This window comes from Cottoperca gobio, chromosome 14, assembly GCF_900634415.1.
Source record: "Cottoperca gobio chromosome 14, fCotGob3.1, whole genome shotgun sequence".
Lineage (NCBI taxonomy): Eukaryota > Metazoa > Chordata > Actinopteri > Perciformes > Bovichtidae > Cottoperca > Cottoperca gobio.
In genome coordinates this window covers 18691564-18763652 of record NC_041368.1, presented here as the reverse complement: position 1 = coordinate 18763652, position 72089 = coordinate 18691564, and the positions used below count along the sequence as shown (strand labels likewise).

The 72089-nt window shown below is 40.0% G+C and overlaps 3 protein-coding genes across 3 annotated transcripts; 2 read left to right on the top strand and 1 right to left on the bottom strand.

Moving 5' to 3' along the window:
- Positions 1-885: 885 nt before the first annotated feature.
- On the top strand, positions 886-6838 carry txndc15 (thioredoxin domain containing 15). Its single transcript, XM_029447414.1, has 6 exons — positions 886-1088; positions 2532-2851; positions 3351-3497; positions 4148-4311; positions 5893-6023; positions 6489-6838. The coding sequence occupies exons 1-6, from the start codon at positions 992-994 to the stop codon at positions 6683-6685; spliced, it is 1056 nt and encodes a 351-aa protein (XP_029303274.1). The 5' UTR covers positions 886-991; the 3' UTR covers positions 6686-6838.
- A 342-nt stretch (positions 6839-7180) lies between these two features.
- LOC115018974 (pterin-4-alpha-carbinolamine dehydratase 2) lies at positions 7181-23112 on the top strand. Its single transcript, XM_029448261.1, has 4 exons — positions 7181-7481; positions 8579-8710; positions 21063-21143; positions 22665-23112. Exons 1-4 carry the CDS (start codon positions 7368-7370, stop codon positions 22758-22760), a joined length of 423 nt encoding a protein of 140 aa, XP_029304121.1. The 5' UTR covers positions 7181-7367; the 3' UTR covers positions 22761-23112.
- Positions 23113-36505: 13393 nt separating this feature from the next.
- On the bottom strand, positions 36506-47245 carry pitx1 (paired-like homeodomain 1). Its single transcript, XM_029448348.1, has 4 exons — positions 47200-47245; positions 41878-42027; positions 40486-40688; positions 36506-37105 (listed from the first exon to the last, which is right to left on the bottom strand). The coding sequence occupies exons 1-4, from the start codon at positions 47243-47245 to the stop codon at positions 36557-36559; spliced, it is 948 nt and encodes a 315-aa protein (XP_029304208.1). The 3' UTR covers positions 36506-36556.
- Between the last annotated feature and the right edge of the window lie 24844 nt (positions 47246-72089).

Sequence of the window (72089 nt, the reverse complement as noted above, 5' to 3'; positions counted from 1 at the left end):
ACTAAGGAGCGCTCACTCTGAGCCAAAAAACATGTCCCAACTCTATAAACATAGAAATAGGCAGCACAATGTTTCTTCTTTTTAGAAAGACTAGTGATGAATATAGTATTCAGTGAATACGGTGTTTAGTAAATACTGTGTGTAGTAAATACTGTGTGTAGTGAATACTTCAAACATATGATTTTAATGAGGCATTAAAATGTTGTGTATCAGACTTCCCACAGCCCCCCCACACACAGTAAACTTTCTGTGTCTCACCTTGTATATGATGAAGATGAGCAGCACCAGCAGCAGCCTGCCAGCACAGCCAGAGTCCGGCACCGGTTAACCCTAACCCTAATGATAATGATAATGATAATGATAATGATAATGATAATGATAATCAAAATCATAATCATAATCATAATAATAATAAACACAACACCTTACACATCTCTCTGTGGTTATGTCTCTTTATTTTTAGTTTTGTGTAACTTTGTTATTGTTTTAGTCTTTTTTGTGTCTGTTTGTAGTTCCTTTATGTCTCCTTGTGGTCATTTGGGTCATCGTGAGAGTGCATTACAGTTGTTTGTTGTTTGACAGAGGGTATCCTATGCTGTACAATCTGTAAAGTCCACTTAGACAAATGTGTGATTTTGGGCTATAGGCTATACATAAATTAGATTTGTAACACATATACAGGTATACCATGTATTTCACTTGTTACATCTGGATTTTCCTTCTCCTTCCTTGTGTATTAAGACAAAACAATCATATTTTAAGTATTGTTGATGTCCAGTTTTAAGACAGAGAAAAATGCACCATATAGCAGTGTGTTTCCTCGTAAAAAAACAAAAAAAAACATGCATGGTTTCTCCGGAAGCTGTCTCAATGTCCGGTTGTGTAACATGTATTTTCTTCCGCCACTGCCCGAACTATTCTTTCCTATGAGCCGAAACATCACCATGTCGTGATAACCGTTCATACTTGCATCCAGCTAAATTAGAAAAATATGACGCGTATTTTGAATAAACTTCACATCTCGTACGTTTTATTATTTGTGTTATATCATTCGGATGTTTTGAACCTTACGTCTGTGACTGCACAAGGTAAGACTGACAGCTACTTGTTAGCTTAACAGTGCTAGCAAAACACTGCGAACTGACAGTTAACGTTAATGTTAATTAACAGTTAAGTAGTTGTACTAACTTCTTATTTAATTTATTATTAACAAGCTAGTTGTCTCAATGTTGTGTTTTCGTGTTAACAATATATCAGCTCCTCCCAACGAGTTTAATTCTCCAAGCTAGTTGACATTATCATAAATGAATAGAGATGTTATAACAGTAAAGTTACACTGCTAATCAAACGTTTATAAACACAGTACAATTTAATATAGGATTTTAGTTGAGAAGCCAGTGATCAACTCACGGTAAATCACAAAAAAATATAATTGATAAATAATTTTAACGAATAACAATAAGTAAGTTTAGGAAATGTTATGACTTGGGTTTTAATGGACAGGACCTAGCTAGCTAGCTAGCTAGCGCAAGGATTTATTGCAGGAAGGTAGCCTGAAGCTTCTAGCCTGATAATCAGACTGAATTGCCTTTTAATTCCACTTCAGGTGAATCCCTTCTATTTGAATCACTGAATAAATCAGTGATGAGGTTGATTTAGAGGTCTGGAACAAGGCTAGAACTTTTCAGTGAGTTTTTCTTTAGACTCACACACTCACTCAACAATTGCAATGGGAGGTAACTGTCAGCTTATGGCAAAGAAAAAGAGTTATTATCAGAAATTTAGTTTAGTTTAGTTCAGAGGTTTTCAAAGTCAGGGACGCGGGCCTCCCCAGGGGGGCTCAAAACCGTTTAAAGGGAGGCTCAGTGAATGGAAGTGAAAACATATTACATTAATCATCAAAAGGAGATCAACACCTAAATGTGTGTGACTTGGTTAAAGATATAATTCAGAGATTCAGTAGTTTTGGACGAATATTACCGATTTCCCCACTTTCACAGAGTCAGAAACTAATAAATGCCTTAGGTGTTATGTGTTTGGTGTAGTCTGAAGTTTTGTCAAACAGCAATATTAGGCTACCTTGGCTCAATTGTTGAGTGTCTATGGCAGGGGTGGGGAACCTCCGGCCAAAATAAAATGGCCCTCGATAGGAAAAAGGTTCCCCACCCCTGGTCTATGGGATCAAATAACATAATCATGATCCCATATGCATCCAGGAATTGAGTGAAACTAAGCAAGTAAACTAAGGGGGGGATGAGGGTGTGCCTTTTTCCAAGTTGTCTAGGGGAAAGCACACAGTCTCAGACTCAGCAGCTTCTGTTTGATTATGAACTTATTCTTACTTCTTAAAGTAATTGTTGAGGTAACTAGGGCCATTTAAGATCATATGGACCATGCCAATAAGAGATAATCTTCAGAGAAGCCAAAAAGCTAATCTTTAGCACGGTCATACACTAGGAAACCTGGAAGGACCGCCGTTAGGGGGAAATGTGTAATACACTGAGTTTAATCTATAGTTGACTGTTTTTCAGAGAATGATGAGTCACTGGAGCTCGTACTGCCAGAGGATGCCGTGCCCGACTTGGAGAATAGCCCAAAGTTTGTGGAGTCAGAAGACCTGGACTCTCTGCCAAAGAGGCAGTTCAAGACAGCTGAGATCGCAGATGCTTTGATGGGAACCGAAACCCCCATCGATCCATCTGACATCGAGTCCCTATTCCCCAAAAATGTGAAAGACTTCCAGTCAGGCTTCTTCTTGCCTTGTGATGAAAACAGTGCCCAGTGTGGCTCACCTGCTCTGGCTGCTAAAGGAGCGTCACTGGAGGAGAGGAGCGACGAATCATCACAGCAGGTAATTCACTCAGAGCACTATAACATAAACTGGAGTTTTAAATTGGAGTTTGAAGAGTAGGGTGAGGGTGCTTTCATGGAAACCTTGGTAAAGTTTGGCTCGTATTCTTTCCCACTTCTTCTGGTGATAAACAACCACTGTGTGGAGCTGCAGTGGCAGCAGATGATGGTGAATTGCCAAATAGTGTGTACATATTAAACAGTTCATTTTGGGGGAATTCACAAACAGATTTCAGCATAGGAGAAAAAAATATCACCAAATTGCATTATTAATTGGATAAATTAAATATGATTTTCCACATGTTTTTTCTTGAATTTATGCTTTATGTTATTTATGTTAGTTGTAACCCTAGTTTAAAACTATTGTGATGTCATTCTGGAGCCTGGTGTTATAGAAGCATGCCTCAGAGATGGGCTCTGTTAAAGTGAACACAGTGATGAGTGCAGTGGTCGTAGCAGTAGTGCAGAAGTGGACATCTCTTTCAATTTTTAACCTCCAGATCACTCTTGACATAGTGCGTGCGGACATCGCGCCAACCGAAGAGCAGAACACCACAGAGACGGCCAAGACGTACAAGGTGAACTGTGATAAGAGGAACATCACAGAAATGGACAATTTCACGGTGCAGGTCCTCAACGCTTCACAGGTACTCATGCTGCCCTCTGAGGCTCGCTGGTGGAGCGGTGCCATCAGAGCTGTTAACATCTGAATGTTATTTCCTGAATTTAAACAACTTAAAACATTCTTTAAATTGTCCATAAGGTTCCTAATCATTCATTCATACATTTGGTACCCTACTATAAGAATTAGAAATCCAGTTTTGTATTGTTGTGCAAATCCGAGTAACAATCTAATGAATTGCTTCATTGTAATAGACTTAAGACTATAAGTGTTTGATCTGCTGATAACAGGCACGAACAACTACCTTAGCAGAGGTAATTGTATCCTTTATCAAGCACTATATTAATATTAACAAACCAGAGTTCGCCGACTCATTTGCAAATGAAATATGGAAAAGAATGACAGCAATGCACAGAAAGAAAATAGACACATGGTCTGAGAAAAGGGTAGAATACACTGATTCATTGTTGCAATCAATCCAGGGGTTGCTCTTACGTGTTTTCTGTTTTATTTCAGCTTAATAACATAATTAACAGTTTTTAGCCTTTATAAAAGACGTGATCTGACTATACTGATAATTCCCATAAAACACAGTCTGTTTTTATTCCTCAAATAAAAAGCCAGAGGAGAAGAATCCATCCCTCAGTCTTTGTGTTTATGCCACATGTCTCTCAGGACCTGATGGAGTTCCTGAATGCGAACAGCACAGAGTGCTCCGTGGTGCTGTTCTTCACCTCCTGGTGCCAGTTCTCAGCCGGCCTGGCTCCTCACTTCAACGCCCTGCCCCGAGTCTTTCCCAGCATGCACTTCCTGGCACTGGATGCCTCGCAGCACAGCAGGTGAATGGTCATGACTTCTGGCATTAATGTGCAACCTCCCTCCCTCTGGAAAAGCCCACTTTAATGGAGCATTAAAGGATTTCAGATTTTATTTTATTGGTCTGTTGCTCAGGTAACTTTAGCCTTTATCTGGTAGAATTATAACTCACAGTTTTATAGCAACTAGTAAACTACAACTAATTACATCAGGGATGCATCAAAAAGGTTATCCAGTGCGGAGAAATTGAAAGTATGCTTGTGCATCTGACCAACGATACAAAATGTAAAATCTGGTTTTCTTTATGCTTTTTATGTTACGACCCCGGCTCGGTGAGGGAAAGGGAGTAACATACACCAGATGTTGATGGTAAAATAAGATATTTATTAAATATGGTGGACAATTTGACAAACAATTGCTTTTAACGACACCACAAAGAACAAAAGGAGGGCTCTTAACATAAGAGCAAATAAGGCATAAAAGCCAAACTAACAAAACAAACTCGGTGAAAACTTGACAACAAAAGAACACAAAACAGCGCCGGGGCACCCTAACGTGCCTAACAGAAAACGCTGCAAACTTCTAATCAAGTTACGCCAACGGTAAATCTAGTTCCAACACTAGTCTAGTTAGGATACAGAACACAGCATTTCAACCCACAAGATACGATACTCTAGTATCCACACACACACAAGTACGAGGCATGCGGCTGACAACACCAGCAGCCCCGCCTGTCGAGCTGGCCTGGCATTTGTATCCACCGGAACAGGTGCACCCCAATCACAGCCGGTCTTCATCAAGGTGGGAGGAGGAAGTGTCGCATACCTAACCTGCATAGCTAAATAGGGACACAAGGTGCATGCATCCACAAAGTAATCCCCCGCAGATAAACAAGGCCGTGGCCGTAACAATGGGTATAAATATTATTACTTCAAGCAACTTTATGTAAACCAAAAGCTGTCTGGAGCAGTGGTTCTCAACCTCTTAGACATGTGACCCTAAAATAAAGTCTGCTTGTGACCATCATCACAGGTTATTGCCTCAGTACAGACGTGGGTTGTGAGCAGTTCTGCATAATGCACATTTTCTTTCTGGGATTTGTCTAACCCTATTTTTAGAGAAAGGATAATACAAACTTTATTTCTTTATCCCTCTAACCCCTTGGTTGGGAACCACTGCCTCACACTGAGCTTACACTTGTGCTTTGCTTGAGACAAATAAACAAATAAAACCAAAACTAACTGTACCTTGAGATACCAGGAAAATCTAAACTTTGTAACAGTTTTTGTTGGGACTGACTAATGTTTTGGTTCCATTCTATGATAATATTCAATTTGTGGAGGAATGTGTTATATTGAGAGGTGTTTCTAATATTCTGTCTCTCCTCGTGGATGTAAATGTCTGTGAAAAACATAAGAAAACACCCGTGAATATAATACAGATAACTAGAGCATCACTACCAACTGCAGACCCTTTTTGATGTTAAGATTTATTTAGTTTAGATGGATTACACTGTAAATCACACCAGACCAGCAACTCAGGTGAATATCTGCAACTTAATTTGTCATTAATTGTCTTGTCTGTCTCCGCCTTCCATCCACCAGCCTCTCCACGAGGTTTGGGACCGTGGCAGTGCCCAACATCCTGCTGTTCCAGGGGGCCAAACCCATGGCTCGCTTCAACCACACAGACAGAACGCTGGAGACGCTCACCTCCTTCATCGCTAACCAGACGGGTACAAACCGAGTAGAAAAACAGTCCGGAATAATGCTGTTTTACTTTTGAGACAAGCAAGTTTAGCTTTCTCTGGAGTTCACTCTCTGCTGACTTGTTAGCGACCACACTTGATGAAATACTAATGTGACATTAAGGTAAACGTACATGTTCTCAGGGACGGAGGTTAAGACATTCCTCTGTGCACTTGCTTTGTTTCTGTTGCTGGAAAACATCATGCTTAATAATTAATTCCAAGGGAAATTGTTGTGCAGTTGCAGTTGCAATGCAAAGTGGTCCGAAAACACATTTCTGGCACAAAGTAATTGATGACTTCTGTACAAATGAAGTAATAAATGTTTTGGTTTTATGTAAGTTATACTATCAAACCTCTGGATAGATGGCAAAACAAAACAAAAGTCACATGTATTCCATCACTGCTCATCCAGCCTGCTGTATTATCTGATCATCTGTTTATATGTTCCAGGGTTCGAAGTCGGCTCAGACAAAAACGTGACGGATACAGACCGCGTCGGACCCCTGCCCAGCGTCCCGGTGAAGAGCATCGACTGGCTGCTGGTCTTCTCTGTACTCTTCATCACAGGCTTCACTACGTACGCCATCCTGCGGACAGACAGCATCCGCTGGCTCATACCGGGACAGGAGCACGAGCATCAGGACTGAATACATAACACAAACAGACTGCAAGTCACTGGGTGTATAGATTTTAGTTTGTTATTAAATTAACAGTTGCTAATTTGCTTTTGTTTCAAGTGTGTGATGAACCAAATACATGTATGTGAGCCATTGTGATTTATAATAAATAATGTAATGATACATAGCTGTTAACATTTCAAGGCTTTCGGCTATGTTCGAGTCAACAGGCTTGTGTTTGTGTGTAGTTCTATCCTATGCCTTTTTTTATTAGATATTCTTCTTCAGCCAGCAAGTAAAAAGTGAAAAGAAAAGCTGTTAGGGTGAGGTAGGAGCAGAATCACATATAGTAGTTCACAAATTTCATTAAGAAAAGAATGTATCCACTTTTTTATGCTCACAGAAATGGTATATTTCAAATTATACAAACACGTAATCAAAGGTTATTTTCAGTAAGAACATATGCATTCGTATGCTACTAGAAATACAACTGATTTGCATACATTTTGTCATGATCACGACTGGAGGATTTGATTGGCAAGACCTGCATGGAGTAGTCACTTTGGCATAACCAGACTCTCATAGTAAATATGGGATTTTAATCAGGCAGTAAACTGAACAGCTATAGTAAAGTGTGTGAGGACAGGAGAGGACACGGGAGCTGAAGAGGTGGTAGTGGAAAGGAGATATAAGCTGTGATAAAGCGTTAGTTATGTCAAGGCTAATGTGTATCCTGAGGACGAGCAGCTCATGGCCCTGCAACCGTCTGTTGAGGCTGAGCAGTCTGCTGCTGCGTCCGCTATCCAAGAACCACTCGTCTAAAGAGGTGAGTGCTGCAGTGACAGTCAGTCTTTTAGCATTATTAGCATCGTATCTACGTATTTCACACTCTGTACTTGAGTGTAATCTCACTGACGAGTAATAACTACACACGCGTAGGCTCTGAAGTAGCAAGTGGCGACAGCTCCATGCAAGACGGCGTTATGTATGCAAAATAAATTACGCCAAACTCTATTCGAAACGCTCTGAATTTAAGGTCTACATGCATACATGTAAAATGCCGAAAGTGTTAGGCAGCATTTGTGACATATTTGAATTGCTTCGGAGCTGTTCTTCAATTCGGCGTAGATAGTTTGATGGATATAACTCACCAGCCAATATTTACTTGAAATTCGTGCTCTTTCCTACCGAACGTTACTGTATATTTCGTCATTTTGGACTTCATTTTTGTGCGCATTTCAGATGACATAAAGTTGTAGATTTCGATATTAAATACTGGTATGTGGAATATAAAAGTGCCGAATTAAAGAGTGTGTTGTAACAAGTTAGATGAGGGTTATATTATATTACTTTCAGTGTGGGTTTGCAAATAAGCAAGCCAATATTAAACATATTCAGAATCAATAATGAAGTTTGGTGTGTTTAAAAAAAATCTATATATACAGATGGAGAATTCCTGCTGATATTTATGTGATATTAATTTAACTGTATAACTCTAACTTCTGTGTGATCATTGCTTGGTTAGTAGTACTCATTATTGATTATAGACTGCCACCTTGCGGACGCAGCACTAATATCACTCAGGTAGGTTCAACAGCGATAGTGAATGTGACATCTGAATATAATGAAGCACATCTCAACTGTAACTCCTGTAGTCCCACAGTGGCACTAAAGGCTAAATCAATACATGGAATACATTTATTTTGTATTAATTGTGTCAGTTAAAATATCAGTTTTAGAGATGTTGTTTAATAAGAATTACTTCCCTGTTTTACACATACATAAAATATGTAATGCAGCCTAATGAACACAACACAGCAGATTGATAAAATAAACACACAATAAGTGATTCTTCCAATGTAAAAACGATGACAAGAACAACACAATTAAGACATTGTTTGTTTTGTGTGTGTTTGTCTCCAGACGTCACAGCCCCACTGGCTCTCGCCTGCAGACCGGGATCAGCAGGTGATGGACCTCAGGTCTACAGGATGGGTGCAGGTGCAGGACCGCGATGCCATCTTCAAAGAGCTTCACTTTAAAACCTTTAATCAGGTATGTGTGTGTGTGTGTATTTATGTTGATGTACCTCTGACCTCTGTAGACTCAATGTTAGTTGACTTTGAGTTTAGAACATTTTTGAAAAGTAAGGTTATTTTGTCACTTCAATGGGTTTTGTTTAGGATTCAGACTTGGGTTTAAGGCTTATATTACATTTAGGCTGAAGAACATAGTGTGTAACAGCAGGTAGGCCATTATTTTAAATTGCACACACAGTAGAACTGACTTTATCTTCCATGTTGAATAATATTAGGACTTTTGCCACATTGACAGCAATAAAACATCTGAGTTTGTCATTAGTTGAGATTTGGATGTAAGTAGCTAAAAGTGTCAAGTGAAAAAAATGTGGGTAACATTTTCTATGATATTTCTATTTTCAATATTTCTGAATGCTTACAACTATAATTGTGCAGTGCTATAAGCAGGTTATAACGCATTCTAAGTATGTTTATAATGCATTATAGACATTATAAACATGAGTCATAACTAATCACTGGGATCACAATATTGGACCAAATCTGCAACACTGTGCAGCTGATCAGATTGTGTAGATAGACTTTTATTCAAGTTATAATGAAAGAAAACACACGTACACACATGCAGCTGACATCTGCTTCAGTGTTACAGTGTTTTATTCCAGACGGCCAGTAGATTTCTGCGATGAAACCTTTTGTAGTTTTTTTTGTAGAAATCTGCTGGCCTCTGCGTTCAGCTCTGCTGTGGTCTTCAGGGGGCTGTTGTAAGCTGACTGGAGGTTTGTTTGATGGGGATCAGGACGCAGACTGCCAGACGCACGACCATCTCGCTAACCATCGGAAACACACAAATTCATCTGTGTTTATATGCTGATTGGTTGCAGGTGTAGCGGGGGGCAGGTTCCTCTCTGCTTACATTGTTTTGTTTTAGTTCCAACCTGCAAAGAAAAGCATTGATGACTTCATCACTTCTTGAAAGTTTGTTTCAAGCATGGAGCTCTAATTAAGACGGGGCATGCAGGATGTAATGAAGCCGTGCTACTGCTTTTGAAGCTTTATGTTGCTATGACAAAAAATAGTCACGTTTATAAAAATAAATATATATATATATATATATATATTTTTTTTTTCTTCTTTATTTATATATATATATATTTTTTTTTTCTTCTTTATTTATATATATATATATATACATATATATTTTATTTATATATATATATTTATATATATATATATATATATATATATATATATATATATATATATATATATATATATATATTTATATCTTTTTTATATATATATATTTTTTTAAATATATCTTTTTATATATATTTTTATATACTACTGTAAGTTAGAGTGCACATATCAAGATGATACTTGAATATGAACATGTTTTTCTACAATCAATAAATGCTTTATTTTTGTGTCATACCATCAAAATAGCCCACCCCACATGACGTACAAAAATACCACAAATAAATAAAAATTCCTGAAGCTGCATACCACTCATATTGTGCATGTTCCTAAAACCAAACTCGAGAACAGATGTATTGTAAATGTAAAATGTAATTGACACACAAAGCAGAATGTTGACATACAATATGAAAAGTTGCCGATATAACACATTTAGTCTTTGTGTTCATGCATTGACCAAATAATCTGACAGTCTTGTCATTATTTCAACAATAAGTAATCCCAATCTTTTTGTTTTACATTCAACTAACCCTTTTTTCTCAGACTGTGATATTAAAATCATCCCTGTTTTCCATTTCACAAAAACATACCAAACGTCTCAGTGCATCAGGGTTTAACGTTGCTAAATTAAAATCACACATATTTATGATCTATATCAGGAAGTATTTGATCAAATAATTGCTAAACCAGACTATGAATGTAAACAAGCATTCAAATGTTGAGACTGGACTGGTTTTGGTACTTTGTTTCGTCAGTACTCCTCAAGCTGTGGGTTTGATCCCCGGCACTAATCGCATCAGGACAACAAAAGTGGAAAAAAAGAATAGAAGTGCAGAATGTAAAACATGCATGTGTTTTTAGTTGGTTTATATTTTATGTTGTTCTGATAAAACCGAAATCTGCTTGTAAAATGAAAACTATAAAACATTCAAAAATCAAGGTTCACTTACTGTCTTTTTCTGGAGATCTCGACTGCATCCCACAGCCTTCTTTACAAATGGAATTTGCTCAGATGTTATTGTGACCCTAGTACCGTTTGGTCACCCGGTAACAAGTGGTCTTATGAAGTCCTTGAACAGAAACAGGTGCTGCGACCTTCCTTTCATATATGGCCAATTTTTAAAGCCATGGGATATGATCGAAAGCTCCAGAAAATAAGCAAGTAAGTCCACCTTGAGATTAGTATATTTGACCAAACATGTCTTCCCACAGATATGTATTTATAGTATGTTTTTCGTTGTGAAGAGGGTTTTCCTGAGTACATTCTCCAGGATCTACCTCTTCTGTGTAATAGATCTGCCTCAAGTGTTTAATTTATCGTTCCTGTTGCACCAGACAGGTGCGGTTTATCACAGCACAGGAAACGTACCACAGAAATACATATATATATATATATATATATATACACACAGCTCTATTTTAACATGTATGAGCATGTTTATGTTTTCAGAATTTCAATATCAAATAGCCATCTGATTAAATCCTTTCCCTCCAAAGAGCCCCTTTGTTGCACTTCGGACCTTTTTCTTTTTTTATATATAATTGTTTTTTGGCACAGCATTGGTCGGCACTACTATTACTATTTCTCAGCCCTGTATTGCAACATCTCAAGGCCACTTAGCGGACTTCCTCTAATCCTGTCGTTAGTTGTTTTAGCCCCTAAAATAGTCTGTTTTTACACTTCCCCGTGTTTGAAGTCGGAGGGCGAGCGCTGACCTCCCCCATCTGCTCCTCCTGGCTCTAAATCCTCTCCTCTTACCCCGAAACTTCAGACTGCATTACTCCGAGACAAGCCAGGCGGCCAGTTGGCAGCAATTGGGGTTTCGATCAGAATGATTTCTTTCACAAACAATCAAATTGGTTAAAATGTTTCATCTGGTTCACAAACCACTAACAACCCCATCATTCCTTCTGGTAGATGTGCATTGCTTTCTGTTTTTGTTTTTTTTTGTCTTGCTCACTGCCACCCTCCTTTCCACATCTCCGTCTTTGTCTGTCTCTCATTCTCATTCTGTGCCCCATGTTATTGGGGAATGAGCTCATGTTGTTCCAATTTTACATGTTGGCAACTCTCTCCGTCTGTCTCTCTGTTCTTTTTTTATTCTCTCCATGCATTTTCACAAACTCTAGCTCATTTTTCATGGCTGTTCTTAAAGGGCTTTTACCAGAGGGGAATGGAGATGAGGAGCGACACGCTGGCTGATTTCCATTTGCCACTTATCTGCGAGTGATGGGCTAGAGGAAATCAGATCCCCGAGAGTTTATAATGAGAATAACAAATCCCCTCTGAAACGCTTCCTCTTGTGGCCTCTAGGGGGCGGTAGAGGCATGTCTATGACTGTGTAAATCCACAGTGGCAGTCTGTTGAAGTGGAGCTGAATGCATAAGTCACAGAGACACTCATAGCTGCAAATGGACTCAAAAAGAACATGACAGCTGGATTTGCTTCTTTTTTTTAAACTTTATTTTTCTTTGATTACAGCAAGTGGAAAGTGTTATGATGCAGTTGCAGCGCAGTAATTTATCTGCGGCATGTGGGTAAACTGCGTTGATTTGTAGGAGTCTGAAAAGTAACTGAGAGTTATTTTCCTCATCAAGTCCAGTGATGTTTAATCAGGTTTGAGAGGTGGAATCCTCTGTCTACAGTCACTTTGGTCAGTGAAAATCCCTGCAATCATATGTGGAAACATCTGTTTAATACTGTAAATTTAGCTTGGAATCGTGCTTGTTTTTAAGTTGCAGTCCCTGATATTGTTTACGTTTTAAGCTTTATGTTATGTATGTTTACAGATGACCATCTGCTTTACGTTTTGGTGGATGAAGTGGAAACATTTATGCGACACAAGTCAAATGAGTAGCCTTAAGATGCAGTTTGTGTAGGAGAGGTGAGCTGTGCATGCTCAACTGTTGTGTTGTGTTAGCCGAAGTTGACAACGATGGCATTCCATCTTTCCCCACAAATATTCAGTCATGCAATGATGGGCGGGGGGAGAAAAAAATCACTCAAAAGCTGCATTATGGATGGAAAAATGGCTGGTTATTATTTCGAGTCTCCTGCAAAGTAAACAAGCCCGTCCTTTTAACTAAGGGAGAGAAACTTTTAACAAGGTAAATGTCTGTGAGTGCACTAAACTGTTTTTATTTATTGGCTAACTAGGCAAATGAGGGTGTCCTCCAGGGAATGTCTAGTTTTCCAGACATTCATAGGTGGTTTTTAGGATAAGTGCTGACATTTTGTTAGTCTGTTCATCCAAAAATAAATAAACAACCTGCAATGTATTCAGCCAATCGCTAATGGTACGGCTACTACACAGCAGCTACCAAAGAGCTAGAACGACCAAAGATGAAAAGATATTAAATGTTGGCCTCGTGTACAAACCATCTCCAAAGTCAAATTAGCAATCATGCAAGGTATTCTGAGTGAAGGGGATGTAAGGATTCATGATGTTATTGTCTTTATAGGATGTGTTGCTGTATTAAGCATGCTGCATTATATTGTTACATTCTTAGTCTATATTTGCAGTGGCATGTTCTTTGTAGGGACTATATTGTTGCATTATGTTCTCTTAACCTTTCAGTGACTTCTGTTCTGTTCTGTTCTGTCCATGTGTAAGATGAAAGGACAGGGAGGTGTGTTCGTCGGCCACATTCAAAGTCATAATGAACACATAAATGTCAGAGACTTATGGCGTGATGCAGTAAATCGCCACGAAGCTGCTTTAGAAACAGTTTGAGGTCATATTGGTAAATGATTCCATGTCAAAAGGTTTGCTAGAATAAATAAATAAAGCAGAATTACATTTACAAATGTACACAACAGTTACAGTCATATTTGTGCAAAAATAATGCAACAAAAATGAATATGACAAACTTTGAGACAAATGACACGCCAAAGTTGTGGTTAACCACAGGCGATAACCACATTACAAACACGGGAAAAAGCTGCAGCGTCCACACGTCGTCTGGACTTTAGTTCCAATTTTGAGACAGGAGTATAGCGCCGCTGTTTTACGAAAGCTCCCTCTGCTCCCTCCACGCCACTCTCCGAGGCTGAGCCCCCTTTTTATATTCAGTCGGGGCTGCCTCGCCACCAAATCTCCTTCAAGCCTCTGCCTCTCGTTACGGGCCTTGCTCTGCTTGTGTTGAATAAGTTGTTCCTACAACTAAAACTAAGCCCCTGGGTAAACCAAACTCTCAGACCCATCCCCCTCCTACACACACACACACACACACACACACACACACACACACACACACACACACACACACACACACACACACACACACACACACACTCTCTCTCTGAGTGTTTTTGATTGACATGTACGTAGCATTATGGTGTACAGTTATTATTTTTGATTGTACTACATTAGCATGCTATTTATTGCATCATACACTTTTGAATACGGATGGAATTATTAATTGAAGAACTGATGGATGGATTTGTCAGTATTGGATTATCGGCGCTAACTCCATTACATTAATAACAGAGTTTCTTAACTATGCAGGGCACCCGACTATTTTACATTGTTTCCATCCGTGTGCCTAACATTGAGGGGCACCAGCACACAATTTAGGTGCCCCCAAAAATTTTCACTGCGCTTTTTGATGCTGCAATAATTCATTTTAAGCATGACTTTTTTTGTTGGTTCCCATACACATTGGTCATTTCTCATCACATTATGTAAATGATTGTAAACAGGAGTAGTAGTAGTATTAGTAGTAGTAGTGTTGTTAGTAGTAGTGGTGGTAGTAGTGGTGGTGGTGGCAGTAGTAGTAGTAGTGGTGGTGGTGGTGGTAGTAGTAGTGGTGGTAGTAGTAGTAGTGGTGGTAGTAGTAGTAGTAGTGGTGGTAGTAGTGTTAGTAGTAGTAGAAGTAGTGGTGGTGGTAGTGGTAGTAGTAGTAGTGTTGTTGTTAGTAGTGGTAGTAGTAGTGGTGGTGGTGGTAGTGGTTGTAGTAGTAGTAGTAGCAGTAGTAGTGGTAGTAATAGTGGTGGTGGTAGTGGTAGTAGTAGTGTTAGTAGCAGTGGTGGTAGCGGTAGTAGTAGTAGTGTTAGCAGTAGTAGCAGTAGCAGTGGTAGTAGTGGTGGTGGTAGTAGTAGTGTTAGTAGTGGTGGTGGTGGTGGTGGTGGCAGTAGTAGTAGTGGTGGTGGTGGTGGTGGTGGTAGTAGTAGTGGTGGTGGTGGTGGTAGTAGAAGTAGTGGTGGTGGTAGTAGTGGTAGTGTTAGTAGTAGTAGTAGTGTTGTTGTTAGTGGTAGTGGTGGTGGTGGTGGTGGTGGTGGTGGTGGTAGTAGTAGTAGTGTTAGTAGTAGTAGTGTTAGCAGTAGTAGCAGTGGTAGTAATAGTGGTGGTGGTGGTAGTGGTAGTAGTAGTGTTAGTAGCAGTGGTGGTGGTGGTAGCGGTAGTAGTAGTGGTAGTAGTAGTAGTGTTGTTAGTAGTGGTAGTAGTAGTGTTAGCAGTAGTAGCAGTAGCAGTGGTAGTAGTGGTGGTGGTGGTAGTAGCAGTGTTAGTAGTGGTGGTGGTAGTAGTAGTAGTAGTATTGGTGGTGGTGGTGGTGGTGGTGGTGGTAGTAGTGTTAGCAGTGTTAGTAGTGGTGGTGGTGGTAGTGGTAGTAGTAGTGGTGGTGGTAGTGGTAGTAGTAGTGTTAGTAGCAGTGTTAGTAGTGGTGGTGGTGGTAGTAGTAGTGTTAGTAGTAGTGTTAGTAGTAGTGGTGGTAGTAGTAGTAGTGGTAGTAGTAGTAGTAGTAGTAGTAGTAGTAGTAGTAGTAGTAGTAGTAGTAGTGGGAAAATGGCAAAGTAATCGGCCAAGTGTGTTTCCATATTACATTGGTATAAGAGAAGCGTAATGTCATTTGTGCCTAGCTAGTGTGTGGTTGAGCGACAGAGAGAGAGTGATGGCGCTCAGAGCATCCCCCCCCACACACACTTCTGAAATGAATCTGGCACCTCTGAATTGGATGAGGCGTTGTACTGGGGACAGGGTGAGAGTGATGTCGGGTCTGGGCTGGGCCTTTCAGTGCCGGGGACAGGTGTACCGGGCAACGAAAAAACAATCAATAGTTCTCTTCATTTTGAATTCCCTGGATGTTTTTTTAAGGTTGTGAAGTCGGAGGAGGAGGAGGAGGAGGAGGAGGAGGAGGAGGAGGAGGAGGAGGATACAGGGGGCGGTTTCACACATACACGCAGAGAGAGCAGACCTGCTAAATGTCAAGCGCATCAGTGCGACCAATGAAAAAAGTCACACTTGACAGAGTTTTGGTCGCTGGTCGCACTCTGGAGCCCTGGTGGTGAGTCCAATTGTTTTTAAAGAGCTGCTAACCCTCAAAGAATTTTGTCAGTGGACAGTTTTAGTGTCATAAATAAATTGTTTCAGCGGCTTTTCAACCCTGAGTAAAATCAAAATCTAGCATGAAAATGTTTCAAATGTTTAAAAGGCTTTAAATGATCAATCCATCAGCCTTTAAAACTCCATATCTAAACCCTAGTATATAAACACGCATGTATACATAATCACCCTACACAAGCGCTCACACCATATCCCTTACTCACAGCGAGAGGCCGGTTAATCGGCTCAGCGGTGTTCAGTTCCACCTCCGTCTCCAAAATGGACCTTTCCCTGGGAACTGGAGGCATCACGCATTCATCTCGTGAAAATGGCTGCAGGGAAGCAGCGAGGTGTGGCGCCCAGGAGGAGGTGGTTAGGTAATCTGGCTATCAGTCCTTGGGTAAGCTAAGATGGCCCTGACGTCTGCTGTCTTTTGACAAACCCAATGTCTTCTTAAGCCCTTGCTGGTAACCCTGCAGTTAATAAGGGGGTTTGCATAAGTTGGCCTTAACGCCATGCCTGAGCATTACATGACACTTGTTACATAAAAAGACGCTGACTTGGGTGGACATTTGTTACACAGGATATTAGTCACATAGTGAGTGTTCACAGCATGCATCATCTTTGTCAGGGTATCAAATCAAAGGCTCTTCTCTGTGTTTCGCAACTTTTAAGAACTAGAATTTGAGAAGATTATGATTTTACACATGCCCAGCAGAGCTCCGTCTACTGCATGAAAGGACTCGAGCGCTTGGCAGCTTTGCTTCCTATTTATTCATTTTGCTTTAAGTTACATGTCAACTTAGCGGGCAGCCTTGTAACGGCCAGCTGGAAGCTTGTGAAGAGCTGTTTGGGAAAGGAGAGAAATGAGACATAAGAGGTGTGGTCGTCATCATTATCATCATCACCACCACCACCACCAGCGTGCAATTCACAGCGTTCTTGCCTTTCACTGCGGAGGAGCGAAGGTTTTCCAGGGGGCTGACGCTGACGCGGGTGATGATGATGGGGCTCGCAGGGTAATCATCGGGTATTCATGGTGGTGTGTAATGGTGGAGAGCGGCTTGTCTTCATGTGTGTGTCGACACATACTTGCGTGTATGCTGAGGAGGTCTACATATGTGCATTCGTACATGCATCAGTGTGCATGTGTGTGTCTGTCAGAGGCAAGCAAGGGTAGGCACAATCTGCATGCACTTAGTCCTGGCAAGACAGAGCAGGCGTTTCTAAGCCCCTGGACAGCGCAGCGGTGGAAAACTGATCTGTAAATAACAGACACATGTGTTTGAAACTGAGTCCTGTATTCCAGCCCACGGCCGCAATGAGAGAGAGAACACCACTCTGCTCCGACGTCAAATTGTCTCATCCAGTGTTGTATGACAATCACGCCGTAATAGCACCAAATCGGCTCCTCAAAAGCGGGTGCATTGGAGAGAGGGGCATAGCGGGGGTCTGCCGTCGGGTGTTTCTGATTATTTGAGATGGGGGGCCTGCACAATGTCATGTCAAATTATCTAACTCTGACAGCTACAGCTTGTTGGGCCGGTTTGGAGTGAATGGCTGTCTGGCTGGCTGAATGGATGGATAGCCGACAGGCTGGCTGACCTGTTGGCTCGAGAAGTGTGGCCCGGACAATACAAATGTGGTAAACAAAGCACTTTAAGAGGGAGAGTCCTTGACCTCTGTTGACATAAGACCCCAGCTGGGAGTTGAGGGTTGGTTTTATTTCCTTGTTTAGCCCAAGTGGAGGGCGTCGAGATGACCTACAGGTGACAGACGTAGCACCTCCACTTCGCCAGTATTGTGTCCTGCTGCTACTCTCCTTACTGCCCCCGAGGGACCAGGGTGATTTTTCACGCCTTTTCAGGTTATTTGGACATTTAACTCCAATTAATTTGTAGTGGGAGATTACTGCTTTCCTTGCTTTTGTTTCTTTCCTCGTTTTTGTCTTCCTGGGACATAAGAGTTCATGTTGCACACATGCTGAACTTGTCATCTTCTGTTTCACATTCCGCTTTCCATTAAATTACATTTTGCTCTCTGGTTCTTTTGTCTAAACGTGGACATGTAACCTTTCGGGATTGTGCAGCACTTTGAAGTTTGGATAATGAGTGTGTGGTTCACTGTCAATTCAATACATTCAAACGTCTTGAATTAAAACTGAATTGAGGTGTCCAATTATTTGTCCAGACTACAAGTTCTTTCTTCTGCCAAGATTGGAAGTCTATGGAAAGGTATCATACAGATGTGACTGCAGATGTTTGGAGTTGCAGGCCTGTTGTAATGTCAGTGAATCTACAACTGTGTTATTGTTATAATGTTGCTTTTAAAGTGCTGTGACCCAGTTGGCAGACATGTAGTGTTAAAAGGGATCCTCCCTGTATTAAACTGGGAAGTACACTCATTATTCACACATGCTGATCAAGGCCAGGAGCCTGAAATCAGTTCATCTCCAGCGGGAATAAATATGAAACTACTCCAGTGAAATGCAACCTATTTTCTTACAGTCCTGTCGACTGCCATAATCAGCATACAGCATTTTGGACTGCTGGCATTAAGTAGAGCCCGACTGGATTTTCTTTTAGGCTGATACTGAAATGTATATTTTTCCTATAACAATAACTCTTATCACGTTGTATCAGCTAATAATCATTCAACAGTTCAAATATGGGTATTAAATTAAACTGGGACGTTTCTAAACTACCTAAAATATGTCCTTGGCATTTCTGTACGGCAATTTACACTTGTTACTTATCCGCTAACGCCTACACCAGTACAAATATATGTAATAAGTCAAAATTGGTAATTAAGTATTAAGTAATCTGTGACGCAGGACTGCCTCTGCACACGACAGTGGAAATGACAACAGTGATATCATTTATTTCCATCATTCCAATATGTCTGCTTGTTATTGACACAAACACAGATAAGCTAGCTATTTGCATCAGAGATACAGCAGTGATAGTTTGAGAGGAGGCTAATGTAGTTGTACTTTGTTGATGTGAACAAGCATCATTTGCATCTGCAGCTGAAAGGTCCAGAGAGTGCAGATCATAAAACGTAACTTTAAAAAAAGAATGAAAATGATGGATTCAAATGTTATTGTGAAGAACTGTGTTCGAGCATATTCTTATCCCAAGTTTGGCCTGTCGGGAGTGTGTTGAAATGCCAAGCGGATGAGTTTTTGTTCCATAACAGAGTCCAGGCTAGAAAGTGAGTTTTTGAAAGAACATGGTGTATTGAAATGGGACAATGTGCAGGAACCTTTTTTAAGTGTTCACACAGAATCCTTTTACCTGTCACTCAATGTTCCTCAGCAGCAGATTAGCCGAAGCTTGGCCCTGAGAGAGAGACGACATGTTTGGACAACACCTGACATGACAGGCTGCTTAGCCATCTCCATTAGAGCCAATGAGAACTGAGAAAAAGCAGACCGCCTCGGTCTCCAAATTGGTGCCAGTGGGGTCAAGTTGCAGGAATATGCCAATTACTTAAATTGATCAGCAGGTTTCCTTGATAACCAATTTGATCAAGCTGCCGATCGTGTTACACGCGTCGCGCTGCACGGGCACCGAACAGGACGTCTCAGAAATTGGTTACAACGCACTAAAAAGGCTAAACGCAATTTCTTCTGCGAGAGTAATTCTGTTTCGTCATGTCAGGTGGTGGACGGGGCCGCAGCCATGGCCTGTAAACAATGGCTTTTCAGTTGATTTAATTAGGCAGGGAGGAAGTATTTAGGGGCTTAATTGAGATTGCAGTGGGAAATTGCTCTGAAATAGGTCTACCTGATTTTTTTTCTTTCTCCTCTCTTCACAGTGGGCATGACGAGGGATTTCACTCTCCTCTTTGTAGATAATTAGAATAACTATAATCACTCCCTGGATGGCCTGTGATTGGAGAGAGCCACATGCCAAACTTGAAATATGAAGAGTGTGTATGTTTCTGAGTGTGTGTGCCTGCATGCTGGAGTCTGCTCCTTTTTTATGTGGCTGTGGAAGTATGCACATACATGCCTTCATGAGTATTTTCTACAGGCACAGAGACGCCGCTTTTTGTGCTTCTCTGCGCCTCAGATGGCAGCATTGCTCCTCGCGGCTGCCGCTACATGTTTGACTGAATTATTTTACAGCTGTAGCTATTAGTTGATATATCAATTAGTTATTCAGCATAAAATTAATCGGCTATTTGAACTATTTGATGATCAATTGGGTCATTTAAAAAAAAGAAAAAAGGCTAAATTCTTGGTTTCCAGCTTTTTAAATATTATTATTATTGTTATTATTATTTAGTCTATGATTGCAAACTGAATTTATTCTGGTTTTGGAATGACTGAATGAAAACAAGACATTTGCAGGTGCCACTTTAGGCCTTGGGAAATGTTAAGGGCCATTCACTACTTTAGTAAACCAAATTGATTAATCGAGGAATTATATTATATTATTTTATTATATCTATAATGAAAATAATCGTAATTTGCAGCCCCACTTCTTTGAATCAATGCTGCAACACATTTCCAGGTACAGGGACGTTTGTTGTGGAGCATTATCATTTCTTACAGGAGGATTTCGTGTGTGTAATAGTTTCACTAAATGATTACGTGTATATTTTTGGACAATTGTATCTTTACGATCAATCGACTCGCAGCCGCCGGCCAGGATGTTCTCCTGTATTTAGTTTTTTGTAATTATACTAAAAATGTGTTTCTAATATTATATAAATAAGGGGAAATGAGACTTAAAAAGTCACAGAAAGCTTTTTTACAGTAACAGCTTTGCAGCGTTTTAGAGGAGAAAGCCCTGAATAGTTTTTGATTGATGACAGTTGATTGTTTTGTTTTCTTCCGAACAGGCATTTGGCTTCATGTCACGAGTGGCTCTGCAGGCAGAGAAGATGAACCATCACCCAGAATGGTTCAATGTTTACAATAAGGTAATAACTTTCTCCACGTTGTGGCCCAAATCACAATCTGTAATAGTGATTGAGGAGTAACTTGCAGCGCTGCATTTGTTGAGTATCCATTACAGAAATCACGGCTTGTAAAATCAAACGGCGTTATCACGGCTGCGTGTTTTGAGTTACTGCCACATTTGCCGTGAAACAGTTGGTTTCATGACAAATTACGGACACACTGAGATCAATCAACCATGGATAAAGTCAGATTTTTTTCATGTCAAACAATCCTTACTGGTTCTGGAGAGCTCTCCACTCAAAGCCTGAAACACACTCCGTTAGTCAGAACGTCGAAAACGCGCAGTAGCTTCACACTCTAATCCCATCGTTTTTCTTGTGAAAAGCTCTGCAAATATCTCTACCTCCCCTCCACAACCCAACACCCACACACACTCTCACTCTCTCTGCCTCAGAAATAAAGTAGTGGTTGATATGACAAACCCAGTCCCTGAAAATCTCTCAGCATTAGTCTGTAGCCACTGAGTTACCGTGTGGTGGACTGGGCCGCTCTGACAGGAATGCTGCTCCTAATCCACTCTTTATTAAAGTGGCTGTAGAATGGTGCTACAGGTCTCTGGGCCCCCACAGCACTTTCCACCAGACACTCGCACATAAATCCCACTCTGACTGAGCGTCACCCTTGACAAATAGATGCTGCATACAGAGCTACTGCTAATATTCTTTTAATATTCATTCATGCTCTGTTCTGTTTTATTGCCTCTTAATATTAAGATGTGAGTTTACAAACATTTCCCTTTTGGGCCGAGCTGCTCTAACAACCTCATTGGTTGAGTCGAACCTCAACGGGTGGAGCCAGATGCAGCCGGCTGGGTGTGGAATTGGAAGTCCAGTGAATTTATCGCATTTCCCGCCAAATAAGAATAGACGATCAAGGTTTGAAGTAATAGTTTTTTTGGAAACAAACAAAAGAAGAAGTACAGAGCTGGACTCAGGATGTGGCTAACCTAGCTTAGCATGAAGACTGGAAACAACTTCCTGAAGTCTTGTTATCACAGTAATGTCACACAGAGACCAAACCAAAAACACCTTCAACATAATCCTAGGGAGATGATGGCCTAGTGGTCTAGTGGTACGTCTTCCATATACAACACCAGATGGTTGTGAGTTCAATACCAGGTGCTACCATTGTGCTGAGTTGCTCCAGGGAGACTGTCCCTGTAGTTAGTTCAATGTAAATCGCTCTGGATGAGAGCGTCTGCTTAATGACCTGTAATGTAATAATCCACTTCTCTTATATTCCCATGTTCGCCTTCTAAAACCAAATCATGAGTCGAGATCATTGACATTTATAAATCTTTCTTTGCCATATAAATTTGACAATTAGATAACATGCAATCTGAACATGCTGGGATTTTACCAACAATGTTTAATTCTAAGATTATTTTTGAAGTAAATTGTTTTTTTATTACAGCATTTATCCTTTTTTTGGCTAACCTTTTATTTCTTTGTGATTGCCACTAATGTGTATGTGTCCTACAGGTCCAAATCACGCTGACTACACACGACTGTGGAGGACTGTCAAAACGGGACTTCAAAATGGCCAAGTTTATTGACAAAATTGCAGTTTCAATGTAATGTTTTTGTCTTAAATCAGATAGTTTCCCTTGTTTCTCTGCCATTAGTCACAACTCTGCTCCGTCAAAGATGTATTCCTAATAACAGTTATGAAATACCGTCTCCTATGGATCAATAGACCTCTGGGTTGGGCTTGCATAAAATCTGTGAAAGATATTCTATTTAGAGTTTTGCATTTTGTTTGCAGCCTATTTTGTTACAAGCTTTCTGTAAGAATACAACTTGGATTTTGTGAAACAGTGTTGTCTGTTATTCGACTCTTGAATAAGATGATATTTTAAAGGCTTTGGAGAAAAGTCCCAAACGGATTCTGGCAGATTAAATTTCGTTGTGTGTGTGTCACTGCATGGTTTTCCTGTTTTCAGCAGTGTTTATTTTCACACATGGAATTAAAATGGGGGGTAATTGCTCGGCAATACTCTGTCCGGTACTTGCCAACCGTCCAGAGGAACCTTTCCTCCTCAGTCCTCCACCGACAACACATGTTCTCCTTTTGGCCATGGAGAGTGGAGCAAAATGAGGCAGGGGTCAAAGTCAGTAGGAAGGGGATTTATGTGATTTACAGTTTGGTAAGGGATGAGTCAGAAAGGGCTGCTGTGTTTCCCTGATTGGATCGCCATCAGGAGAAGATCAGAAAAGTGAAAAGATAGGAATAAAAGCCAAATCAGTAGACCTATTTTCAAGCCTCTTTGTCCTTTCTTGTGCTCTGTACCGTCAGCCTGGAGAAGGTAAGTTAACGTATCATTTATGTTGGTACACTAGTGCATCCTCTGTAACCTGAGGCAAGGTGCTGAACACCTTACGTGCTCTGTTGGATGGTTAGTTCCCAAATTCACATTCTATCATTAAACTTAGTCTATAAATGTCTGTGTGTGTGTATATATGTATATACGTATATACATATATATATATATATATATATATGTATATACGTATATACATATATATATATATATATATATATGTATATACGTATATACATATATATATATATATATATATATATATATATATATATATATATATATATATATATATACGTATATACTTATATATATATACATATATGTATATACGTATATACATATATATATATATACATATGTATATACGTATGTATATATATATATATGCATATATATACGTATGTATATATATATATGCATATATATATATATATACATATGTATATATATATATGTATATACGTATATACATATATGTATATATATATAAAAGTATATATGTATATATGCATATATATATATATACATATGTATATACGTATATACATATATATATATATATACATATATGCATATATATATATACATACATATGTATATACATATATATATATATATATATATATATATATATATATATATACATATATACATATATGCATATATATATAAATATATATATATATATATATATATATATATACATATACATATGTATATATATGTATATACATATATGTGTATATGTATATACATATGTATATATATGTATATACATATATGTGTATATATATATATATATAATATTCCGTTTGTAATGTTTGGTGTGTAGTTTGTGTCACTTCTATATGTTTTTGTGTGTTTTATTTGTGTTTGTTTTATTTGTCTCATACAGTGTAGTCCAAGAACTACGTAACAGACCTTTGGCATCCATTGGATCAAAGCATCACAGATCGACACAGATGAGTTTGTTCTGTGTCGTTCAATCTCAAAGTTTCACATGATCTCTATAGATGCTTTTCAAATGACCTATTCTTTAGGTCATGTTCAAAAGCTGGTGTGTAATATGTTTTAGATGACAGTTCTCAAAACCATAAAAGTCGTACGTAACCTTCACTTGACTGTTGCTGCTAAATCTCAATTGTCCTGTTTCTTTCAGGCTTCGACTAACAAGGTAACTTGAACCTTATGGGCTATAGACTGACTGCATTTACATTAGATTAAATAATTTGTGAAGATCTTCACAGTTTCACCTTTTTACAGTGAAGGCCATCCTGGCCCACACACACATGTTGGTGAGGTTAAAGCACACGCTCAAAGTTAAATACATCTATATCACATTGCAAAGATGATTTGTGAGCACTTAACCCCCTGTTCGTTCATCTGTATAGTGTATTCTGACCAAAATTAGAGAACCGTTGCATCTGTTGTGTGTTAAATCGCACAACATCGACCCACACAGCCACAGACTGCTTTGTGTGCTGCAAGACAACTGCAAGGCTGGAAACAATGTGAGACACAACGCACCATGCCTCTGTGCTGTACTGTGAATCTATTGTCTCAGGTGGACACAGCAGCATGACAACACCTTCATCTGCGGGGCGTGTGTATGAACTGTGTGTCAGCAGTGGTGGAAGAAAAATACTCCATTACAAGTCAAAGTCCTGCATTTAAAATCGGTAAAATTAAATAAATATGTTTAAGTATCTTGTAGTTAAAGTATCAAAAGTACCCTAGTTATATATCACACTTTTGATACTTATTGATGCATGAATGTTGTAGCTGGTCAAAGTGGAGCTAGTTTTGACAGCTGTGTCTATATATATATATATATATATATATATAGTTAGTTTACTGGTCCATTGGTTCCCCATCTGATGGTCACAACATACATCTGAGGGGTTGTAAGATGACTAATGGGACAGGATAGGGGAGAAATCAGAGAAAAACAATTATCAAAACATATTCCTGTAATCAAAATAAACAGAATAAGAAAAAAACCTGATTATGCTCTGTGATGTCTGTCCTTGAGGCAAAACAAGAGAGGGTGACACATTATTCTCTCTATATACAGTAAACACTTTGGCGTATTTATAAAGATCTTATCAAATGTAGCTTTAACAAGTGATATAGTATAATGCTTAGGACTCAGTCGATTTGAACTTGACTTCTGGGGCTGCAAGGAACAATTATTCTTATTATCAATTAAATGCCCATCACACAATCCTCACATGTGAGAAGCTGGAACAGGTGAATGTTTGGAAATGTTCCTTGATACATGAGTTAAAAGATTATCAAAATTATCATTTGATTAATTCTTTTCTGCCAATCAACTAGTGGATTACATGACGGATAATGTCAGCCCCTACCAGCCTCTCTAACTGCGAGGCCACCATCATCTGTCCTGAGGAGGGGGGAGACTTTTAAGTGACCAGACAGCAGTTCCTGCAAGGCCAAGCCGGGCCAGACCAGGCCAGATGTGGCCCCTTCAGATAATTGGCCTCAGCTGATGGCCAGAAGCAGCAGGCAGCCAAGCCAGCCCTCCCATTAGTGAACTCCCTGGATTCTGGCTCCTTAATCCGTTTTCAGCTTCACCTACTAATTCTGCACGGCCAGCAGTCCAACCTTCACACACACACGCACACACACACCCATGAGAACCAGAGGGAGACAGACAGACAGGGGAAGGAATGAGGAAAAAAAGAAGAAGCAGAGAAAGTGGGGAGGACAGCTGGGGGGGGGGGGGGGCCAGAGATTGCAGAGGTGGAGGGGAGTAAAGGACAAACTGAGAGAGAAGAGTGGAAAGGAATAGAGTCGAGAATGGATGAGTGGTACGGGCAAGGTGGGGGATGACTTTTTCCCTTTCTTTGTGGAGACCTTGAGATGGAAAAATAATCATTCTCCCTAGCATAAAGCGACAGAAGAGTAAAGAGAGAGAGATGGAGTGGGGGTTTCGTCAGTGTGTGAAGGAAGAAACCGCGAGCAGGAGAGAGGCTTTCTGGGCTTCTTCCAAGTAGCTGCTGTGCGTGATGGTGGCCTATATTTCTCCTCAAGTGTGTGAATCGCAGTTTCACTCCCTGGCCATGTGGAGAAGGGTTGGGGGTCCCAGTAGTTGCAATCTGATACTGCCAAATAAAGATAACAAGGTCATAGAAAGTCAATCTTGACTTAAGTCTGCTTTTGGAGTCTCCAGGGGGAGTACACAGGCCAGCGTTTAGCATATGTGCTCGTGTGTTGTGGGATTTGCAGCAGACACACCGCTGATACTAATCACAGTGTGCGGTTGATGCCAAAAAGCAACCAAGAGCTTAACATTTGCAGAGACATTTGTAAAGCATTTGGTATTTGATGCAACCCCTTTGTACATTTTCCATGTGGTGCAGCAGTAACTGCTGGACGGTCACTGACTGTTTTCATCTATGTGAACAGAAACATATTGTTGCCTGTTTTGCTGATAAATGGCAGTTTCACGCTGTCTTCTCTTCTTCAGTAGATTTTTTTTCTGGGATATGAGGGATCACGGTAATGAATGTCATGCTGCTTCCAGAGTTAAGTAAAGGATCAGCAACAAAGAAGCTCCATAATACAGACATGTATTTCAATCGTCGACCTTTCATGAGCTATAAGAAAAACACTGTTTTTAGCTTTGTGACAATGTATTTTTAAGATAGTCCAATGGGATTGTATATACTTTATCTAACATAAGAAGTATGATCATTTCCTCAGCCCATAAAGGGATGTTGAATTCTTCAGCTTATCTAAAAAATGTAAAGAATTTTCTTGATATATGGCTTTTACTGGAAAGCAACAATGTGTAATGTGACGGTCTAGTAGGGTCAAATTTAGTCCAGTTCTTTTCTAAATATGAAAGTGCACAATGTTAACAGACTAAGAGTCTGTGAGGCCTAAGGCACAGCAGTACTTTGAGGTAAATGCTAACATCCGAATGCTAACATCCTCCCAATGACAATGCTAACATGCTGATGTTCACCGTGTTCGTGTACAGCTGAGTCTGATGGGAATGTCATTTTGCAGGTTTTTAGTCATCAACCAATTAAAGTTTTACCTAATGATTGCGCTACATGAAATCAACAAAGCTCGAGTGGGATTATCTGAACCTAGATTTCTATACAATTGGACTTGTTTTTGCAACCAGTGGAGTTGCCTCTTGCTGGTTACTAGAAAGAACGCAGGTCTAAGACACTTCTGCAATGGAATTCACTCTTCAGACCTGGAGGTTGTCGTTTGGGAAGAACGTGACTGGCTTGCACAGAGCCATGACCTCAATCAAACCCAACACCCAGTGTGCCGCTAGGCGTGGGTTGTTGACTCAGCTCTATAACATGTATAAACACTGTCTATGTTTTTGAAATCTCACTATGAAATAGCCGTTTGAATAAAGTTTTTTTTACTATTTGCCAGAAGACTGCCTTGGACCTTTTTTCTTTTTTAACCTATGGGAAGTACTGTAATGAGTTGCACAACATCAGTGGCCAAATACTGAAATCCATGCAGCCATGTTCCAGTTGAGTGGAGGATATTAATGCCATGCCAATGGTTTTCAATGACATTTTCAACAACTACCTATGGATGCAATGTTCTCATGTCAACATACTTTTGACCATATGCACTGTACATCAGTATTTGCTCTATAGTGCATTACATAAAGTTAACTTCTTTTACTATTTAGTAGTCATGCCCAGTTTCCAGTATTGATTTCCTACATCTCCCAGAATTCCCTATGTCAAGTGGATATTTCAAAGAGATGAACAGTTCAACTCAGGATTTTCATTTTGTATCTCTGCCCATGAAGGTACAGTGACTGTGCAAACTGTGCACACGACATCTATTGCACGTCTGTCCGTCCTGGGAGAGGGATCCCTCCTCAGTTGCTCTCCCTGAGGTGTCTTCCATGTGTTCCCCCTTTAATTGTGCGGTTTCTTTTAGGAAGTTTTCCCTTGTGCGATGGGGTCTGAAGACAGAGGGTGTCGTATGCTGTACAGTCTGTACGGACAAATGTGTAATTTGTGATATTGGGCTATATAAATAAATTTGATTTGAATTTGATTTGAACTGTTGAGGAGTTTTTGTGAAACTCAGAGAAGTCAGATAATTGGCTTCCTTTAAAATAAACAAAGGATGTTGAACCAGGTACTTCATACAGTAGGCTTCATTCTTCACTCAGCCACCCACAGCTCTCTTTAGTGTGTTTTAAGCACAGACACACACATAAACACTTGGCCGTGAAGTCACTGCAGTTCGACTCACTAATCCCAAAATGACTGTCATGTGTCAGCTTTGTCAGAATGACTGCGGTACTGAGACAGAGTCTTGGTGGTAATTACATAATTTTCTCAGGACACATATAATTATAGTAATTCTTGCTGTTGTATTTTGGCTTGCAACAGCATGCAGATATTGGCCAAATGCTCTTTTGAGTGTGTGATCTGATATTTTGTAATAAATCTTCAGCTCCATCAATCAAAGTGTGTTCCTTTGCAGTACAGCATAAATGTTGGCTTTAGGCCAATTAAATTAAAATATATTCATAAAGAAATATTCAATTTTGGGTGCATACTCAACATGAATATATACAGTGCAGCTTGTAAGATTTGTGTTACATTATTTATGTATGACATGCAATGAAATATTGGACGAGGAAAAAAGTCAAATAAGCAGCCATTGGCTGATAAGCCTATCCGGGAAGATTTTGAGCTGAGTGCAAAGTGTTTATGGTAATGAGGGAAAATATCACCCAGTGCAGTAGTCTATGGCACGGAGGAATAAGATATATCAGGCTTAGAAACAATGTCTTTATTGAACTAATATCTTAAAGTTATGCTGGGACAGGCCTCCACACGCCAACACACTCACCCTAATTTTTGAAATTGTGTAATCATTTCCTGTCTTTCCACCAGCCTGCTCTCCTAAAAATGACGTTCCCATACAACAAAACTGCATTGTCAATTACAATTTAAGGGAAATGTATTTTGTCTTGGATTACGTTTGTTTTTGACATATCACAAATACGTTTATAATGAAATTCAACAAAAGTCTGCATATTGAGGATTATAGGAACGATGAGTGGATGGGTCAAACAAACACCGGACTTTCACTCAGTGTTTGTGTCCCGTGTGAAACCAAAAAGAAAACTTTACAATAACAAACGCATTTATTTTACTGTACCACTAGTAGGGAAGCCCTGATCGTTTGTTTCATACTTTCTGTAGCTCTGACTTCCATGACTAGAGAACTGCAGATTCATGAAGCCTCCTATGTCACACAAACATTAATACACACAGTCACAATGGGCCCCTGAGCACAGACAGGCAGAGGGCCCCACCACCTCTACATAGGAGCAACACTTTATAGTTGTTTTGCCTCTTTTTATTGTTGTTTTGTCTCGTTCCCCCTTTTTGAAGAGGCTTGGTGTCTCTTTGTAGTTGTTTTTTGGTTCTTTTTGGTCATTCTGAGTCTCTTCCTGGTTGGTACGTGTCTATTTGAGTGACATTTTGTAGGTGACGGTCCAGCGGGGCCCCTGGGCCTGTGCCTGATAGGCCTGTTCAGTAATCTGTCTATGCACACAGTGCATGACATGTAACGCCATGAAATAAAGAATCTTTCACTGACTTAGAAGTCCTAAAGTAACACTGATCAGCTATTGGCTACTGGACAACAGGCCAATCCATTAAAAGAAATGTATAAGTATTGCTGTTTTGTCATGTGATGTTTTATATATTTTTTGTGCTATCGTTTCAAAATGCTCACCTCCGCAAGGTTGATACCTGCACAACTTTTGCTTACCATGTGATGTTGACGCTGGAATATGAGAAGGGTATGGGTAATATGAGGGTGAATGTTTTGCCCTCACACCGGACGTTTGAGGCTATACTCAATTCATCCCTTATGTTCTCCGTTCTGTCTGAGAGTACTATAACATACTTATATAAAAGTAGAGATTCCACTATAATAATAAATGATTTGTGTATTTGATTACTGCTAAATTGAAAGAATGTCTCCTGTTTGATATGATGAAAGCTTGAAGTATTGTGCAGTAGGCATGTATGTCACTATAAATTGGCCATACAGTTGAATCAACGGCAAACAGTTTCAACAAAAACATATTATCTTCATAAAGGTAGAATTTATGGCAAAACAACTAGGCTGAATTATCAGCAAGGTGCACCTAATAATAAACTGGTAACACTGTTGTTAATGTGGTCACTGTGATGACCAAATAGCTAACTGTCATGTTGAAACTCCAAACTGTTGTTGTGTACATGTACTCCACATTTGGGATTGGCCTGAAGAACTGTCTATGTACAAACACGTGTATGGAAGCAGGTGTCCACATACTTTTGGCCATATAGTGATCAAGTCACACCCGTAGAAGCTGTAAGTGGTCAAACTGTACCTCCAATGTTTATAATGCAAAATGTTGACTTCGGCACATGAACATTAAACATAATACAACTTTATATACTGGCATTTATATTAGGAAAAGATATGTGGGTTTTGAATTTCAACATTTAAGCCAGGAATGGTCAGTCTTGTGTCACTGACCTGTGGTAGTTTGACTGTTAGCTTGTACCGCGATGACACAACACGAGACAGAGAGCCAAACGGTGACCTCATGGTGAGTGCTTTCTGTTCAGTGAAAACTGAAAAGGGAGATACGATAACCCAAAGTGTGTTTTGGAATGAGCAAAAGCAAAATGATCTTGAGTTACTGTTTGTGATGTGAGTTTCATGGCAACTTTAATCCAAAAGCAAGCAAACGTGAGTAACTCAGGATTCAGCCTGTTGGTTCACTCTCTTATGAAGGTGTTTTTTGTTCTCTGCAAGTTTGAGATTTGAAAAGCCTCCACTTGTAAAAGAGACGGTTTTGTCCTCCAGGACTACATTAAGCAGATGTAAAGGACCAAGCATTTATCAAAGCATTTGGACTGAATGCATTTCCCTCCACTTTGATTTTAGCATGGTTTCATTTCAACCTGCAGAGCCTTGAAGCACACTTAAAATATGGTCTATATATACATCTATAAATAAGTCATCTATCAGAGTAAGTGTCTGCTTTTCTCGATCTATTGGAAGGTCTGAACTGTATCTCATGCACGTTTTAGGTCTTTGTAATTTGATTGTCATACTATATCATACAAGGAACGATATGCTGTAGAAAATGGTCAGCAGTGAAGAACATGCACCTGATTTGCACGGGCTGCTGTCTTGTTTTTGGGGTGCAGCAGCTGCCTTTACACCCAGAGAGATAAACGTCACAGTCATGAGGGAAAGAAGGCCGGTGCTGTCCTAATAGACCCCTGCTGCTGTTGTTTGATTACAGGGTCAGTATTGTTATATTATAGAGTCTAGGTAGTGCTTCTGAATAAACTACAGGTTTGGATCTAAACAGGGACTTAGCGTGTTTATAGGATGCAGCAGCTGTAGTGCAGATTTCAGGATCAGATGAGCTGCTTCAGGGTGCTGGCAGCAGCGGCAGCAGAAAACGAACAAAAGCTGAGCAGCATTGTAGTCATAGCTGAGGGACGGCCTCGGTTTAGTAGTGCTTGTTTTGTTAATTGGGGTACACCAGATGGACGGGGTTGAAGAGACTATTCAGATGTACAGCTGCAGAAGTGTAGTGACATTCAACTAATGGCTTCAATAAGTTTCTGCTTATTTATTATGTTGTGGTGGTATCTGGTAAATTGTGCCTGTCAAGCACTTGGATGAAATATGTAATTGTGGCTATGTGACACAAATGAAGACATCTTTAATTTTTTTAAAGGAGGGTGGGATCTGTCTCGTTTATGCAACCATTAAACAGATCTGCAAATACTTTATGATTTCTAGATTTCTTTCATAGCCCACTACAGCGCAACCTCAGCCAGGGCCGTAGTAACCTCTTAGGGGGCCTCCAGGGCATAAAATTAAAAAAAGGTTTTGATAACAAAGCACAATATAGAAGTCAAGGGCAGCAACATAATAATGCAGGACCTGCTTTAGTTGATATTCAGTGGCGCACATTCTTAAACAAATGACCAAAATTAGTTGACAGTGCACTTTTGGGCAGCCGGGGATGTTGCCTGCTTGTCTTGCCTCAGTACACAGATGTTACCAGGAGCAGGAATGTTAACTTGTAGAAGGGCCTCATGGTAAAGTCAATAAATAAACTTTAATAAACTTATCTTTTTTAGATTTTATTTCATTTGCAGTGCTTGTTAGAAGTGAATATGTTGAGTCCAGTTTGGCTGCAGCCCTTATATCTTGATACTGTGACTTTAATCATCTGCTGATTACTTCCTTAATTAATCGATTGGTCGTTTCTTCAATCGAATGTCAGAAAAAACGTGAAAAAGGCTCCATCATAATTTCATTTCATAATGTCTTTGAAATGTCTTGCTTTGTCTGACAGTCCAGAAAATGGCAGCAAATCTCCTTTTAGTCTTCTTCCAATTATTTGATTATCAAAATAGCTGATTAGTTGATTGTCTATCTTTTTCTGAAGTTTAAAAAAAAAAGGTTTTAGCTCTGTGAGAAAGAGCTGAACTTCAAATGAAACATGCATGATGATACTGTCAGTTATAATTGTGTTTTTTTAAATCATTTTAATTTGAGATAAATAATCCTGACTCCATACACTCAACACAACACACGTGGTTACATGTCACACATTCTATTCTATTCTATTTTAAGATTGTCTATGATTATTCAGGAGAAGTGGAGATTTCCTTGCCAGAGAAAACGCTAGTTCAAATATTTACCGGCTATAAAAGGGCGTATTGAACTTTGCCCTCCAGGTTCACGCGCGTTCACGGTACCGCGCGGTCTTATTTATAACCGGAAACGAGTATTATGGGTAACATTTACGACAGCATGCGCGCTTTGTTTTTATTACGAATCACTATCAGCCTCGAGTGCGCTTTGTCCTCTCGTCAAACATTTCCAAATCAAAGCAGATAGTTGCAATTAAAGCCAGTGCGCATGCCCGCTCTGAGGAAACGCTCTGCCCCTCTGTGAACGCGGGCGCGCCCAAGGAAAGAATTTAAAGCCGCGCGCGCTGCTGATACTGTTGTGACTTGTTATGAATGGTGAACCTCGACGACAAAATCTTCAGCAAACCTGTGACAGAGTTGGATAAAGATACAGAAATGGTAACGGCAGTGTGTCTATTATAAGTAATGTGAATACAGACAATATAGTTTTAATCGGTAACCGAAACGCTCCTCAGGTCAACATAAACTCACCTTAAGTGTCACAGACTCACTATACGTTAAGGTAAACATGTTATAGATCCTCTTAAGGAGATTCATTCACCAACAAAGCACCCAAATATCATGAAACTAACGTTTGTGTCAGAAACACGTTGGTAAAAATATTAAAGGGATATTATAGAGGTAGCCTATTATATTATATTATTATATTATTAGAAGATTCATTTTCCAAAAAGGAACCTAATATTAACATAAACTCACTTTTGAGGATCACAGACACACTACAGGGCAAGTTGAAGTATTATAGGAATATATTTGTGAGGCAGTCTACTAAAAGGAGGATGAATATGAAAAGATCAATACGCCAGACTCATACCATACATTAAGATATTATTGGAATATTATAGAGGAACTAGAACAATTACACACTATAGTGAAATATTATAGGAATACTATAGTCACTATATAGAAGACATGCTACAAGTGAAGATTGAATATAACAACAGGAATATTATAGGAATACTTTAGTCAACATGAAGGTCAACATAAACTCTATTTTGAGTTGGACATGCTTCTGGTTACAGTAAAACGGTTATTATGAGACTATTATACTTTATAAAGTGTTGTCTGAGTTGATGTTATGATGCCTTTTTGTATTATGCTATATTAAAATATTATAGGACTACTATAGAACCACTATAGATGATATATATATATATATATATATATATATATATATATATATATATATATACATATATATAAAGACACTTATAAGTCAACATATACTCACTTCTTTTATTTATTTAAGATCACATTTTTATAACTAAAAAGCCACCAGTCAAGATAGACTAATTTCGGAGTGTCACATACACACTATAGGACTATTTTACGTACTATAGGAGATCTAATACAAATGTCAAACTCACTTTTAAGAAGCATATAAAGTGCAATAATGTGTAGAATAGAGGAATATCTGTGTAGACAATTATGAAGTTAAAATGTACTATTATGCCTAAACACTGGTTTAGATGAGTGTGTAACACTGTAGGTCTAATATCAGTATTCTCCAGGTGTCATAGGCTGTTTTATTAGTCATTAAAAGCCTGTCTTACATTTGATGGTTTATGCAAGTGTTGCCTCTAATCCTAACATCCTCCCCTCTCAGAGCAGAGCACTATCAGTTAAAGCACACAATCATTACTGCCATTTGTCCTGCGCGCTAATATCAGTCTAACGGTGAGTAATATAGATATGGGGATTTCGGCAGGTGTCAGAAAACAAGATATGGTTTTGATGCAATTCATTTTGTTTGCCCTTAGACCAACGTGCGTGGGATTATCACCAAAGAAGTATGTTGTCTTTTTCTAGAAGGTTGGACTCATTTGGAGACACACGAGTCTGAGTTTCATATTTTTGCAGCTAAAATAAATTCAAACGTGTATATATATATATATATATATATATATATATATATACATATATATATACATATAAATGGCTTCAACTCACATGTAAGATACTTTAAAATAAACTAAAGATCAAGTAAAAATAAAATCAGAAATCTATATTTGGACAAGTATATTGTAAAATAAAATCAGATGGATTTATAGGACGAGCGGGACAATATGGTGATTATCATACTCACCAAATAACAATTGCCCATAATATAAAATAAGGCTTTAGACAATGATCATATTATTCCTAGACATTTAGATATTAAGGTCTGGAAGTTTGCAAGATTCGTATAAACTCTGGAGGATTTATTTCCCTCCACAAAGAAAATATAATTTGATGTGCAATCATGTGAAAGAAAAAGCAATGATGCAGGATTAAACTTCAAAATGAACAACTACCCTGGTTAAAGCTCAGATAGCTACTGGCTATTCTTAATAATCTTTAAAAACTTCTTATTTGTGAGATTATCCTTTTTTAAACTGAGTGGATCAATAAAGTTATGAATTTTTTGCTCCTCTTTGGGGGGGGGGGGGGGGGGGGGGGGGGACTGTCCCTCTTGTCTCGTTAAACAAAGACTCCTCTAAAACATACTTGAAATAAATCTCTCTTTTCCTGGAGTTTATTCAAACAAACATGTTACCATAAACACACGGGGACTTTGAATCACCTTTTGTATACAGTTTAGGCTAATGAACTTACTTCTGCAAAGACTTACATTATCGTACAAAATACGTTGCACTCAAGTTTAAACATGCGGGGTTTTCTATTTCAGCAAACAAAATGGAAAAACATTTCAGAGTAAAGTCACTAAACGGGAGGCGTCATGGAGTCAAACGGGCCGGTGGCAGTCTGCAAAGACGGTAAATAGAAAGCACACAGAAGCAGTATACAATATGTACAATATAGGCTAAATTTCTTTTCTCTTATTGAGTCTGGAGGCATGATCAACATTTTTTTTTTCTTGCAAATCCTTATCTAGGTCGAGATCCCCCCCCCCCCCAGCAGTCTTCAAAAGCAAGCAAGCACAAAAAAAGAAGAAGAAAAAAAATCCCATTGTCAGTTTCATATGTTAGGCCTGTATATATTTACATTTATATATGTACAATGCAGCAATGTAACACGTCTTCATCATTTTAAAAAATCCAAAAAAAACTGGACATTTCAATTGCTGTGCAAGTTCATTGGTAAACACATATAACCCGCATAATCCATTCTTTTCTCTCTTTTTTTTTGAAAAATGACTGCAACTAATCCAGTTTAGTTGTCTTTTTTTTTTTTTTTTCATCCGCAGGTAGCCTGAAAGCTCTGACACCGTGTCCGTTTATCACATATATATTTATTTATATTTGTAGACTAACATTTAGGCCGCGTTTTTGGCCCGTCAGCTGTTGTATTGACAGGCGTTCAGGCTCGAGCCGGGGCTCTGCAGGCTGCTGTATCCAAAAGTTGGATGTTGTTTGGATTTGAGTCTGAGGGTGGCCAGGCTGGAGTTGCAAGTGTCCCGGTAAACGCTGTACGGAGACCCGGGAGGCCCGTACGGACACGCGGACGGCGACATGGCCGAGTTGATGCCGGACGTGCCGATCCCGTTCAGGTTGCTGATGTTGTTGAGGCCCGGGGTGGGCATGCCAGTTACGGCGGAATGGCCCATCCCGGAGGCCATGCTCATGGAGGAGATGGAGTTGGGCGCTGAGAACATGGACTGTGAGGTGAGGGGGCTCATGGAGTTGAAGAAGGTGAAGTTCTTGGTGGACAGCGGCGCCGGGGTGAGGCCCTTGTTGGTCCAGTTGTTGTAGGTGTAAGCCGGGTACATGTCTTCATAAGGCTGCATGAGGCCGCTGAACTGCGGCAGGTAGCTGTTCTTGCACAGGTCCATCTGCTGGTTGCGCTCGCGCTTCCTCCACTTAGCCCGGCGGTTTTTGAACCACACCTGGAGGAGAGACACACACGGTTAGCACTGTGGACATATATGAGCAGGGTCAACTGAGAAATGGGGCCCCCCAAATAGTCAAATATCCTGGTTTTTGTCATTAAAGTAAGTACACTTCCTTAACTTGACTTCCTGTTTATAGCCAACAACGAGTTACAAGTATGTGGCAGTTTCTTAAGTGGTAATAAACATGCAATGACTCTGTATCGGCTGTTCTTGAATGTCATAAATTGTAGTTAATAATGATGGAAAAATATTTCTGTGCACTTTTAGTGGCCCCAAAAGTGCTGCTGCCTTCAGGACACACACACACACACACACACACACACACACACACACACACACACACACACACACACACACACACACACACACACACACAAACTTGCATGTTATTTAAAAAATCTTAAAACAAAAAATCTAAATATTAAACATCTTCGAATGAGGCTCCAATTAAGTTGCATAATGTTTGCAAATCTGAAGCTGCAGTCCAACATTGTCAGTTCTTTAATACAGCTACATCTGTTCAATGTTCTCATAATTAAACAATTGTTTACAGCAGTTTGTAAACACGTCAAAAAGGCCCAGATTGTATTTTAAACTATGATCATGTGAGGAAGACACCCAAGAGGCTTATTTGCCTAATGCAAAGTTTGCAGTTAGGCTCTATAATTTTTACTTGTTATTTAAATCAGTTTGTGCCTTTTGAAATATATAACATAACACTTTTCGTCTACGTGTAATTAATCCCATTTTGAGTTCTCAAGACCCGAGTTGACATTTGTATTATTGCTGTTATGCTGCTTTCTATCCCCGGTGAACACATCAGACGTAGTCCTAATCATTCCGATTTTTCTGCATCGCAACACGCATTTAAATTAGAGGAGCAGCTGCTGCAGCTCCAGTGTCCAGCAGGCTACTGTGCAGACATAAACTATAAATTCATCTAGTAAAGTTCCCTTTCAATATGCTCAAAATAATAAAGAAATGACGAACGGCAGATGTTGAAATGGACAGTTTCATTGTTCTAAACTGCTGCTTTGTGTTTGTTTTTATTTATATAATTGTGTTGTTTGTGCAGAAAGTGTTAAATTATCTCAGAGTGCGCAAGGATAGAAACCTAATTAAAAGATAAACGTTTGTCCAAAATCCTCGCATGAAAACATTTTTATAAGTGTTTTCAATTAAATATTCCCTGAATGTATATTCAAGTATTTAATTTTTTCTGCAATTGAATTCCTGTTATGATAGATTTATAAATTGTTTACAAATTGTAAAGGAATACATTCACGACATGATTGGAATAAAACAGTAACGGCCTACACAATAAATGTGTTCTGACTAAAGCTCGAGCCAAGGATGTGTTTTAAAGTCATTATTGAGCGTATTAATTTCTGCTTTGCATGCTAGTAAAATTAAGGCCTACGTGTGTGTAGATTATAAATATCAGTATGTATGTCAGACATCCCAAAATAAAACTAACAAGTTTGCAGCATGAACAAAACGCGCGGGGGGAATGACTGTACATGGATCAGAAACGTGCCTCTGGATATCCTCATGCCTTATCGAAACCTGACAAAATATCCGTTAGTCGGCACTCTGCGAGTCATTTTTAATTCATAGAAGAAACAGTTTACAAGTGGTATCATCAGACGGGCCCGCGATGGCTATTTATAGTCGTGCAGGGAACAGTGCTGCGGACAAATTGTCCACAAAGACATGAGCGATGTGACAGAGCTGCAGAGGAAACACACAGGCTGCGTTTCACAGCACCGCCTCACCTCGCGTGAGGCTTCAGTTTCCTGTGCAGAGCAAAACATACAACGACAAAAACAAACAAACTTCTGGTTTTAATTGCATGTTGACAACCAAAAACAATAACTAATTGGAGCTAATTAAAATACATTCAAAAGGCTGAGCACACACATATCCTTCAATCTCGATATATTATCTGCCAAGCTTGATTGAACACTGATGACCTTACAAAGGTCAAGTCCAAACACTTAAATATGTCAAAACATTTTAATAAATGCTCAGATATGAACCAGACATATTCAGGCTGCGCGTTGTCACGCCACGCGCTTCACAGTGTTTCCTTTTTATTCCGCTAAAATAAAAGGCTGCAGTGTTTGAAATTCACCCTCCTTGGCTCAAGAAATGAAAACCCAGCACTGAGAACTTCTGAGACTTTTTTTTTAAAACTTTCCCCTGCACTTTAAATAGCTGTATGCATTTTTTTAATGCAATTTGAGACGGAGGATTTTGCAAGGACGAGCCGCCAGGCGCCAGTTGCTGTAAATTAAAACCAACTGCAATTGTTTTGTGTTTAAAGCACTTTTCTTGCTTCCACATTTTTGTCTGAGAAAAGGAATATCCGCTTAGAGTAGAAAGAAACTTCATGTGTCAGCTATTTTCTACTTCTATATTCAAATAATTCAAATATCTTATGATTAAAGTTGGTTGTGCTGAAACATCCTTCATGAATAAATACAACGGCATGCTGTTCCTATTTATTGCACAAAGGTCCAGGTAGAATTGACTGCATGCACAGTATCCTCGGGGACAAATAAGGGTCCAGACTTTTGATGATGTCATCAAAAGACAAATCCTCACTTGGCTCCATTAGCAGCGCAGATGCACCCTCAAAAAGAGATGGCCATTCCAACAGATCCCACGAGTTAAAGACAGCTTACATTTCTGCTCAATTTTCAACATGAACTGCGTTGACGTGAGAGTGTGTTTCAGAACGAACTGCTTATGTTAGAAAGTTGAGCTGACTTGAGAATTACGCACGTGTTTTAATAATGGAAGACTTTTGTGGATGCACCGTAGCAGTCAGGGGTGACTGCAACTTAATATCTGTTAACACCATAGTTTTGAAAATCTCCCAGTTTTTTTTATCAACGGATTTTCTTCAGTGTGTCTTTGAATATTGTCGCATTTAGTTTCTGACTGAGTTGTTTCAAGTCACTGCTGTAATTCACACGAACTCCATTAAGGCTGGATTTTCACTGTTTATATTATATATAATAAGCATGTTGTGTGTTTACATCCATGGAGATCTTTCTAAAATGTCTTTTTTGAAATAGCTCAATTTATTGAAAATGAAATCAATGGTCAATTTAGCAAATACTTGTATTAATTCAGCACAACAACAGTGTGACTGATATGAAGCAGTTCATGCCACGTTTAGTATGGTATAGTTTTTTTTCATATTTCGCTTAACATTTCGTTATTTATTTATTTCATGTTTGTTGAAGTTATTTCATTTATTTAGGTAATTGCTTAAGAATTCTCCCATCCAAGAAAGCTGCAATTTATTTCTAAAAATCGTCTCTACACATTACGCACGGCCGGAGGCCTGGCTGCTGGACTCTTACCCGGACTCTGGCCTCGGTCAGGTTGGTCCACACGGCGATTTCCTCCCTGGTGCTCATGTCCGGGTAGCGGTTCCTCTGGAAAGTGGCTTCCAGCTCCTGCAGCTGCTGGCTGGTGAAGTGAGTCCGCTGCCGCCGCTGCTTCTTCTTCTTGGGATCATCCACGTTCCCATCATCGCTCCTGTGTTCAGCGCTCCTCTCCTTTTCTGGGGATCACAAATCGGGGTGAAATTATTGTATGCTGCAGCTATGGCACTTTGAAAAACATGTAGATAAGGGACATTTTTTTTGCATTGAAAAAGTTAGTAGTAGTTTCAGACTGGAATTAAGTGCACCAACGTGCAAAGAAACGACTAAAGCTGTAGGTCAACTATAACAAAAAACGTCTGCCGGCATGAAATAAGCAAAGCCACATCTATAAATAAAGTTGTACGTGAAAAATAAGCCAAAGAGACGGATTAAAGCTAATATTTACAAACATGCCTGGGAGTTGTGTGTCGAGTCTTTCAAACACACTTGGCTCTTTTCGCTTTACGCTGATGGATCAATATTACTTTCTTTACGACGAGGTCTGCACACTTATCTCCCAACTGCTATCTTGTATTCGTGTTCTAACAAGATTGCCTCATTAAACTGAAGGGTCAACACGTGCAAAGGTTAATCACTAAAATAGTAATAGTCTCGAATATTTGCCAAAAATAAAAAGCAATTTAAAACCTAAAGCCACAACAACATTATCGATTTAAGCCCTATAAATAACAACAAAGGAAATGAGAAACAAATGACATTCTGCCATATTTTCTTCCTCATGTTCACTGAGACAGAGAAGAGGACGTTTTTCTAAAAAATGTGGATAAGTTGAAGAACAAAAAGCTTCTTCAAGAATTGTTAATACAGACCAGCTTTTAGTTTAGATTGGTGGATGTGCTCAATATTTATAGTTTGTTTTAATGCATTTACTGACAGCAGGCCAGGCTGTTCTGCACATTTTTGCCTGACAGACCTCGGGATCCTGCCAAGTGTCTGGTTCAGCCAGCGCAATAAACACAAAAGGGGTGTAACTGCACAAACACGGCACTATTTCCCCTGTTCTGTTCTATTGATACGCAATAAACTACAGAGCAGAAATAAAACTAAGACCAAACTAGGATTTACTACAAAGTTTATGACGATTGTATCCATGTTGCATGTTGCACCGTAATACAAGGAAATAATTCGTCATTGCAGAGATAATAAGCAAACACTGGGACACAAGTTAAGTAATATTCTCATTTCTCCGTAGCACGAAAATGCCGAGCTGCCTCTGTGACAGCCCGTGCTTATGGAGACGTAAACTAAACTGTTATTGCACTCAGAAGAAGGAATCGAGTTGCTAAAAGCACTCTGACTGTGTACCTGCCAACTCTGTGTCTGAAGACTCGCTGCTTGAGTTCTCTAAAGTTTCTCGACTGCTGTTTGAAGTTCTCGGTAAATGAAACGCGGGGGCCACGTCGCGGGCCGGCGGGGCTCTCACTGCCTCTGCGATTCTGTCCAAATTCATCCCACCTTGAAGAGAAGGATGCGTACAAAGAGGAAACGGGATGAATCCTGGGCTGCTGTACAAAGCTTTCCTCAACAGCTAAAAATCCACCCGCTGCCAGACACACACCACGACATGAGAGGATGAAGCACACAGGGGGAAATTTCCAACGAAAGGGTTGTTTTTTTCCACGAAGAAAATACTTAAAGGGAATAAAAAATCACACGGCTCCCTTTCCCTCCTGTACAGCAGGGACGGCACAGTGCGCTATGATTCTCTCGGCTGCAGGGAAAAGCTTCTGCCCGCTGTGATCGAGAGGAAGCTCCGGCTCTCCACCTCACACATGAGACCCACCCATCTGCTGCGTCTAACCTCCCCAAAATGAGCAAGCCACACCCACTAATCCTGCCCGCTGCAAGAAAATATCCACCCAAACAAGTCTGACGTCAAGCTAAAACAAGTGGAGGAAGAAAAAAGAAGTGCTAATAATTGATCAGACCTTTTTTGGTTTTATCACATGCAAAACGGCAAGTTTAGGTGGAGTGAAAACGTAACGACACTTTCTACCGAGTGCATTTATACTCTACAGTTTGTTCAGTGTTAATATACTTTCACTGCTCAGTATTGCTCTGAATGGCTGGTTTAACGTTTAACATTTCTTGCAGCGTTTATTTGCTTTTTTTTTTTACATTTATCGGGCGCGCGCACTGCACCGCTTTGCTCTTTAGTGGTAAAATGGGCCTTTTATTCGTGCAGGCATGTTTGATGTTTTTTTTCTCCCAGCGCATCCGGGTGCGTTAATATACAGACGCACCCACACTATGTATATCTCGCATATGTACTGAGTTGAATAAACATTTGCCATCTCACACGGGCCTGCCCAGTTACTGTTTTTTTCAGTATGAAAAGTGCACGGTGATATGAAGCTTATTGTGTGCAATGAATAATGGCACACACTGTAAACTGACTGAGTGTCGTTCTATCAGCTCATTGTTTCACTTTGATATATAAACAATCAGATTAATAAAGGACAAGCAGATCAGAGCTCATGATTTAACACACGTTCTGTGTTTGCGTAGCAGGACAAACATCACGCTGGAATAATCTGTTGACGGCAGCAGATCTGTCTCAGCTGCACGTTCCCCCAAACACACTGACAATCAAACATGAATAAAACATTTCTCTAAACTTAAACATGTCCTCAGTGGTCTGACAACACTGCATCCCAACCTCTCCGCACACAATCCTATTATGATTGATGGTCCGCTAATATGATCTGATTACAGATAACTAAATGTGGCTGCTGATGGTGACAAATCTGCCTTCAGTCCGTTTTGTGGGCGCTGACGCACAAATGACAGCCAGGCCTGTCTGTTTTTACTGCTGTGGAGAAAGTATTCAAGCAATTTTGAATCCAAACCAAATCACGTCCTGTGGTATCATTTCGATACAAGTTGTGAAAGACGGTTATAAAAGTACATTTTGAACATCAGAAATTCAAATCAGATGTTATAATTTCAGGGTGTTTTCTGGATTTATAATCTTTCATCCCTCACACGCATGCACAGCGCGTGCATTTAGAGTGAACCCTCTGAACATTCATGTGTCTGTGTGGAGAACTACAGAGCTTCGTCCAGATGTGGACTTGCTGATCTCAGTGTGTGCTGCACTGGAGTAAAAACATGCAGTAATACAGCAGCTGCAGTTCAAATGAGACGGTTGTTTTCTTCTTTTCTTACCAAATCCTTTATTTGTTAAACGCTGCAGTGCCTTCTGGTCACTAAACAAGGAAAGCTAAATACCTTCATTTCAATTACAGTCAGGTTGGCACCAGATGAAGCATTATTGTTATGATTTTGGGTTTACGTAGATCTGGTGCATCTTGGGAAGTCAATGATTGCATTTGTTTTTATTTTAAGAGCAATTTTTAGTCTCTTAGTATGGGTACTTTTTTTACGCAACATATAAGCTTCAGACATATCTACGTATTGTGTTTATAGTATAATTGACCCCCGCGTGTGCTAAGATCTCCTTTTACTGCGTGTGTAGACCAACAGCAACATTTCAGGTTTTAATATTTTACTGTAGTTGACCTAAAATCACATTTCTTACAATTAAAAGAAGGCAAACATGTGTCAACTGAGTCAGAAATGTGTTCCCATTAAACCAATGTTTCTTGAATTAACTACTTTCTTTTGCTAAATAATGAAACAGACAAAATGATCTAAATACAAAAGCAAAATAAATCTCTTAAAGAAAATCAGCTGTGAGTGACTAAACTGCCAAAGAGATATTTGTTGTGTCGCAATTACGCCTAAACACAAAACCAAGTGCAAAACACAGATTACGTCAATTTACACATTTGTTTTGACTACATATACTGTTAGTTTTAATTAAGTCTCTTCTGCAATATGAGACCTGCTGACGTGCAGTGGCTCGAAGCCTACATGTGTCGGGTAAATGCGCACCGGTCTCACCGTCTGGGACTCGGACTGTCACCGGCGCCAGTCTCGAACATTTTCGGCCTTTGTATGACAGTGACTTCTGACATGAGATCCCCGTCCGACCGGAAAACTCCCCCGAAGGCCCTTTCAAAAGACAATTGTGCAAGCTCTTAACAATCACTTTTTCCCATCTATATTTGTTCAGCCTGTCTCTGCACAGAGCAAGTTCTAAAGAGAGCAGGGCTCACGCATTATAGACACATTACAGGCCTGTCATCTTAATTTATTCTAATTTAAAAATCACGAAAATCTGAACATCTAGAAATTGAATTAGCCAAACTAGTGGTTTGGATTTTTATTGCAGAACTATGTCATTATCAGACTATCCAGCTCCAGCATGCTTTACGGGTGGCCTGTTGTGTGTAACAAGTTCGACCCTCACATATAGCCTGCTGGAGTGCCCTTGGGCAGAACAACCACTATCCCCTGCCTGCTTACTGACTTTCTGAGCAGCAGACGAGTGCGTAAAACTGTTTTAAAGAGAGCAGAAGTGGGATCTGTGTGCTGCGTAGAGTTAAAAGATGCATTTAGTAAAAAAGTGAGCTCGATGACCTCAGCAGTTGGTATTTACTATTTAGGTTGTGAAGACTGAACGAATTGAAACGTTGCGTGTTATTTGGGGGTTACATTGCGTATCTTTGCAGTGTATACGGCTCTCGTCAATATACGATGATGATAAGAGCAGAACTTCAGCTGTATCCTTAAACTGAAGTCTTTCTATAATAACTTTAGGTAAGAAACTGAAAGTCCTATTGGCCTGTTACGGGGAAATCACAGGCTATTATTCAAAAAGTCCTTTTTCTAATACAATATGAATATTGGAGCAGCACTAGGAGAACAGAAATCACAATAAACCCGCTGACCCTTGAAGTCCCCACAGGAATATTAAAGGATTTACAGCACATGGAGATTTTCCATGGAGGGGCTCCTGTGATTCTACCTTCCCCTGTGCTCCAGCAGATATTAAAGGCTGATAGATGGGAGTAATCTAAATACCCAGCCTCCTCAGCCTGCATCCATGCCCGCGTCCTGCTCCTCCTCTGCTCTGGAGGGCACTTGCGTGTGATGGATGAGTTAAAAAGCCTTTCCATCCGGCAGGACAGGTTAAAGGCCAGTGGAAATGCAAACACTCATATTTTTCCTCCAAGAAGTGAAAATAAACTCTGCGACCACCGTTAATCATACATCAAACACTCGTAAAAATACACTGGTGTACAGTATCTGTTCCTCTCTTAGCTGTAAGGCAACCAAACAAAGTAAAGCTAGAACAACGGGGGCACACAAAAAAACAAAGCATATAGAAAATTAAAGCTGGCGAGCAGGACAGCAGTGGAGATGTAACTGGACACGGTGGGTAACTGGAGAAGGACAGAGCTGATTATTTCCTTGGTGATGGTTTCTCTGCATGGTCCAAGGCCTGTTTGACCTGGAGCCTGACAACCAACAAACAACCTGACCGAGGGGACGCAGGTGTAAATAAAACAATAAGCTCTAATGGCCATCAGAGGGAATACTCGTAAATGAAAAAGAAATTCTGTGAAATTTCCTCTCTTTTCGGATTTCCTATATGAACTTTAGCCAGGTTCGGCATGCATACACGCATCATATTGTTTACTCAGCCCAGCAGGAATTTACTGTGGGTTTATAGAAAAATAAAAATATGGATATCTTGAGTTGAAGTGGAATTAGTCCTTAAAGGAAATCCACATTTGTCCCACACAAAGATTCGTTTCTGGATAGTCAATAACCTCCAGAAACCAATAAAAACGCACATGTGTTTATCAGCAGCATATATTCCACCGTAACTTTAAATCCGTTTAGTCTGATCTTCCTCCTCCAATACAAATACAAACATACTAAGCAGTCCTAACTTCTTTCAGCCAGTTTGTCTATATAATAAATGTTTCCAATTTGCTTGTTAGGATCTGACCTTTTTAAGTTGAAGCTGCTTTATTGTTTATAAATGATTTTTTCCTGTAAAACATTTTCTAATTTAAGAGGATTGTCCACAACCAGTCTTCGCCTCACGTGCATGTCTGGTATTTAAATATCTTTAAAAAACCGCGGATGTTTTCCAGAGTTGTAACGTCTCCATTTGACGCACTACTTTGTGATTAAGTCCAGCTTTACAGAAGAAAACTCATTTTTTAATTGAAAAACTTAAATTATTGTTATGAGAAAGATATTACATGTAAACTGCTTGGAAATATTTTCTTTCTTCTAAATAGAGCTTGTTGTTTCTTGCTGTCTATCTGGCTTAATGTTTTTCTGTTTTGTTTTGATTTTCAAAGGCAAAATGACTCGCAAGGAAATCATTATCATCAGAAACCAGACGCACAAAATAAAGCAGATTATATTATCTGTAAATAATCCTCAACTATAAACTACAATGTTGAAAATGTTGTTTCAGTTTGCTGCCATTTGCATCTCATTATCTGATATTTCCTCATATCTTCATGTGGTAAATGCCCTGCGCATTAATTAACCACATATCAAACATATTCAGTCTAAAAGCAGATGCCTGTGAACACGCACAGCTTGTGTGCTGCAAAATGTTCCAATAACAAGTTCTGACCTTTTGCCAAAACCCGAGAAGTACATACTTAAACGACAGCATCATTGTGCTTCACATGATGGTTTCTAGTTTTGTAACTCAAATAAGGCAAGACTGGTTTAACAGTTGTGAAATCATACCTGCGTCCCCACAAGAAATCACATTTTTCGACGGATTCGGTTCCATTCCAGTAACCTGAAAAACAGAAGAAGAAAGGTGCATCAGAAGAAAACAAATCCTGCATATAAAACTAAGTCAAATACATTTATTTCCCTCTCTTTAACCAAATAATATAATATTTTAGATAAGCTCTTATCAAATGTGCTCTGATGCACTCATTCACATTTGTTTAAAACCAACAACCAATAATCCAGTAATACAACTTCTCTTACAGGAAACTTCTTATTCATGCTGAAGTCTTTTTTCTACTGTTATATCTTTTTAGAACATTTGAATATATAATTATGATATGCACAATTCCAGGGCAATGCAGGAAAAACGAAACAATATAAAACAAACTATCCAGTAACTCCAAACTTTGCACATTTAAACCGTCATTCTTATTATGAACCGTTTCCACGCAGATCTTCATGATTGAGGCCCTCAGTAACAACAACCTTAACATTATCACACACACACACACACACACACACACACACACACACACACACACACACACACACACACACACACACACACACACACACACACAGACCCTCTTATCTACAGGAATCCATTTGCTGCTTCTATGTTCTCAGTAAATCTTCGCTCAGCTCCCTTATGTCCCTCCGTGTTCACACGCTTCAATGGCGCGTGCACTATATATTCTTTTGGCTCATTTAAGGCGTCAGTCAGAGATAAATGCAGGAGTACACTGAAAATAATAAAGTCTACATGCAATATGTGGCTGACAGTGATGCTCAGGCACTCTGAAAAGCACACACTTTATTTATTGTCTACAGACGCTGCTACTGTTTGACTCCAGAAACCGTTGCTGTGCGTAAAAGACGCATCCCCTCTGGCCTCTCTACGGTCACTACAGTCTCTCTGACCCCAACCATCCGGCAGCATGCACTGCCTAATGGAGTCAGCACTTTCAACATTTCATTTTCTACACCAAGTCGTGTGTTACACATATTTGTAACATCCGAAGCGTAAAACGGCGAATAGGGCGATGCCAGCCAGCCAACCTTCTGACCGATCCCCTGAGCTAAAATTCAGCGTCCTGACAGACAAGGTGTGTGTGTGTGTTTCACTTACCAGTTGGTCCCCAGCAGAGGCAGACGACAGAAAAAATTAATAAAGCCTCAGCGTTTCCCCATGCAGGTGTTCAGTAAATCCACTTTATGCTTCGGCTGCGCGTAGAAGCTGCGTCCGAGATAATCAGCGCTTTGGTTGTGTCTCTGCGGCGCTGCTTTGGTTTTCTTCGCAAGCGCTCTGCAGCACGCCTCGCGGTGACGTCACGACACCGCAACAAACCCCCCACCCCCCCCACACACACACGTCCTTCCACCGCCACCACCTCTCCCGTTGTCATCTTCTTTATCCTCCTGCACCTTCAATCTTCTTCTTTTTCATCAAATCTTCATTATTTTCCTCATCAAATTCCACAATTATATCATCATCATCACCTGACGTCACCCTAATCTTCAGCCTCATCTTCATCGCAAAATGTATCCTCATGATCTTCATCTTAAAATGTATTTTCATCCTCATCTCTCAACTCCAATATGTGAGCAACCAGCAGATATAATAATAATATACTGTACTTTAATATAATGATGATTTTGATGGTAGTAGTAGTAGTGGTTATAATGATACTAATTATTATAATAATCATAAATACAAATAATTATAAATATAGTAATAACAATAATGCTGCTGTTTATATTTCAGTTTAAAGTTTTAAAAACAACCTCCTCCTCATATATCGCTCTGTGATATTTGTATGTGTGAGCTGTGACAGCGGCTGTGAAAAAAACCAAAACCGTTTTTGTATGAAAAGTTGAGGCTTAAGAGATTTTATGAGCTCATTTGTGTTCAATCTCCTTTTTTAAAAGAGATGTTCTGTAAACTCACACATTGTGTTGGACTTGGACTGAACTGTTGGGAGCTTGAAAAATAATAGTTGTTGTTGTTCTCAGTTTATGGTCTGCCGTCTCACTCGTGAAGAAGAGTGAAACACACACGTCTGATATTTTATGTGTTTACTGTTCAAAATGTAAGATATTTATTTGCTAAAACTTTTACAGTTGGCATCAGCTCATTTCTATAAATAACCTTATTAATATACAGCCGGCCGTCTTCACAGATAGTTTGGGTGCGGGCACTAGTGTTTGTCTTTCTGATAATTAATTACCCTGGCAAACAATAAGCCATCTGAACATTACCGCCTACATTAACGGATTATTATTGAAATAATTAATTGATAATATCCTAATATTTACATGAAGGTTTAAGCAACGTTTTGTTCTGCTTTTGTTCCGTTTGATGTGAATCAAAACATTTAAAAGTGCCAATATGGTATCTAATCTGTCTTAAATGCTGGGGAAAAGGCTGAATTAGATTTATGCATTATTATAAAAAATAATTTTCTGAAAGAACAAAAGAAGATGCTCGGATGGAAACCTTCAGGCCTTTTGAGGGTCTTTGAACTGCTGGAGCGACAGCGGCGGACAGACGCAACGACACAGAACACAACGAAAACAACGGAGACAAAACACTTCAATAAATCCTTTTGCTACAGCAAATAAACTGATGATACGGGTTATGCGGTGCAGCGCTGTTGTATTAATAGAAGAAATGCCTAAAAAGGCAAAGTAACATATAGTAGGCTACAAATAGCCGAGATTAAAGTGGAGTTAGACTGTTGGCCGTGGGCGGACTGGATCACTGATTAAGACTTTTAATAAATAAAGCCATGAAAGGGAATATAAAACAATACACTATTATAAAATGATTTAATCTAATATACTGGATATCCATTATAAATATGTTTTCTTAATGTCCTTATCAACTTCCTTATTGCAGAGTTGAATAGAGAAAAAAAAAAACGCTCTCAGGCTGGATTTTAAACGTCCACATTCAATATGTGCAGCCCACGCACAGCCAGTCCCACCACTGAACCACCACAGTGTCTGTGTGGCAGAGAATATTTCCAGATCCACATAGTTGGTTTGCAAGCTCCTTCTTTTGGCTTGAGACTTGGGAGAAAGTGTGAAATTTGTCCCACCCTTACACTTTCCTTTTTAACTCGGCCAAGAGCTGCGCACAAAGCAAAGCCCGGCTCTGAGAGAGGGATCCTGGAGGGATTAAAGGGGAGCTGCAGGCCTCCCTTTAGGACACGGACAGACCTCCTTCCCATGGTGCTTTTCAGAGTCACCGAAGGCTCTCACCTATCCTTACGTCAGCTGTTTTTTTTCAGGAGCATACAGGGTTACTCCTGTATTAAAATGGATTTGCCAATATGTGAACTGTATGTACAGATGAGATGCAGTGATGTAATAATCAGGCCTCAATCTGTGCACAAAGAAATCGAGACCACCATTTTTCCATCATGCGCTTACACTTACAATCAGGAGCAATCAGATTTTACTGTCAAATAGATTAACAATTATACATTAATTTGCATACAGCTAAAAACAGCTTGTAACAAAAAGTTACATTAATAATCTTAAGGGTTTTCATTTAAATAAATGTCTGTTAAGTCACTATCACCATGATGAAAGTCATTGCATTTGCTGTATTACAAACTGGGTGTCTGTGGCCACACATGGTAAGGCCAAGTCCCGCCTCTTCCGGTGGACCACCATGGGACCATTTTTGAAAAACTGCAAAAGACAAATCACGTTCAAACTGTGCTATGTATGACTATCAATTACTTTTGAAGTATAAGACTGAAAATGCGTAATTTGAAAAGACTACACACCCAAAGTATTTATTTTTTTAAGTTATTTTTTCGGGCTTTTTAGGCCTTTAATGATAGTGAAGTATACGTTAGGAAAGGGGGAGAGAAGGGGAACGACATACAGCAAATGGCCACGGGTCGGACTCCGTGGCAAGGACTCAGCCTTTGTACATGGGTCGCCGTTAACGTTACATTTGTGTGTGGAACATATAAATTACATGGCTAGCTAGCAAGCCAAGGTAATGGGCCTGTTGGTGACATACTTTGTGTTAAATGAGAGATGTAGTTCACTGAAACTAAATGGTACTACAACAAACCTACAACAAACTGCAACTTTCTTGATTTGCAAAATTATCTTTTGAATTGACAAACATATGTGTAATTAATGGCACAATTCAAACACGGTCTCTCGCCTTTGACTTCCATACATATATCTTCCCAAATAATGTCACTTTGGGGACACCGGAAGGGGAAGGACTCTGCCTCTTTGTTTGGATCTCTGGGAAGTGAGATTCAAACCCACCTGCAATTACCGCTTATTGCCATAAGTCCCGCCAAAGAGAATGAAATGGAGGTCTTCGAGATTGTAACTATAACGGTTGATTTGAACCAATTCTATGTAGGATTAATCCATTAATGCAATTCAGTGTGCACCTCAAACAGGAAGGTCATCCTTCTCGATTGGAGCCACATCACGAGTGTGTTCTTGTGACTCCCATTATAAGCTACAATACTGACCCCAGCTCCTTAGCATGCAACTGTATCCAGAAAATAGTAATAATATGCAAAATCGGCCTGTGTAATTGTCTGTAATTACCTGAGAGGCCTGCGTTGCTAAATAATGAGACACACACTCACACACACACACTCTATATAATTAGGCAGGCAGGTAGGTAGGAGAATGCTGTGATTACTCAACGAGTGACTCGAGGAGTTAAGTAGTGCCCTGAAGGTGAGGCCGTGGCCTCATCTCTCCTGTGTAAATAGGTGGAGGGATTATTTAGCCCGTTTGGAGTGTGTGTGAAGGGGGAGGAGGTGTGTGTCTGTGGCCAGGACCTGTCTGATGGTCACCCCCGCAGCGTAAATAGTTATTCCTAAATAGCAGAAGGGCTGATGCACGGTGGAAAGGTACATGGGGAAAACAAGCTCACACCCCATCAGGAGAAGCGTTTGGAGGAGGTCGTAAGTGTGTGTTTAGGATACACACACACAAGCATCACACACACTTGCAGAGTCATGTGTGTTTTTATGGATCAGATTCATGGCAGAATCAGCTGTTTTGTCTCTTTAATGTTCTTCTTCACCTCTTCAACCAGCTCCCCTCCCAGGACAATCGTAAGGAAGCCGAGCTGGTGGCATTAAGGCCCGTTTCCGCCGAGCGAAGAGCAGAGAAGTGCTTTTGAAGCGTTCGTCGTCCAGACTCTGTAGAATCAATCAGGAGGGTTTTGTGAGCTTGACGTTGGGCAGCTCGACAGGATGGAAAGCCTTTTGTAAAGTCGCAGCCATTTTGCTAACTCGGAGCAGAGCCAGAGAGTCCGCCTGCATGTCAACAAGCTCAACACTCAACCAGCCGGCCTGCGCAGACAGATACACGTCTGTTAGACGGACAGCCCTGATATTTACTGCATGAAGTTTCCACTACTATGGATATCTATCCACTTCCAAACATGCAAGCAGTCGAGGATGAAGTCACCTTCTCATCACTGGGGCTATTATGAGGAATGGATGCTTCCCAGTTGCCTATTTTTTTTCTTTGAAGCAGTCCCCCTTGAAGTGTGTTGAAAACGCAGATGTCACAGTTTCCAATCGGCAGTGAAATTAGTGATGTTTTGATTGCGCAGGGCTCGGAGATTACCAACATAAACAGGTCTGGTGCATAGATCATCATTTCAAGAGGAGGAATCATCCCTTTTTTCCACTTTATCCAAACTCGGCGGGCCTCTTTGGCTTAGTGCTGATGAGAAGCGGACGTCGAGCTTCCAGTTTTTCATCTGAGCGTAAACCTAATGCTGGCTAAAGTGATATTTCCTTTTGATACAACATTTAAATGGCCGACCACCAAAACTGGCAGCTCTAGCACCACACTTGGACTGAGTTTGTCAAAAAACGTATTTCCATCACTTCTTTTGACTGAAAGTCAACGTCATCTTCTTTCATTACAGATCTTAACATCTTTTCAATACTAGATTTTGATAAATCCTGAATAATGATCAGATCTTCAAGGAATTTGTAAGTCGAACGCTCCTGAACTCAACACAACATTTAGCAGTTTTAAAATGATCCACCAAAGTGAAGCCTTATCTCAGTCCACTCACTCGTTATTGACTGCTGGGGTGAAAATGCAGCACATCCTGGGTTAAAGTTGAAGTTTAGAATCGTCTGAAAACATAAAATAATTTATCAATAAGAGAGTTTGATGTTAAATTCCCATTATTTGTATCTATCTCCGTTCATTTCTTCAACATTGCTGGCTCCATTTATGAAAATGGAGTTAGCGAAGGCACTGTATCAGAGGGAATTTGGAGCAAATGTGTATAAAATGATGCCCAAGACATCTAAAATATTTCCATCATACACTTTCAGAGAGCAACAAAATCAATGTGGGAAACAAAGTGTACAAGAAACAAAGGATGGAGTCATATTTAAAAGCACACCTGTAATTACCGTATCATGCAACACAAAAACAAGTATACTTTGTGGTAAAGCCACAGATCTTTTGGCAAAGAAACTGTCTTCCTGTGTTCGAGGAATGTCAGGTACAGAAAGCTCCAACAAAGACAGAAGTCAGCCACCTCTCCACTGGACCTGCCTGACAAGAATAACACTGTATTCATGAATTGGAAACAAAAGTTGCACCTACTGTATCTATTGTTCTCAGTGGCGGCTATAAATTGCAGCAACAGGTAACTGTTTGAAAACCTTAATACCCAGAAGTTCCTAAAATCCTGTAATGGGATGTCTTTGAACTGCACGCAGAGCTCTCATGTTCATCAACGAGTTCAGACTCTACAGTTGTTAAGACAAGCACTTCATTTTTTATACACCCTGTGAGTTTTCTTTAACTGATCAAACTTGACACCAGAAGTGCATTTTGGCAGATTAACTGAATCTGTTGTTTCATTTTCAACTCTGACCAGTGCGAGATGGGACGAGGGTACATGTTTTTTTGTATATAAAAGTCCGTAGTGCAGTAGCTGTAAATCCCTCAGTACTCGGCTTCCTCTCTCGCATGGAAATTCAAGATCTTAAACATTAAAATGTTTTGTTGGAATCTGAGAAGTCTGCTCCCTTTTTCATGTTCTGTTTATCAGCCCAACTGAAAGCTGAGAGAGACACAACAGCAGCAGGGACACAGGATACAAATAGGTCCTCTAGGAGTCAGGCATAGGCCAGCAGGAGTTCATGTCCAGAGGCATAGGTCTTAAACAATAAACCGTCACTACGCTCGGCACAATAAGATTTTAAGCCGTGGATATTTATTCCACAATGATGTTTCCATATCTGTTTATCCCTTCAATCCACCTGCATCTATAAATGATAAAAACTAATCCAGAGGAACAGGCCTGTTTTGTATTCAGAAACACCTTGAGCTGCATGGAGCGCATGCTGCTACAATATGTGTTGTCCCAATTGGGATTAATGTACTGATTCCACCAGGGAGTTTGCACTGGAGACAACCTCCATTGATAATGGTTTAAAACAGATTTCCAATTTTAGTTGCAGAAAAATTACACTCCCTCCCCCCCGCCTCTTTTTCTTTTTGGTTGTTCAGTTTTGATAGATTGTTTTATTTACCGTCTCTCTCCAACATCTGGATTCTGGCCTCTGGAGCGGCACACAGCACTGAACAAGCTTGGCTGTGGCTCGGCGAGCTCGGAGATTTATGGCGGAGGCTTATAGCACTCTGCTGTGTTTGGGATAGCGTTGCCCTGCGCCGTCCCACTAAGATCACTATACTCTCCTGCTTCGCCGCTTTCAATCCAGCCTCTGGCTCATCGAGGAAAACTGTCCGCCCCCCTTCTTCCCCTCTCAGTCTGCTTCTGTCACCAGCGAGGGACAATAAAAGCCACAGGGTCATGTGGCTGCTCTGATTACAAGAGATTGTTTGTAGCGAAGGAGCTCAACTAGACCGCGTGGTCCTTTACATTTGGGTGATTGCAATACAAACCGTAAAATAGATGGATTTCTTGATTGATTGTCTTTTGACGGATTGTACCCATCTTGTGCACCTTTCCAACAAAGGTCTACATGCAACAAAAATATTTAGAGAAGCCCCAATTGTACATGATTTGTATGGATGAATAAACTGAACCAATTGTGAGACTGAAGACAAGAAGACGGACAGCGTTGGTCGCTTGGTCCAACACTTAAACGATCCATCTTTACATTTTCCCTGTCAAGGACAACTTCCTGCAGGAAAAACTGACTGTTTGTGTGGAGCAAAGACGGAAATAGCGTGACATTGCTATCATTTGGTTGATGTTGTTTTTTTCTAACCCTGGCCAGGATCTTTTCTCAAACGTTAAAGAAATAGTTTGACACACATATATACTCTTGTTCACTTTTGGCGGAAAGTTACGAGAAGCCTGCACCATTCATTTCTGTCTGTTTAAATTATAGGTCTACATCCAGCAGTTGGTTATCTTTGCATTGCATACACACTGGAAACAAGGGGAAACAGCTAGACTCTTTCTGCCTACACACTTCTCTAAAGCTCATTAACACATACAAAACCTGAAGTGTAAAAAATACAATTTGCTGTTTTATGGGACAGATTATTAAAGAGCGGAAGTTACTGCTCCGAGCCAAGAAATAGTCAGACACATAACCCCAAATCATTAGTTTTTAACACTTTTCTTTTACTAGAGATTAAACAAAGAAGACATGAATTGTTCATTAGTGAGCTTTAGATGTGCAATAGGTATATGTTGCTACCTTTGGACAGAGCTGGGCTGGCTATAGACTTTTTTTTTAACGGACAGATACCGTGCGAGTGGTATCATTCTCTCTTGCCAGAAATCATGTTGTTCTAGTCATAAATCAAAATGAATAGTTAATCAATTATTTAATTATTAATTAAAATAGATTGAAAGTGCGTAATGTCTTTATATTATGATGGAAGTATATGATGGCCATCCCTATGCTCAATTGTGTCTCATAAGTTGTTTCAGCAATGTTTGGGTTGATACCATGTGCTACACAGATTTGGTGCAAAATGTAACCATTTTTACCACTCGAGAAGTGAATTGAATTGATAAGAAATTCCCTAAAAAATTCACAATAAGAAACCAAGACCTGAGGAACACCTTACAAAAATGTACGCTTTGATTTTGTATCAAAAACTTTTTGAAATTTGAAACTTCTGTCTAGAAACCCCCTTATTGTTAATATACCTAGGATAGCCATGCATCCTCTGAATGCCCTCAGTCTATAGTTTGTGGTTGTAAAGTTTCATGAGGCTGTGCTTATCCTAGAGATTTTATAGAACGAGGTCAAGTTTAAAAAAAGTCTCACTACAATGAAATGGCTGATACATCATCACACATGAATACGATTGGGTTCATTGAGTCCACAAGATTCCAGTCATACCCGATTAATACAATTCCAAGACTTTTTATTGACCCCAGTATGCAGAAACTATATAACACATTTACACTGCATCCAAAATTGGGCGTGACTGTATAGGGGAGACTCGTGTGTATCCATAGAATATAGATACACACTATAGAGAGGTCAAGGGAACTGTATGTATTGTTGTGTCAGTTTTTTGCCTTGCCCAAATCTACCCCAACTTTGGAACGTTATTCAGCCTCCTTCCTCACAAGCATGGCATGATCCGTACCAATAGATTGTCTAACGTTTTGAAGTTTCATCTACCACTTCTTCTTCTTCTCTTTGTCTTTTAAACTGAGCCCGCTACAGCCTGGCCGGGTCTGCAGTCGGGCCGTCGGATCGTTTTGAGGTTAAGCTTATTTCAATAAAATTGAGTTATGTATATATTCCTGCTGGAGGTCATAGTGACTTTTTGACTATTGCTGGCAGTAAGCATCTTGTCTGATCTCAGGCTAAAATCTGAGTTTCTTTGGGCTACGTCAAGTGTTACTGCGTCACTTCCTCATTTTTGGGTTAAGAAAAGGAAGCGTGTCCAATTTTCCATCATTTGAGATGCATTACTTCCCCTCCCCTCTTTGTCTCTAGACTAAAATTCATCAGTGTCTGTAAAAATCCTTTTGTAAAGGGTTCCCCTAATAAGATATCAGTTTAAATGTAATGTAATTGTACTTGAGGAGTGATTTCTTAATAAGTTGTTTTTGGCATAAGGACCTCAAGCTCACTTGGCACATAGCTTGATGTTTGGGTTTTTTGGCGCATGGCCAACACTAATGATACATTGAAAGGCGTTTGCTCATATTAAAAATGGGAATGACATTAAAATGTTTATAGCATGTGAATGCTCTCTGTAGCATGTTGTTTATCTCGCAGATTCTCAACACCTTGCACTAACTGGGTATGTGAAGATAGCAAAACTTAGGGCATGAGAACTGCCAAAGGTTACTCAGAGGAAGGCAGCTCCAGTGTCTGCACTGGGCCTGATACATGTCTATATAAACCTACTGACAGCAGGCAGGAAAAACAACCTGGCAGAGAGAGAGAGAGAGAGAGAGAGAGAGAGAGAGAGAGAGAGAGAGAGAGAGAGAGAGAATGGAAAGTAGAGTGGAGAGTAAATGAGTAGAGGGAGAGAGAGAGAGTGTCCAATCCGACCCACCCAGGTTTCGACCTATAGCTCTCTTTGTGTTCCTCTGACACAAAGATTTATTATGCAAACATTACCGTTCCCAAAAATACATATTGAAACAATTTTTGAACAAACACGGGAGACAAAGTGAGCGTCCTACGCTGTCACGGGAGTTTGGAGCTCAGGGCGAGGCGGCGAGGCTACAAGGAGAGCAGCAAGTGCATTAGTAGTCTCGCTTGAGGAGCCCTGAAAAGGTAAGCAGGCCGGGGCGTCGATGTGGGCCGTCACACAAGAGCGAAGGACTGTCAAAAGAGAAACAAAAAGGAGGGAGAAATGATTAAGAAGCTGCCACGGCCTCCCTGCCTGTCAGTGTGTACCTGCCTGCTCAGTGGAACCAGGCCGAGCAAAGGCTTGAACCCAGAGAGTGTAAACAGTTATAAACACACTCCCATGTACATGAGCACGAACTCACACACACACACACACACACACACACACACACACACACACACACACACACACACACACACACACACACACACACACACACACACACTCGTACAGCTGTATGTCCTCAAAGCACATGCACTCACACACGTGTGTATCACTGCAGAGATCATTCCCTGAGTAGGCTGTACACTGCCTAAAGGCTACATGCTGTTCTATACTTCTGAATTGAAATATTGTGGTACCTGTTCCACAGGTTCCTGTGGTGGCCCTGCGGGTACAATGAGTAACTGTGATTCACCTTTTCAAAAATAGGTTATTGAAGTTATACAAATATCAGCATTTATTTTTATTAGGCTGCTTCATATTACGTCAAACTTCCTCTAATGGTCACACCAGAGAGACGGAGTGAGATTCTGTCACATGTTTCTACAAACTAGGAAGTACTTGAAGCTAGTTAGCTAAATTACTTGCAAGTTGACTTAGCTAGGTCAACGACGGAAAGCAAAGCACATGTAAGAAACACATAGTTCACACTTGGTACTCGACACTATGTCATGATTGATGGCAAATAGGCAAAGAATATATATTTAGCAAGAACTGTACTAACTGACTTAAACTCGGACGATAGCTTACGACATTTTTGGTAACAGTGGGACCTTCTCGGCAGAAGCAAACAGTCCATCCATCTATTCATTTTCTTCTTCTTATTTGAGTCTAGTCGCAGTGACAGCTCCCCAACTACTTCCTCCAGCTCCTTCCGGGGGATCTCGAGACATTCCCAGCCCAGATGGTGTATGTGATCTCTCCAGCGCGGTAGTCTTCTCCCTGTATTAGGAAGGGTTTGCTATGTTTTGATGTTGCAAATTTGTCCATCAAATGTCACTAAACTTGACGTTGACGTGACCAGCCCAGCTCCTTTCCCAGTACATCATTCCCAATAATGTTAGACAAATTAGCTCTTGCATATCTAGTAAATCTATTTTCAGTGTCCTTTGCTGTGTTGTGCATTCATTTAAAGACCAAAGCGTTTACGTTTCTCAGTGTTTGACACTTACGGCCAATAGGTAAAGTTATATAACTACAAATATAATTCATGCTGAATCCAAAACCTTTACTTTCTCAACTGCGAGCCTTAACCTGAACCCTTGAGCCTTGATCACAACAGTCTTTGTCTTTGTTGGTCTTTTCCTCTCTGCAGTTCCATCACATTCATATCACTGTAACCTAAAGTGACTTCATGTAGCCTGATTTATATGTGTATGTGCTCACAGCTAAGCTATTGTAAACGGTGTTTTGTACTTGATAAAACGCAGCATGATTCAGTATTAACTTTCTTGCCGGGTGTTAGATTAGAAGATCAATAACACATTCATATCGGTGTGTTAAATATGAAGCTCTAAAGCCGGGAGACGGTTAACTTAGTTTGGCTAGAATTAGGGGAAAACAGGTAGCCTGGCTATGCCTAAAGTTAAAAAATTCCCACCTACCAGCACCTCTTAAGCTCATTAATTAACACATCATATCTTGTTTGTTTATTCAGTACAAAAACCGAAGTTTAAAACGCCGGGGGACTCTTTTGTGACCAGGTGCAGTGACTTCCTGGAGTCTTGTCATCACAGCGAATGAGCATATTTCCTAAAACTCTTTCCTTAGCCGTGGGGACTTTGATGGAAGCCTCAGTCCAATGTGTGTCTCGTTATAAGTCTGACTTTCCACAGGTTTGCAACATTATTACTTGAGTTATTAAGATGAGAATACCTGAAACAATAACTTTTATGGACTCGAATGTTGGCCTCAGATCTTGACTTACACCTCAGCTTTTTGAGAGTTGACAACACATCTTGAATTGACCACAGCGTCGCTTTATAAAACCACCTGTGGATTTCATTTCTTTCTTGGAGGTTGATACATCAAAACAGCATTCTGGACGTAAGTCAATTGAAGTGGCATGTTCCTGGCGAGGTTTGAACTTCTCTACGGCAAGTTAGCGTCATATATTGATCAAGAGAAACTACCAAGGTTGAACCAGCCTCCTCTACATATTTGCTCAGGAACATTGGCTGTGTTTGTCCATCAACAAAAGGTCAACCACATACTTTATGTCTCACCACACTCCCTACTCACTTGATCTGGGAATTTGTTGGACCTGAGAAAGTCATGGACTGAATGCATTCAAGCACACACACACACACACACGCACACGCACACACACACACACACACACACACACACACACACACACACACACACACACACACACACACAAAGTGCTCCACCTCAGGCTCACATCCTCCCTTAAAAAAAAACAAGTGATGTATGTGTTTTGAAGAAAGGACACGTAGGTGAAACTCAACATGCCTCCTCTCTTGTCTCTTTTCTCAGAGTTGAGGTATTCAGGAGGGAGAGGACAACGTCGCCCCGCTGGACAATTTACTGCCCTTCTCTGGGAATTCCACATGATCCAGGTATGGGAATGGAGAGCAGGAAAAGCTCGAGCAGTGAACTCACCCTGGCAGTTTTATCTTGATTGTCAGATAAAACAGTATGTGCTGCTCTGAAGCTGTACACAAGGGTCTTTAGCAAGGAGCACTTAAGCTCCTTCTCACATTCTGGTTTCTGATAGAAATCGCATAAACTGTCATTAGCACATAAAAGTGCACGGAGGCCGGGAGCTTCTTCTGAAGGCTTCTGCAGCAACATACTTGTGGAGAAATGCAAACCTTTTCTTTCATGTTCATCAATCAAAATATCTTAAATACTGACATTATGTGAATGGGATATCAGTTAGGCGTGTCTCTTTGTGTAAAGGGTTTTGAACATGAGCACTGCGTCCTTCTGTAGAGAGTAAGAGTGAGAGGATTAAACAGTCCATAAAGATTTAAGATTCTCCTGATAACTATGATTTACAAAATAGGCTACTAAAAGCTTTGATCTATGGCTGTGATTCTAACCAGAAGCTTTATTTTATGCCAGAAAAATGACTGAAACCAACCTAAAAATGAATGATCAACAAGTTTCAGTCACTAGACGCTGTATTCATGTGTGAAGCCTCACAACATATCAGAAAAATATGGTGTCAAGATCGTATTTATCAGCTGAGGCTAAGATTTGCTCTTGAGCCAAATGCATGTTCAAGCTTCTATACATTTTAGCATTCTTTCCGATGCTGTGTACTGAGCCAGTCACGCATTCACAGGTGAGGATTAACACAGGTATATACACACACACACACACACACACACACACACACACACACACACGTACACACTAATGCAAATGCATACACACAGTAGCCTGACGGAGCAGGCCAGGTTAAAGAGGAGTTAGGGAGGAGGAGGAGGAACTGCTGGGACTCTGGTTATCCTCAGTCAGGAAAGAGTGTTTTCCCACAGCAGCACACGCAAACAGCTTCACATGGCTTCTCATGTAACACAGCGACTCCTCTTTTTACTGCTCCTCCTCTGTCAGTCTTATCTGATGATGTAGTTTTCAATAAAAAGAGTGACCTATGACCTCTTGCATCATAAAGCACAAGCTCTGTTCAAGTACTGTATAGTTGAAAATCTATTACGCTGACAGAAAAGCATTCATTCATGTTGTATTCTCCTTTTGTCAGCCTCATCTTAGTTATTATTTTACAACAGTTTGAGTTTATTGTCCAATACTGTAGTTTCATTTGCAGGACTTGTTGTGACAGTATGGTGATAAATGCAAAAAAAAGAGAAGCACAAGTAGCGTCTTAAACACTGACAATTGACTTCTTAATATACAATAACATTTACCGAAAGTTTGCTAATATTAGCTAATATAGGTCAGCATTTACTAACTAAAGTTGTAGCAGTACAACTCCTGTGTGTATTGAATTGAGCAAAGGCACATTTTATTGCCTAAGAATGAACCTTAATCTGTAAGAAGAATGTGTTACTTTCTTTGTAATAGTCTAGCTTTAAATAAAACTGCCGTGTCTTACCCAAATAAAAAGGCTTTTAAGCTTTTATTACACATAAAAAACAATATCACTGTAAACAAAAAAGGTGAGTAACCTATGTTTACTCTCCACCACATCCCTGATCATATCATCTTTCCACCAGTCTCTCTCCAGCCAAGTGAAACGGGGCCAGAAGAGGCCTGGCTACATTTTATTACAGGTCAAATGTCGACAACGCCACCTTGGGACTTTCACCCAAACAATCCAACCGTACCTTCAGTAACATTTCTCAATATTAATTACTTCACAGGCTCAAACCCAGGGGTTCCCTCCACAACTATATATTATCTATATATATCTATACATATATAGATATATGTATATATGTATATATAAAATGACCATAAATAACTAAAACAATCTTTAAAAATTAAAGAACTATTAAAGTCCACATGAAGAGGAGTTTCAAACGGGAGGCACCTCATGCAAGAGGCATAAGGACTCACAGACACGGCGATGGATGAAACTAAATAAAACAGCAAAGGAGCCACTTGCTCCGACACAAGCTTGTTTTTAAAATCCTCGTTCGTTTTTCGTTTTTTGGGTCTTCTCTCTCCCTCGCTCCTTTTCTGTCCCTGTGGTCGTGAGCGTCCACTATCTGACATCTGCTGTGCAGAATGAACAAATTGCTTCCCAATGTTTAGTTGTAAGGGAACACTAGAAATACACTCCAGTGATAAAGCAGGTGTGGGTGGCTTTTGTTAGAGTCTTGTCTTACGAGACTTAATTCCCAAATGTTTTGAATTGTTTGGAAAGGCCGGAATTGGCAGGGACTTGCTGCTCGTGTGTGTGTGTGTGTGTGTGAGAGAGAGTGTGTGTGTGTGTGTGCAACTCTTTGCACTTAAGATAGCTGCGAGTGAGGCAGAATTATACACATATCAAACCAAATGTAATTTTGGACAAATGCGCTGATAATGTGGTTTTTGACCAACACTTGTTAACCTGGACATTTCGGTTTCCATGCCAAACATTCAGTGTCTGCCAAGAAATTTAATTGTAACCTCATTGTAATAAGAATATTAAAGATTTTATCAATATGGAAATGTGATGCTGCTATATTTGGACTGAAGCTGCTGGCAAAGAAATCCACATATTCAGCATCGCAGTGAAAATGTTATTCTTGGGTAGAAAAGCCTCTGAAACAGCATTTACGTACAGACTACGCTCTGTGGTTTGGAGATGCATTATGGTGTATTAGAGCCTTTGATATAACAAATACACCCTGATTTTAAAAGCACCATTAAGTCATCTCTGACACTTAATAACTTTTATTTCCAACCATGAATAAACGATGGCGTGAGATATAAAGTCATGCACTAATACTGGCAGATCATCGCACCTCTTAGCTCCCTTTTTCTTTCTTGTGAAATACATCTTTATTTTTGGGTGAATGTCTTTGCCCTGGTGTGGTTTGTAGTGGCACAATGAACATATTATTAAAAGCAATTGCGTCATTGATCTCCTAAGACTCGCGTTGAGGACCTAGAATCGAGCCTTGAGACGTATCATTCAAGTAAAAAGGCAGAGGAGGCATTGAACAATTATTGTTTCAGATTAAAAACAAGTTGTAACGTCGCTGATGTTTTATTTACTAATCGTACGTTACTGGTGAATATTCTTTGGGGCTGTATGAGTGTGAAGGAATCTTGTCTTGCTCTCCACATAGCGACGCATTATGAATATGTAACAAGTACCTTTTGCTCTGGAGCTACGAACGTCCAATATGGCCGCCACGAGATCTGTCACATCACCTCTCAGGCCTGATTTCATGGGAGCTCAACGTTTCTATTCAGGATTACGAAGCAAAGTTCAATGAAGAAGGTAAAGATTGGGGAAGAGAGGGAGACTAGAAGACGCAGGTAGGGGGAAAGAAAAGCCGCAGACTGGAGCCGGTGACGGTGGGAGAGAGGTGGGAGGAGGGTGTGTCGGGTGAGGCTGAGAAGGGTGAGAGCCTTTCTCAGGTAGGTCTGCCCAAACATGACTGCTTGTTTACCTGTCAGGTTGTTGCTTTTGTCTAGGCCTCCCACGAGAGACAAAAGAGAACGAGCTTTAGGTCTGCTCCAGGCAGGACCACCAGTGTAGTGTGTGTGCGAGTATGTGTGTGTGTGTTCGCATGTTCGTGTTACAGAGGAGTGCGTTCATATTGGCGTGTTTGTTTTCACGTGTGTTGGTTTAAACATTCTCATATGTTGTGTGTAGTTTCTGCACATGCATTTTACACGAGAGTGTTCATGTGTGTGTGTGTGTGTGTGTGTGTGTGTGTGTGTGTGTGTGTGTGTGTGTGTGCGTGCGTGTGTGTGTGTGTATGACCCTGAGCCCCTGTTGTGTTTGTTGCTGGGCGGTTTTGTGTACAAATGCAAACATGTGTGACTAATTCGTTTTCGGGAGCAGTAGACGGCTGTGGAATTGGGTTTTGTGTGTGCGTGTGTGTGTGTGTGTGTGTGTGTGTGTGTGTGTGTGTGTGTGTGTGTGTGTGTGTGTGTGTGTGTGTGTGTGTGTGTGAGTGTGTGAGTGAGTGTCTCTATATATGTGAGGGTATGTGTGTGTTGTAATTTAAGCACCGTCACTCAAACAAGCACATTTATTATGGAGTCTTCCCATTGACTTACTGTAGCCGGCAGTATACAGTGTCATGCGAACATAAGGGGCATTATTATATATTATATATATTATATATTATTATCTGAAGGTAAATTCAACTAAGGAAAAATAAAAGTCTTCACAGCATATTTGCTGTTTCCAAAGCTTTTACCTCGCATCTTATCGCCATGTAACCGCTGACAGGTGGTCATCCACGACCATCGACATTCAATGCCAGAAACGCATTTTAGCAGAGTCGGGGGTTATCATCAACCCCCTTACATATGAACACCTGATTTGTTTATTATCATGTGACCACGTGATAACAAACAGATCCATCTCATGACAACGAAGGACACAGATTTGGTTGAAAGCTCTGGAAACAAGTAGGTTAGACCTTGTATTGATTCTTTTTTTTGTTGCAAACTGCAGTTTCCATGGACTGAACCTTCAAGCTCTTCCTGTAAACAATTAGAAATGCATGTACACACTGCAAAAATAAAACTAATTAGGGATAATACTGACACAAGATGCAATCAATAGTTATTAACTGGGAAAATATATATTGGAATCATTTTATATATACAGTACATACATACAATAGTGTAACACAGCTTCAGGAATGTTCACGTTAATGTTCAGCATTTATTTTATTGTACGCAATAATTATTTTTAATTCTTGGAATGACGGAAAGTATAATGGCAATGAAGTTGAATTTAATTAATGTAATTTAATTAACATAATAATAACAATAATATAATAATAAATACTTCAACCTGACTTAACTTAATTAATTAATTATTAAAATACAATTATTTTTCATGTTTTCAATTTGTCAACTGATACAATTAAAGCTCCGGACAATAAGTAATGTTTCATAATTTTAATAAAATATATATACATTTGTACATTGTTTGCCTTTATTGGACAGGTGAAGAGTGTAGTGACAGACTGGAAATGGGGAGGGAGAAGGGGGGTGACATGCAAGCCGGAAGCGTTGCAGTTACGTGGCATGTGCTGTTTTTCACAGAGTGTCTTTTTAACTTTACCCTTTTTCGTGCCAACTATTCTACAGGGTGTCATTGTTTCCTCCAGGTGTTTTGGTAGGCCAGCAAAGACTCTGAAACAACACTGAGATCATATCAGGACACTATAACTCTCCTTTCAAATCCAGACTAATAAATACCTTGTCAGCAAGGCAGGGTGACCCCATCTGTCCAATTACAGGAGAACACTCTGGGATGCAGTACTCCCTTCAAATGAAGAATGAATTTACGACAATAACATTAGGAGATAACCCAACAATGACAAGAATGAATTAAATGTGTATCACAGTTTGTCATGAGGTTTCATGGAGCTGTTGGGTAAGTAACACATGTTGCTCTGCCCAAAAAATAACGTCTTCAATAACGGATTCACGTTTCTAATAATGCACGTTAACCTCTTGTAGCGGGGCAGTGTTGAGCGCTATGTGGGACGAAAAGAAAGTCACACATTTTGACATCTAAGGTAGCTGATGATACATTGTTCTGTCTATATCGCATGCAACAACTTCCTCCAAGTAATTATACAGAAATAAACATTTTGAAATATACACCTCTTGCTCAAGGAGCAGTTGCAAAATGCTTTTCGTGACATCTAAAGACGAAGCTTAATTTGTCACTGATGCATCTTTGGAAGTGATGCAAAGGCTCCTTTTTAACAGGGTGAATTAAACCCACATAACACTTTAAATTCGGATCAAAAGGGCAGCAGACATTTTCAAATGCATTGCAACAGTCCTGGATTAATTTTCATGCCATTGGCGCTTGTGTTTGATTGCGTGTATCTTAAAGCTTTGGCTCCTGTTTGCCTGTGTGTGTCCTTGTGTGTCTTGCCATGTGTGTTTGACAGAGTGTCTACCTGTGTGGCAGTAGGTAAACCCAGTAATCTCTGTTTGTCTCAGTCTGAGAAGTATAATGCTGTGACTCATTCCCAGAACAGGTGTGCTAGAACGTAAAGCACTCTATCTATCATAGAAATCAACAGTCGCCACTGTAATTTACTAAACTAATCCTCAAATGCCAAATTAATATGTTAAGTATAGATGTCAGTGTTCTCGTCTGTGGTGAGTGAGTGTGAGTTTAATGTGGTAATCCCAGAGATCTCTGCTGCTTCTTTCAGTCAGGACTGTGTGGGCGATGCTATGCCGTCTCTTTCCTTAGTATATATGTTTCTGAGAGGTGGCGCTCCTTCCTCTTCAGCCATGATCGTTGTTGTTGGCAGTGCTAACCATGTAGTTTGTCTTCTGTTTAAACAAACGGCTTGTTCTACTGGTAAAGAAGAATTTCGATTGAACTCTGTTACCTATTCATATCTGCATATTTCAGACAGTGTGTTTTGATTTCTGCGCATCAGGAGTTCTAATGAATATTTTCTGTAAATCTTGTAAATGTTATACACACATGTACATACAAGTATGTTCTGCCGGCTTATTCCAGAAACCTCCTAAATCTGAAGTCAGTTTTTTGGTATAATAGAAACCTGTTTCCTAAATGCGAAAAGAATGCTATTTTTTGTGCCACTTTTTCCTCGAGATTACGTTTATGTACCACAAATGGGCCTTTTTTACGGCAGCCATTTTGACTTGTCAAAGCAGAAAAGGTACAGGTGTTATGACGGCTCCTTTGTGTTTAACTGTCCCAGTAAACTGACCTACATTTACAAATTGTGTCACGATCCTGAAACTGAGGCAGCTAAATTAGGGAAAGATGATAGTCTTTGTATAATATATATAATTCATTTATATCAGATTCTTCTTTATTATTTCTATTTTAAAGTATTCCTCTAATAAAAACAATGATTTAGTTTTAACCTTTACATCTTTCGTCCCAGACAAAAACGTTGATATTGGACACTTCTGCAAACCCTCAGATTACGTCCAATGACGATCGTCTTTACGTCCAGTCGCTACATCTTTACATGTAAACCTTTATTCATATGCTGCTATTATTGAGGTCAGGGCTACTGTGTGTGCCAGTCATCTTTAAATGTAATACTTTATGCAATATCTGAACATGGCAACTACTTGGATGTACATTGTGAGGTGTGCATTCAACCAAAACTGAAATCCATTGTCTCTCTCCTTGTCCCACTCTTCCACTATTACCTTCTCACATATTTCTCTGTCTCTCACTCCCCATATCTCTTTTCCCATCTACGTCCTTGCCCTTCCCCCCCCCCCCCCCACCCATCCCTTCCACTTGTTGTGTAAAACCAGCTGCTTCTCTTTCGCTCTCTTGGGCTGGAGAGCTGAGTGCTGAGGAGGAAGAAGCTCAATCCAGCTGGACATATTTCACGGGGACAGAAAGAGGGATACAGAGATTAAAAAAAAAAAAAAAAGGGTGGGGGGGGGAAGAGAGTGAAATAGAGATTTGGGGACCGAGGAGATATAGGGAGAGAGGGCAAAAAATGAGGGAGAAAACGAAAGATGAGGAGAAGAATGAGAAAAAGAGGCCCAGAGACATATTTCAGTGTGTAGTGGGGGTCTGTGGAGGCTGTCAGGCTTTGATCTGGCCTACACATTGTGTGTGTGTGTACGTGTGTCTAAGAGTGTGTGTTTGTGTGTGTCTGGCCTGTGAGAGGAGCTGATTGCCCGAGGCCAGGGCTACAGGATTAGGGAGCACAAAAAGCAGAGAGACTTTGGAGAGAAACATCGAGAGAAACAACCGTGTGCTCGGTTAGCTGGGAAAACTATACTAATGTCTCCAAATGAAAGACGAGGGCCGAGTGGAAATGACTGGATTATAAAAAACAGACCGCCTGCCTGTACTGTTACTCGGTTGGAGGATAGTTTAGTTTTCCTGCAGGTGTGTTCTCCACTGTGTTTCCTGTCTGGCCAGTGGGTCTAACCCTTTCTCTGTTTTAATCAGGTAAAGCAATGCTTCAGTAGTGCACTGTTTGCAGCTGTACTATGGGGAGGTGTGGGTGTTTGTGTATGAGTGCGTGCGCCTGCAAGTCACACTGAGGTCTTGTAGAGATTGGAGTGGCCTTGAGGTCAAAGGTCAGATAAACACAGCTGGCACTCTCCTCCTGGCTGGCTTAGGAAAGCTGTTTTCTCCTTTTTCCTCCTCCTCACTCCGTCTTTCTTTATCTCCCCCTCCCTCGTCTGTCTGTGTCAGTCCAAACCTTTTCCTTCCCTAATCCATTCTCTCTTTTCTCTGTCATCTCTCTCTTTACAGCCTTTTATCCCATTTTCTTCTCCTTTATGTAACTTTTGCTCTCTTTTGTTTGCCCCTTTATCTCATCTATCATTTTTTCCTCACTTTGAAACATTTGCTTTGATTTTTTTAGATGTCTGACTGTCTCGTCGTGTTCCTTTCTTGTTCTACTCTTTGCACATCTCTGTTTTTCTCTCCACGTCTGTTCGGGAGGAATGCTCCCTCGATGCCCAGATCCATCACGTCTCCACATTGTTATCAATAAATCAGCCTCTTCTGTCTCTTTTGTCTGCCTTTTCATCTGTGACCTTGTCAGAGATCTGTCTATCTACACTACATGTTCAAAAGTATGTGGACACCCCAACTTTACACCCATAGGTGATTGTTGAACGTCTCATTCAAAATCCATGTAGGCCTTTATTCATATGCTGCTATAACAGCCTCCACGTTTCTTGATGTCAGGGCTCTGTAGTGGCTTGTCAAGTTATTCCACATTAAACTAAGCGTTGTGCTTACCTTGCACAGCAGCAGGAAATATGTCCCAACCACAATCAAGTTCTTTTGACGGTTTCCCCCTTCTGTCAAGAAGATCATAATGTCAATGCACGAGATGTATGTGTGCACTGTGTATTTGTGCATATGAAATATCCTCTTATATGTGTTTGAGTGCATGTCTATGTGTGTGTGTGTGTGTGTGTCAGTCTAACTACACACTGGAGAGTATTTCTGTTCTGGTGGACTTAATGGGGGGGAAATCCAGTTACCCCCCTCTGGTATCTTCTTCTGTGGTCCACTCGGACACCTCCTCTGGTTGATGACAGCATCTCCGTATTAAAAGTGTCTTCTTCAGTTTGGTCAGTTGCTCGGACTCAATCCATCACCACTTCTGCCTTGGAGTGTCATTGGATATGTCATACATCGTACATAACCAATTGAAGGACTGGAGGGCTTGGGTGATTTGAAGCCAAGGTGTGAATCCGCTTTCTAAAACATCATGAAGGTGGCCTTGAACAAAACCTGTGCGTTTTATTGATGCGAGCAACAAAGGAGATGTGTATAAATCAAATATCAGTGCAGAACAATAGAACACAAGGGACTTATGAAGCAGGTCAGTGTTATACAGGTTAACACAAGTTCACTCTTTCTGCTGGGAGTTGTACCGGTAACCTGATTTCCAATGTATTACTGTTGCGGTCTAATTGACTAAGCCCTTCCGGATGTTGTGATTATTCTCAGACATTGCTACAGTAGGTGTGCACTTTTTCTTCCTGTGGGCGTATTCATCAGTGGAGGTAATGAATTGCTGCTCTTTTGTCAGCTTGTTGTTGTTCTTGTTGTTGTTGTTGTATTCTTTTGCACCGTCTCTGGTTTCGGGGCATTAGTCAGATCCGCACTCTAGCATCACTGCCTTCCTTTCTTGGCAGCTGCTCGGGACTGGTCTGATTGCATAGTTGTATGCAGATATCAACACTGTTCATAAGCACAGTTGGAATAATTCATGCTCACCCCTCCCTTTTCCTACCGCTACAACTACCTTTACACCTGCAGTACTGATTGTCTCCAACCAGCTCTACCTGCTTCAAATGAAGACCGGCCTGCTGCAAGGTAGGCTGGGACGTTCGCATCGCATGCAAAGGAGTTGGTTGGCTGCTGACAAAAGGCCACAGATGCCAAATGAGAGACAGCTTCATCATTGTCTTCATGTTACAGATGGATGGCAGTGCTGACAGACAGGCGGAATAAATTGGCGGAGATATCAAAGAGAGACAAGCTTACATTTTTTCTTTCAGCGTCAAGGTGCATTTTAATTCAAATGCAGAGAGAGGATGAGAGACCGTAGGCCTAGTGCACATGTTTTGTTAAGATGATTTGATGCAAAGCATTTGCGTGTATCAGTTGCATTGTGTGTACAAAGATCTCCCTTTGCATAACTGGGTTCTTGTGTTGAGCAGAATAGATATAGAATAGAAGGAAATCAAAATAGGGTGTTTATCGGTCCAGGGTGAACTACAGAATGTGGTTGAATGCAGAAATGAACTGTACAGAGTTATGTGCAATATGCACAGCACACTCACTAATGTTCAGTTTCCTTTAACTTCCTTTAAATGGTTTATAACACAGTATAATAACCTTGTAATCAAATATAAGGATGTTTGAATGAATTATAACCCTTTCTATGAAGCGTCTATAACAGGTGTTTGATGAATACTTGCATTACACAGTGTAATATAGCTGTAAATATATATATAAATACACACATGAACAAACCCGTTGGCTGGACGTGTCGGGGTACATCATTACATTTCGTGTCGATGCGTTAGTGTGTTATAAAACCTTATAAACTGTTTATACACATGTAGAATCGTTCACACTAATTTAACTAAAAGTTCAAAATCTCCATATGTCTTCTTATGGCTTTATAGTGTATAGTTATAAACCATTTATTAAGTGTCAACACACTGATTTTAAATGTTAAATAGGGGGTTAAAAAAAAGTGTTACCAGAAATGTTTTGCAAGTCCACTTTTGTCCCATCACGCTGTTCAACATCGTGCTCTGACACTCGCCCAACAACTTCATGAGCGGTCTGAGCGTTCACACTGTTCAGAACGTAACAGCTCTCTGCAAACTTTATTTGATCGTATTATATCGTGCTTTTCATCTGTTTTGTTTTTTAAAAGACATGACTGTGCCTGTGTGTTTATATCGGCCATGTTGGCTTCATGTTTAGCTTTACCGGACTTTCTTTACTTTAACTGCTTTCCCTCACTGACTGTTTTTATTTACCGTAACGTAAACCAGCTGTACACACACAGTTACAGACACAATTAATATTCACCAAAATACATGTCACTAAATGCTCTGTTGCATTTTTCTTTTAAAATCAAAGTTAAAATTGTTTTGTTAATGTAAAGTCCTAGTGTGATTTTTCCTCATGCATATATAATTATATATTTTGGAATGTCCTGTGAAGCCAACTCCTCATTTGTTGCAGTAAAAGTCTTGATCAAATCCCAGCCGTTAAAGGGCTTTTTTGAAGCAAGGTGCTCATTTGCTAAAAGTATAGCTGTGCTTAAACTCCCAGCTCTCTCTGTTAAGATCTCAGGAGTGTTGAAAAATCACAACCTTCTGGAAACATCCTGACATACTTCCATTTTTACATATGTTTC

Bases quoted from the DNA above. Each gene is read 5' to 3' on its own strand.
- txndc15 (XM_029447414.1), top strand. From the start codon at position 992: ATGACGCGTATTTTGAATAAACTTCACATCTCGTACGTTTTATTATTT. The intron at 1,089-2,531 runs GTAAGACTGACA...ACTGTTTTTCAG, and splicing joins TACGTCTGTGACTGCACAAG to AGAATGATGAGTCACTGGAG. The intron at 2,852-3,350 runs GTAATTCACTCA...TTTAACCTCCAG, and splicing joins GCGACGAATCATCACAGCAG to ATCACTCTTGACATAGTGCG.
- LOC115018974 (XM_029448261.1), top strand. From the start codon at position 7,368: ATGTCAAGGCTAATGTGTATCCTGAGGACGAGCAGCTCATGGCCCTGC. The intron at 7,482-8,578 runs GTGAGTGCTGCA...GTTTGTCTCCAG, and splicing joins AGAACCACTCGTCTAAAGAG to ACGTCACAGCCCCACTGGCT. The intron at 8,711-21,062 runs GTATGTGTGTGT...TCTTCCGAACAG, and splicing joins ACTTTAAAACCTTTAATCAG to GCATTTGGCTTCATGTCACG.
- pitx1 (XM_029448348.1), bottom strand. From the start codon at position 47,245: ATGGAACCGAATCCGTCGAAAAATGTGATTTCTTGTGGGGACGCAG. The intron at 42,028-47,199 runs GTATGATTTCAC...CTTCTCTTCAAG, and splicing joins GATTTCTTGTGGGGACGCAG to GTGGGATGAATTTGGACAGA. The intron at 40,689-41,877 runs GTACACAGTCAG...TGTGATCCCCAG, and splicing joins TTCAGACACAGAGTTGGCAG to AAAAGGAGAGGAGCGCTGAA.